The 63,075-nt window shown below is 31.9% G+C and overlaps 4 protein-coding genes, 3 non-coding genes and 1 pseudogene across 10 annotated transcripts; 2 read left to right on the top strand and 6 right to left on the bottom strand.

The window, feature by feature from the left end:
* Positions 1 to 5,228: 5,228 nt before the first annotated feature.
* Positions 5,229 to 9,877, top strand: LOC7469062 (uncharacterized). Its single transcript, XM_024606844.2, has 13 exons — positions 5,229 to 5,369; positions 5,459 to 5,602; positions 5,694 to 5,804; positions 5,878 to 6,052; positions 6,196 to 6,252; positions 7,018 to 7,154; positions 7,251 to 7,310; positions 7,395 to 7,472; positions 7,950 to 8,026; positions 8,409 to 8,485; positions 9,234 to 9,301; positions 9,393 to 9,476; positions 9,651 to 9,877. The coding sequence occupies exons 1-13, from the start codon at positions 5,298 to 5,300 to the stop codon at positions 9,729 to 9,731; spliced, it is 1,221 nt and encodes a 406-aa protein (XP_024462612.2). The 5' UTR covers positions 5,229 to 5,297; the 3' UTR covers positions 9,732 to 9,877.
* Positions 9,878 to 15,381: 5,504 nt separating this feature from the next.
* Positions 15,382 to 21,369, top strand: LOC7473228 (uncharacterized). Of its 3 annotated transcripts, none has more exons than XR_002983245.2 (9): positions 15,382 to 15,852; positions 16,988 to 17,071; positions 17,184 to 17,675; positions 19,009 to 19,144; positions 19,414 to 19,576; positions 19,727 to 19,855; positions 20,147 to 20,341; positions 20,823 to 20,907; positions 21,060 to 21,230. XR_002983245.2 is itself a non-coding variant. In XM_002312653.4 (9 exons), the coding sequence occupies exons 1-9, from the start codon at positions 15,648 to 15,650 to the stop codon at positions 21,177 to 21,179; spliced, it is 1,644 nt and encodes a 547-aa protein (XP_002312689.3). In that variant the 5' UTR covers positions 15,382 to 15,647; the 3' UTR covers positions 21,180 to 21,369. The 3 variants fall into 3 exon arrangements, 2 of the variants coding, with proteins under 2 accessions (XP_002312689.3, XP_024462424.1); XM_002312653.4 differs by having other exon boundaries at positions 16,991 to 17,071; positions 20,785 to 20,907; positions 21,060 to 21,369; XM_024606656.2 differs by having other exon boundaries at positions 15,383 to 15,852; positions 20,785 to 20,907; positions 21,060 to 21,369.
* A 317-nt stretch (positions 21,370 to 21,686) lies between these two features.
* On the bottom strand, positions 21,687 to 21,882 carry LOC18101697 (U2 spliceosomal RNA). Its single transcript, XR_002983540.2, has one exon. It is a non-coding gene; the product is annotated as a U2 spliceosomal RNA (small nuclear RNA).
* Positions 21,883 to 25,344: 3,462 nt separating this feature from the next.
* On the bottom strand, positions 25,345 to 25,541 carry LOC112328525 (U2 spliceosomal RNA). The gene has a single exon (XR_002983542.1). It is a non-coding gene; the product is annotated as a U2 spliceosomal RNA (small nuclear RNA).
* A 2,914-nt stretch (positions 25,542 to 28,455) lies between these two features.
* LOC112328524 (U2 spliceosomal RNA) lies at positions 28,456 to 28,651 on the bottom strand. Its single transcript, XR_002983541.1, has one exon. It is a non-coding gene; the product is annotated as a U2 spliceosomal RNA (small nuclear RNA).
* Positions 28,652 to 31,241: 2,590 nt separating this feature from the next.
* On the bottom strand, positions 31,242 to 37,228 carry LOC7473227 (uncharacterized). 2 transcript variants are annotated; one of them, XM_024606299.2, is made up of 19 exons: positions 36,840 to 37,221; positions 36,553 to 36,590; positions 36,417 to 36,439; positions 35,609 to 35,715; positions 35,474 to 35,525; positions 35,305 to 35,389; positions 34,365 to 34,455; positions 34,078 to 34,116; positions 33,900 to 33,967; positions 33,732 to 33,794; positions 33,487 to 33,542; positions 33,333 to 33,406; positions 33,139 to 33,231; positions 32,947 to 33,048; positions 32,717 to 32,797; positions 32,523 to 32,614; positions 32,378 to 32,393; positions 31,740 to 31,850; positions 31,242 to 31,648 (listed from the first exon to the last, which is right to left on the bottom strand). In XM_024606299.2, the coding sequence occupies exons 1-19, from the start codon at positions 36,933 to 36,935 to the stop codon at positions 31,529 to 31,531; spliced, it is 1,407 nt and encodes a 468-aa protein (XP_024462067.1). In that variant the 5' UTR covers positions 36,936 to 37,221; the 3' UTR covers positions 31,242 to 31,528. The 2 variants fall into 2 exon arrangements, with proteins under 2 accessions (XP_024462067.1, XP_024462068.1); XM_024606300.2 differs by lacking the exon at positions 32,378 to 32,393 and having other exon boundaries at positions 31,610 to 31,648; positions 36,840 to 37,228.
* Positions 37,229 to 43,327: 6,099 nt separating this feature from the next.
* On the bottom strand, positions 43,328 to 46,869 carry LOC127905647 (uncharacterized; annotated as a pseudogene).
* An 8,639-nt stretch (positions 46,870 to 55,508) lies between these two features.
* LOC7473225 (polygalacturonase 1 beta-like protein 3) lies at positions 55,509 to 58,222 on the bottom strand. Its single transcript, XM_002311741.4, has 2 exons — positions 57,678 to 58,222; positions 55,509 to 57,526 (listed from the first exon to the last, which is right to left on the bottom strand). The coding sequence occupies exons 1-2, from the start codon at positions 57,735 to 57,737 to the stop codon at positions 55,685 to 55,687; spliced, it is 1,902 nt and encodes a 633-aa protein (XP_002311777.2). The 5' UTR covers positions 57,738 to 58,222; the 3' UTR covers positions 55,509 to 55,684.
* Between the last annotated feature and the right edge of the window lie 4,853 nt (positions 58,223 to 63,075).

Here is a 63,075-nt window from a genome sequence, read left to right as displayed (position 1 = left end):
AGTTGATATACAGCTATAAAACAAGCACAAGGTGTTAAATTCTAACGCGCTTGAAAAGACACCTAAGCTATGTTTTTCTTTGGCCTTGAAAAAAAAAAAACAAATCAACATCGAAAAACCAACATTTATTTTTTAAAATCATAATCAGAAACCAGTTAAATTGTAAATCTTCTATCATAATATATATCAATCAGTTATTGTTTTTAAATTTAAAGTGCCAAATCATTTGTTTTTAAAATTAATTTTTGTTTAAAAAATATCAAATTGATATTTATTTATTTATTTATTAGATAATTTTATTATACTAATATAAAAAAAAATATATAAAAAAATCATTCTGATACATTTTTAATTAAAAAATACATTACACTACAATATTAGATACTCTGTATTTAAAATCTTTTTTCAGTTTTAGAAACTCTTATGTTAATCTTAGTTGCAGATATTAATACCGTGGTAATATTAGTTAGATAAATATCAAACATTGTTATAAGATCTCAATCGATTTAAGATTTGAATCACGACTTAGGAACGGACTTAAATTAACTTGAGTTTTTAATTTTTTTTTTGAAAAAAACTTTAAACTAGTATCATTATAATAATAAAAAAATACATTTTTTTCCCCGGTTAATCCATTAGGCAATTTCTTGTAAGTAGGATATCCTATAAAAAATGCTTTCGTAAAATATCCAGTGGCAACGTACGAAAAGATAATGCTTAAAACAAGCATTCCCATTTGCCATGTGAATATCGAATTTTGTTAGGCATGTATAGCGACAAGAAAGTGTCTATCGGTCCTTTCCCAAGTGAAGAGGTTTCGGATCAAGATCATAATTAATTCTAGACAACTTATTTTTTTGACATGTGCTGGAAGTATCTTATATGCTGGATGGGTCCAATTCTATGCAATGGCAGAAATGACAACCGGCTAAGCAAGGAGAGCCGTAGGATTGCCGTGTCCTTGGAGCTAATCTCGTCTTTTAATTTGGTGTGTCTGAAAGGTATTTTGATCACGTGGAAAAATACGAATGTCTTGGTCGATCCTTGTTATCACTTGCCTTTTTTGGAAACTAAACGAGCAAAATACACGACATTTGGGGCCATTTCACTGTTAGCATACCAAGAATGATTACAGCTAGCATGTGATGCGCCGAATTACTAGGAATGCTGTAAAGGATCCATTGATTTGAGTGTCTACGAGGGAAAGGAGTTTGTTTGCTTGCGGCTACCTCCTTGTTCGTTAAAAGGCTTTTTTTTTTTTTTAATAAAATTTTAAAACCTATCTCTTATTAAATTCTAGTTTTGTTCCTCAAAAAACCTCAAAACCATGAGAAACTTATATAATTATTAACTTTAGAATTTTAAGAAACTATTTAAGATACGCGTAAACTTATTCGAATATCTACATTTAAATAAAAAAACTTATTTTTATTTTATAATGAAATATATTTTTAGAATAAAAAGCCCTCTCATCACCATTATTGCTATTATTAAAATAGCTAAGAATGGCCTTAGCTTGTACGGTATCCTGCATGGTTTTCTTAAACTAATCATTCGCTTGCCAAATCAATATGATTATAAGTTGACAAGTTCATTGATCACTACTGCTAATATAGAATATACTAGGTTATTAATTTTTGGCTGGATGTTTTTTTAAAAAAGCTGATATATTACTAGTTGTCTTGACGTTGTCATCCTGTCTGGTTCAAGAAATAAAAAATAATAATAATCCAAGTAAATTCAGTTTAATATATTAAATCTACAATTTAGATTATAAATCCCACCAAGTTTAATTAATTTTTTATTTTGTTTTATGATAAGAGATATGAAAACCCATTTAAAATCAATATAATATTTAATGATAAAATTAAAAAAATTCATTAAAAACTCGACATTAAATTATATATAAAAAAATTAAAAGACAAAAAAAAAAACCAAATGAAAAAAATAAAGAGCTAGTGTGCGGGAGCCCAAGGCAAGACCTTGTATGCTTGAACCATATTTTTTTTTTTTAGGGGGCGAACCCTTTAAAACAAAAATTAACAGGCAACACACTGCTTACCAGGCACCAGCCCAAGTTCCAGCCACTAGATAAGGGTTTTTTTGGGTCTAGAATTTCATTTTCAAGCCATTTTAACTTAAAAACACATTAAAACTTTCCTTGAAATACCTAATAACCCTAAAGGAATCCAAAAACACTTAGAAAAAAAAAACAAATTAAATAAAAAAATATAAACCTTACTCAATCATTTTTTTTCATGGATATTTAGAGATTAAGACCACCATCAACAAATTTTTTTCACTAAATGAAACTTGTTAACACCAAGAACAACTAGTTTAATCTCTAAAAAGTGTCCCAACTAATGATTTTTTCTCTTCTTATTGTTTTAATGCTATTTTCTCTCTCCTCTATTGGAGTAAGATAGTGTAAAATAAACAAAATAAATTTTTAGATTAAAATAAAAATTATTGAGAATATGGGGTTAGATATACCTTTTCTTCATGTTTTGTATTCTAGTTCTTTATCTTTTAATTTGATATTGTTATCATAATTTCAAATCTAATTTTATCTAATTGAGCTTTAAAACGATTCAGTTGGAACAAAACAAAAAAAAAAAAAAACAAGCCAAGGAGTTTCATCGTCCAAGCTCTGTAAGAAAATTCAAATCTTTTAGTTGCAAGTGTAATATATATGTATATAGGAGAATATTAGTATAGTTGTAAAGAAAAGATTTTTTAACTACTGGATAAAATATCTTATTTCATGAGCTCGTGGGCCCAGCTAATTCTTTAATTACTGGATAAAATATCTTTAATTTATTGAGATAAAATATTTATGGCATGAAAAAAATATAAACTCAGCACTTGACTGATCATAGATATAATGAATTATCATCCTTCCTCTATAATCATTTTTTTAAGAGCAGACACGAACAAAAAGAACAATAAATTAAAATGCTGACACGTCACTAAAATTTATCATAACCACCTGGATAATGTTGTTGTTTTTGTTTACGTGTAAATATTTCGATTTTGCAGGGCTAAATTATCTATAAATATCTTAAACTTAGAGTAAAACTCAAATTAGTGCTTTAACTTTAATTTTTTTATTTGATTAGCTCGAATAACGATAAAAAAAGTCTTTTTGTTATCGAATCATGTATCATAACTTATATAGTGTCTACAATTAAAATTTTAAAAAATATTCTTAATAAAGAAATTGTTTAAAATACTTAAATTCAAAAAATAAATTCAGCTTCATCTGAAGTTCAAAAATAATTTAATTAATTTAATATTTTTTTAACTTAACAATAACCCAAGAGCGGTATAAAATTTTGTATGATATGAGTCACCGGGACTGAGAATAAACGCACTACTTGGATAAGATAACGTTTGGAACGCGGCTACGTTTTCAAAAAATTTTAATTTTTTTTTTTTATTAAAATTTAATATGGTTTGTACGTTTTGGATCGTTTTGATGTGTTGATGTTAAAAATAATTTTTTAAAAATAAAAAAACATCATTGACATGCATTTTAACATGAAAAATTATTTAAAAAATAGCCACAAACACATTGCCAAACACGCTCTCAAAGATATCAAAGCATATAGGTCTGTTACATGGAAACTGTAAACCAACCTCATCTTCCTATCTATAGGTAAGGAAAGGGAATTTCAGTGTGGCCACGACTACAAAAACACGTGTAATCTGCAATCGCTTTTGCCACTTAAAATAAAGTCATTGCAAATTAATTTTAAAATCTTAATTTATTATCAAAACGAGGCAACAATCTTGTGCAGTGGAAGAGGCCGCAAACCCTGTTTATTTTTATTTTTTCAAAAGTATTTTAAAAAAAATTTGAATTTTTTTTCAAATTAATATTTTTTGGGTGTTTTTTGATCATTTTGATGCGTTGATATTAAAAATAATTTTTAAAAAATAAAAAAAAATAATTTTAATATATTTATAAATGAAAAACACTTTGAAAAGTAAGCGTGACTACACTCCAAACAGACGGACATTAAATGACTTCAGAATTTTTATATGAAAAAAATTTTATGCATTAAAACTTTAAAATTCTATTTTTTCCATTGTCGAGTGAGTTCAAGTGCCCTCGTCGAGTAGCCCTGTTTGACATTGCGGTCGAATCACGCTTTTAAATTTTTTTGATTGTTTTTAGCTTTAAAATACTATTATTATTTTTTGTGTTTTTGGATCGTTTTGATATGTTGATGTCAAAAATAAAATTTTTAAAATAAAAAAATATTATTTTAATGTGTTTTCAAAATAAAAACACTTTGAAAACACAATATCTGCAATAACACTGTCAAATAGACACTAAACCTTGCCCCCATCAATGATCTAGTATTTCTATGTCATGAAAAATGAAAACTGCTTTTTTGATAGCTTTTAAAATCCAAAATAAGTGACAAATGATGTGTTATTTAACCTAGAATTACACGGAGAATCCATCTAAGATGACCTAATTTGAATAGAGTTTTAAAAAAATTAAATAAAAATTTACATGATCAAACCTGAATGAATCATTATGTTAACTCGTAATTCAATAAAATTTGATTTATTTATTTAAAATAAAAAAATATAATTTTAATTTATCAGATTAACCTTTTTTATTATTAGCCATATTTTCATATTCTTGTATTGGAAAATCTTTAAAAATGTAATTGTGGTTGCTTTTCAAAGTAGTTTTTACTAAAAAATACATCAAAATAATATATCTTTAAAAAATATTTTCAAACAGCAATTTAATCATGCTCATTGTATGAAAGGGTAATGTACCTTTTTTCATTGAAGTTACAAATTTAAAAAGATTGCAACTATGATACAAAACTATAATTCTACAGCATCAACTATCACCATTATTTTTTATTGCACTTTTACAAATAATTATATTTTTTAATTGCATATTTAAATTAAATATTTACAAATTATACATTTATAAGTTATACATTTTCATTTATTTTACGAACAATCACATGTTGTCATGTAAGAGGTTAATGTATATTTAAAAAAAAAATTATTACAATTTTTATTCTATTTTACGAGTCTTCCTATTATTCTGGAGTTCCAAAAAGTTACTCAATTAATATATTATACAGATTTTTCTGTTCACCCCAACTTTTGAAAAGCAAAAGGACTAGTTTACCCTTATAAAACTCGGTTATTTCGGCCATTTCCGGAATATGTTCGGTTCGAGCAGCGTGAACCGAACCGATATCTCCAGGATTTCCATTTAAAGGGTTGATTCTAATGGCTAAGCAATTTTTGGAGGGAAAATGGAGTTGCTTAAACTGTCGAAATTCAAGCTCCAGCTCCAAGCCCTAGCTATCGAGGTCGGAGGTCTCAGGGTCAGACTTTCTTTCACCTTTTCATCTCCCGGTCTCCCTTTCTCTCTCTAATCGTTTCTGATTCTTTTGAATGTAACAACATCACATAGGAGAGAGAACAGTCGGCCACTGAGCAATGCCGAATTCTAATTCAGAAACAGAAGCAAACAGATGAGGAATACCGCAGACAGTTGCAGGAATTACAATCGGAGTTGGCTTCCTCCAATGAATTGCACCAAAAGCTCCTAAGGAAGGTTCAAGAATCTAGATTTTTATTTTTATTTTTATTTTCTTGGCACACTACGTGCTTGTAGCAATCACCAACCTCCTTAGCCACTGATCTAGGTCAGTTACCTTCAAAATGATAACGCCTTGCTCGAAGACAAGCACAAAGATTTGAAAGGAACAATACAAAGCCTGCTTCAATCGAAAGAAAGTTTTGTAAATTCCTACCAGGTTCGTTTTTTTTTTTTTTTTTTAAGCTTGCATTCTGTGTTTCTTCTCTAACTGACGAGGCATTTATGATCAGGAATTAACCTGCGAAATGAAACGTTCGATTGAAGCCGGAAATAGAAAGCTCATTGTCCTATCAGAGAAGATAAACTCTCACCTGTCTTTATTTGATTCCATAGAAAGAGAGGCTTTGTCTATCAAGCAACTTGTGGATAAAGTGCAACTCCTTGTTAGTGAAAAAGAGGGAGTAGGCATGTAACTTTCGAAACAGTTACTTATTCAAGTTGAATAGATTGTATGCAATGTGTGGATTCCCGGAATGGATGGGACCGTTTGTGATGTATTGAAAGTTGTATTAGTGTTAGAGCCCTGTTAACTTGTTTGCAAATTTCAGTGGCTGGCTTACGGAGCAAGATGGACAAGGTTTCTGCTTTTGAAAATGTATTTTTTGGTAAGCCCAAGTTCTCTTTTACCTTCCCTCATTTATAGTTTTGTGTTAGATTGTATGAAAATGTAATTAGCATCTGCTCCGACCTTGTTATTGCTGATCATCATTCAAAAGAGTAACTGCTTGTAATTATTTCTTCTCTTGGCCAAACCAGAATTTGTCTATTTCCATCTAGTTGAAGGGTAAATTTAATCAAATTGCTATTGGATTGATTTTGCTTTTAGTGATTGATGGACAGTAAAACATGTTACTCATAAGATGTGTGTATTTGGGGTAAGATGTTAAGATAGATGGACTGGATAGGAAAAGAGTTCATTCGTGGTAGACTGAGATTGATACCTATTCAGGATAAGTAAAGGGAGGACTGTTTGAATTGGTTTGGCCATATGAAAGGTCAGCTTATGGATGCATGGTTAATCAAATTGGACCAGTCGAGGTCAATAATGATGTGGTTGATGTGATAAATAATGATTAGTGTCATAACAGCTTGCATAAAGATTAGCTCATTACAGAACTGGATGGGAGAGATAGATCCTTGACCAGTTCAGGATTGAGGATCATTAAAAGACATGAATTGAGTTGTTTCCTGTCAATGTTAAAACAATGCCAGTTGTGATCTGAGAATGAGAATGTACCAATTGTTTGCCAGTCGTGATCTGAGAATGAGAGCTTACCAACTGTTTGGGTATTGTTTAATTCTGGATAACATAGCTCTTCAAGATCCAGATATAACTTGATGGAGCTAAATTCGCCTTGCTTTTCTTGCAGAAAGGATCCGCAACTTGGAAAATAGATTAAAAGGTGATGAGGATGAGTTCCGAAGAAAGGACAGAATCATTTCAGAGCTAGAAGAGCAGCTGGAAGTGGCAAAACTTAATAACAGATGTCAAACTCAAATCGAAGAGATATCCATCTAGGCATTGAGTATCTCATTGTTCTGTTTTGCTGCTGTGGGCATTTTGCTGAATATATATTGTATGAGCTTCCTTAACCAGCCTCACCTTCAGAAAACTCTATTTGCAAAGGATGCAGTAATACAGAATCTAATTTCTGAGAAAGAGGTTGAAACTGTTGGCTGCTTATGTGAATTCTACTTATTAATGCACATTGGTTTCTGAATGCAGTTTTTAATGCTTTATAATCAGGCATTGCACTGTGAAGTGGGGGGTTTAGCAATAATATTACAGAAGATTCAGGAGACTGTTGTAAATATGAATGAAGAGGTTAGAAAAATATTTTATTTTCTTCTTCACTATATGATTCTCTGAACTTAAAGCTATCTCTGTTTCAATCCTATTTGTAAGAAGCTTTCCAATATTATAATGATTCCGTTTAACACTTTGTCGATGATATGAAATATCTCTTGGATCCATGTGATCTACTATTATTATGGCATATGGGTGAAGTGCTAATCTAAAATCTTACCATTCCATATAAATTTCTATTTGTAGATTCAAACTGGCAACTTTGATTGTTGTATTGTTAAAATTGTTCAGCTGTTGACCTAAACTTGTTCTAGCATGCTGATCTCTACGTCAATCTAAGTGAAAATGTGTTTTCTGCTATAATATCTTATCTCTTTTTTATTATGCACCTTGTGATGTCTCTGAAGACTTTTTTAGATAATATTGTATTTAAATTTTGGACTACCTTGATTTTGTTTGCTTCTTTGGTTGAAATAAACTTTACTTTTACATCAGGATAAAAGGTTATTCTCCTCGTTACTAGAGTGCCAAGGAGACTGTGATATGGTTGTGACAAAGGAAGATACTGACAGGTAATTGAACAAGATTCTTGACGACACAAGTGCCAAGCTATGGAATAATTTTCTTTGTTGAAGTAATTAGCATGCTGTATTATGGAAGCTAAGAGTGTCTTAAGTAAAAACCCAGCAAAACCATCTTTCCCTCTGCTTGACAGTGTAGATTATTTATTTGATCGCCGGAGTATACCATTCTACAGCAGAGAGTTAAAAATATGATTATAGCTTTGGACAAGTCCTGGAGGAGTCTTAGTCTTTCATGAAACTTTGATGTTGTATATTGAAGTGTAGAGTCCTCTTGTGTTGAATGCCTAAAGAATGGGATAGTGCATTAAACTTGTACCTCTATTTGGAAGCTATTTCTTACTTGTAACAACGTTTATGATTGCCTGACTAGGATTGAAGACTTCGTTCAAAACAGTGGAGAGCCATCTCCCAACAAAGCTTCCAGTATGGGAACAGGAGAAAATCGAGGTTTCCTCTTCCTTCTCTGTATTGTTTTCTGCTATAGGGATTGGTCATGTGGTAATTGACATGTAAAAGGAATTTCATATTGTTACCTTATTCCTAGATCTGTGAGGTATAAATCTGTGCATGGATTCTGAAAGAAGATTTAACATCTGGAGAAGATAAGCTAAACTTGTTAGTATAATGGCTGAAATTGATTTCTGTCAACCCAAGGTGGTTGGTACAGGATTTGTAATTTTGTTTGAATATTGTTCTTCCTCTCACATGTTTCCTTTTCAACTACAGATACTGGCTGAATTTGGTCGGTTACTTTTATACAAGAATTAAGGAACCAACTAATATAAGTTTTTTTATTTTTTATGAGAGACATGTATAATGATTGAGGAAGCACCCGTTTGCTTAGTTCATTAAAACACGCACAATGAATTATTAAAAAAAAAAGATCAGTCAATGTCATTTTGCTGTTCAATGATATTTTTGTTTCTGTTTTAGTAACTCGAAGAATTGGAGCCAGCATGGACATGGTATTTGAAATTTGAAATGTCACTCCTATAATTCCCAAACGTGGATGCTATCTGTTGTTTATATTCAAAATCCATGTGAAAGATGAACTTTGACGATTCTGTATATGTTTATGTTCTGTGAAGGGATATGCAGTGCCCGTCGAAAATAGAAATGCATTTAATTCTTTCTCACATTAATGCCTACAGCTAGCATGAATTTTACCAACATTTTCATACATTTTCACTGAAAGGTTGGGGGCATAATTCAGATGGAAACATCTTGCAAGAGGACAATCGCTCCAACTCCAGCGTGGCAGAGGCAAGTGTTTGTTAGACAATCAATAATTTTATGGACTAGTACCGAAGTGAAACAGCATCATAATTTTTTCTTCGTGATAACACTTTGGCAGCCCACATGTTCTCCCTTGCAGTCACCTTGCTCTGAACTTCACTCTGCAGCTAATGGTCCAAGCATTTCTGTAAACAACGCGAAGGTATGAAATACTTTTCTGTGCCACAGTAAGCTTTTAGATGCTCTTAGGCTGAGATCCATTCTAGCTGTTCCATATTGGATATTCTGTTCCTCCAACCAATTATTTGCATGGAAGAAACTTGGCTGGGATCTCTGTGATAAGACAACCTCTAAATCTGGTAATGCATGTTGATAGGTTAACTGCACCGCAATAGCACACCACTTAGATTCTGAGTGTTCAACGACCCAGGCGGAGACCTCACAAGATCCATGTTAAGCATCACAGTTTTTCATTTTAGGGTATTTGCTCTGTAAGTGCGGTTGGCTGCTTTGTGAAAGCGTGTGCTTGTGTGTTTTCGTTTGGCTATATCTGTATCTGATTGTTTATGCTTAAAGAAACTATAAAGTCCCAAAATCATCAAAGCACACATTGCATCCTTCCGCATGCTGAGTGCTGGTATCAAGTTGTTTTCCAGTTTTATGCTTGACACAGTTGCCTCTATTCTGAAGTTGGCCATTGAGACTGCTATTCTTTTCTGGATGCAGATAAAACCAAGGTTGTTATCAATATATTTTTTTTTGACCCGATATGAAAAATATAATGTAAACTTGGATTGTAAAATTAAATTATAAATAAAATTTTAATTAATTATATATTCAGTCAAATAATAAATAACAATATAACATAATTAAAATAAAAATAAAAATTTTAATATGGTTATAATAATATTATGTAAATCAATTATTATTAACCAGACTATAAAATAACATAACAATTTGTTTGTGGAATTTTAGTGGAATTCCATGGGAATGTAATTCAATATCCTTCTACATGTTCATTTTGACCGGCTATTTTTCTTATACTCTCTCGTTTTCTATGTATATATATATATATTTAGTAAGAATTAATGTATATTTTTTACATTATCATCACTTTATACATCCGAAAATAATTTTTATATGAATATTTTAATTTAAGTGTGGATGTTTTGTTTAAAATTTAATTAGGAAAAAAATAATTTTAATTAAGGCTAATGAAAAAATATATATAAAAAAAACAGATAGCATAAAGCGTATTTGAAGCGATTTGACGTAAAAAAAGTCAGGGAGACGCGGGAGCATTTTGAACTCTTCATAGACTTTATTTTTTAAACTTTTTTCTGTTCTTGAGAGACGTGGAAGCATGCCAACCATAATTTTTCCTTCCTTTCTCATACACCTCTCTCTTTTTTTAAACATAACAAAGATGAGACAGAGGAGTACCCAGCAAATAGAATAAAAAAGTGTAAAATCGTAAACTCGGGTGTAAAGTCGTGATTTTGGATGATTTTAATTGAATTTATTAATTTTGCAACAATCAAGTTTGATATTTTTGTTTTTAAATTTTTAATTTAAATTTATACGTTAAATATATATTAACTTATAAAATTATATAATTGTACGAGTAGTAAACCACTAATTTTAATATCAACGAATAAAATTCTTAGGTTATATTTGTTTATCGGAAAATATTTTTCGAGAAATCACTTTTTAAATTTTTCTGTGTTTCTTTGCCATTAGAAAAGTTGGTCAACGGAAAACATTTTCCAGTCAAAGAAAAATTTAGCTTGGTTTCCAGGAAAGTGTTTTCCTGGAAAATTTGAGCGGAAAACACTTTCTGGAAGTTGTGAGAAATTTAGAAATGTCATATTATTTGTTGATTATATCAAATTTGATCCTCAAACTTTTGATTGCTATATATATTTTGTCTTGAATATTTATATTTCAATTTCATCTCTTAAAATTTAATTTTTATATTAACTTTGATCCTCATTTTTATAATTGTTATTTGTTTTTTCCTTATCATTTTTTTATTGAAATTTTTTATCTATCAAATTTGATCCTTATTCTTTTGATTGTTACTTATTTTATTTGAAATAATTATGAAATGTTAATTATTATTATTTTAATTTCTTCATCTTTTATTTTTTTTATTTTTTAGATTTGATCTGTATTATTTTGATTATTATTTATTTTATTTGATATAATTTATGAAATTATATTTTTTTTCAATTTCATTCTCATTCAACTTTTTAATTTGTAAGATTCGTTACTCATTATTTTAATAAACTTGAGAAAAATAAAATATTAATAAGTTATTTTTCAACTCATTTTTCATGACATAACCAAATACTGAAAAGTATTTTCTAACTTATTTTTTATTACACTGCCAAACATCAAAAAATAATTCACTTTCCCGAAATTTATTTTCTATATAAAAAAAAAACTTTTCAAAAAAAAAAGGGACCTAAAACTTAAAAGGTAATTTGGTTAGACTGCAGTGGATGCAGCCCATCTTGCTTCTTTTGGGCCAGCTTTGTGGTTTCTCATTCATTACTTGTCAGGACAAGAACAAGCCGAAATTTTCAGTTCCTGAAACCATTTCACACCCTTGTCGCCGAAATAGTTAGCTCAGGTTGATCATAGCTCGGCTCTCTAGAAGCTATCTGATGCCTCGCTGCTGCCCACCATTGTTTTGGGTTGGTGGTTGCTGGCTCCCCATGTGTGATGCGATCCCTGGAACCGTGTATCTGACTGTAAAAGTCAACTACCTGAGGCAAAGTTGTTAATGATGTACAGTCAAATATTAGATCCAACTTTTATTTACTGTTTTTTCAAGGCAAAAACATTTTTATAAAGCACCAAAAACCCCTGCTAGTCAATAATAGAAGACTGCAGAGCATCCCCACCAACTTCAGTTGGTGTTGAGGTCCAGTGCTTCTTTGATTTGGTATCACAAGATGATTAGCCCCTTTGATTTTCTTTTCATCTCTTCAAGTAAAGGCTAAAGAAAATTAAATGCTAATCCAAGTTTTCATTTATTTCGGTACATGAGCACGTGCATATGACCCAATATTTAGGGCTGCACGTGATTTTAGGGCGATCGGTGTGCAAACTTGACGAGAAGAGCAAGCGGGTCTACCACTTGTCATGGCAGAGGTTTAGTTTGGTGTCTTGCTTAAAGCGGTGATGAACCATGATGAGAGATGCAACGGACTCATTGAATTCTCCACTTTATGAAACTATCTTATCCTTTTGGGCATGGGGAAACACGCTACTCCAGCAACATGTATGGCAAACTCCGATGATCGAGGGAGGCGAAAATAAGGGAAAGTATACGATTTTTTTCTTCCCTAGCTTCGGATATGTTATCAAACCCCACCTGGTTTTTATTAAATTTTATATCAAATCAAATTAGAAATGAATAAGTTTTGATTTAATAATATATATATATATATATATATATATATATATTCGACTCGCTTTGAGTCGAATAATTATTTTTTAATATAAAAAAATAAATATGTTAATGTTATTAACATGTTTTTTAATATTGAGTAAAAAATATAATTGTGAATAAAAAAACTGAAACTTATATATAATAAAATAAAATGAAGATCACGTGTGTTCATAAAAACATATAAGATCTCAAGTTAATTTTTAATGTAATTGAAAAATGAAATAATTTTGCAATTACTGTGGTAAAATATTATTTCTTTTTAGTCTTTTTATAATATTTTTTTAAAAAAAAGTACAAAGAAAAAATAACAAAAAAATGAAGACAGTAACAAAAAGAATGGTATAAATAATCTAAGTATATAGTGATAAATATTTCAAGTAAAAAGAATAAAAAATAATATTTTTTTTTCAAAAAATTGTAAAGAAAAAAAAGGAAAAACTAGAAAAAAATACAAATGAATGAAGATAATAACAAATAAAATAATGATAAATATATCAAATATAAAATGATAAATATGCATAAAAAGAAAAGGAATAAAAAAATCTAATCAATTTTTTTTCTAGAAATTTTTTTTATAAATTTGACATCATTAAAGTAAAAAAATTATAATTATATGATCTCTACCGTGATTTATCATTTCCTTCTAGTGTGTGTGTATTTATATAATAATTTGCTTGAAATAATATTATTTAAATGAAGATTATTTTACTTTTTATAAATCTATTCGTCCCAGAAAACTAGGATGAGATTGGGACCCTGGCAGTGGTAGGTTATCAAATTACAGCTATCCCACTGGACTCGTACAAGTAACATTTCACTATCAAGCAACTGTTCAAATCAAATATCATAATCGTAGATTAGTAGGGATGTTCGGTAACCTGATTGAAAATATTTTTTTTTAAAGTGTTTTTTTCGTACTCTTTCAGATGATCTGAGTCCCGGGGAATTTCTCCTTGATCTGAATTAGGCGGCCTAATCTCCTACTTCTCTTTCTCGTGGCTGGCTTAACCTCATTCAAAAATGCCCTTTTTCTTGGCTTAAAGAGCCCTTTCCTTTCCACTGACAAGACCTGGTGCAGCTCTTAGATCTTCAAAGCTTGTTTCAATTTTCGGCGTAACGGGTGTTTTCTATACTACCAAACATTATCAAAATAAAATTACTTCAAAAGCAAAAAATATTAGTATTTGTTACCCTCAAATAACAAAAATATCATAGTTACTCAATATAATTGATTTTTATTCATCATACTCTAACTTGTTTTATATAAAATAAAAAACTATAAATCACTATTAATACTAAATAAAAAATAGAAAAAGAGAAAACTACTCCTTTTAAATAAAAAACTAAAAAAATCCCAATATTGTAATATTGAATAAGAAAATAGATGCTCATGCATCGATTTTTTGGATTGAAAAAAAATCATTTTTTAATTTAGATACTAGTTAGAAATTGTCTTCCATCACGAATAATTTGTTATATGAGCCATCCTATTGTTGATTTTTAATATATTTACACAAGCTTTTTTATTATTATTTCTTGGCATAACATATTTGTTCAGGGCGTCTTATCTGAATCTCCAGCATAATATCTTTGCAAAAGTAATTCTATTATGGATCCCACTATTAAGAAGAGTTTGTTACAACTCAAAATCTTTTAAAAAAAAGAATATCATAACTATAAAGAGATTTTTAAAATACTTAATTTTTATTTATCCAAATCTCATTTGTTAAAAGGCTAACACAACTCTACATATAGAAAAAATTATAAAATCTTATTAATACTGCATAGAAAAATAAAAAAATAGAAAAGCTATTCCCTTTAAATAAAAAGAAAGCCTGATATTGCAATTTTGAATAGAAAATAAAATAAAATTTCTAAAGTGAGAAAAAAGAAATAAAAATACTTAAGGAAAATTTATTTTTCAAAAAATTTCCTACACCCCCCTCCCTACATTGAGTATTTATCAATCCTATAATCTCATTGGTTGTTGGTATTGATGTTTGGTTTGATTAACGGGTTCAATGTAATAAAATATATGTAAAACTTACTGATGATACCTCTAGGGTTCCTAGGTTAATGCGACATAGCAGACATTAAACCTTCGATTGTTAATAAACCCTTGTAATTAATTAATTCTTTCATTAATAACATTAACATTAGTTGCTACTTTTATGTTAATTAATTAATAATTTAGGGTAGGGAACAAGAGCAAGACGTATTGGTTTTGGTCTACCAACTCTTAACAAATAAGTTCTCACTTTTCATGTTGGTTCGATATCGTGATAGAGTTATTTTTTAAAATTATTTTTTAATTAAAAAGTATTTTTAATTTTTAAAATATTAAAAAATATTAAAAAAAATACAAATTCAATACTTTTTAAAATAAAATGTATTTTTCAAACGCGTAGAAAACATAAACTAGCTAACCCCCCGAGCACTCACTATCAACCCAAGACATAGGACGGGCACACGTTGGGCTAATGATGTTCACCCACGTGGCGAAATATTAAGAAGTGGATCCCAGTTCCCATAATAGGTGCCTCACGCAGGCCTACAAAACTGCCGTCACTGTTTGCCCCGTCAACACCGACCTTTTTCCTTAATAAAGCAATATACATTGACTTTAGTCCAAAACAGTACCATTACCTGTAATTTTATTTACTAATTCATTAAAAAGAAAAGAAATTTAATTTCTGTGGAAATAAAAGATTTTTTTTGTGAATAAATAATGGTTTGGTGGTTGCTTATAATGAATGCAGGGTAGTATATAATATTTTTGGAGTTATTTCTGCCCTGTCATGGAAGAAGAAGTGATCTCCTTCCCTTCATCTCTCTTTCCTTTTCCTCTGCTGATGATGATGCCGCTGTTGCTTTTTTGATTTTTTATAGTTGAAAGCCAGAGAAGAAAATAATATGGGGGCCTGTGTGTCAACTCCAGAGGGGTGTGCTCGTTGCAGATTGAGTTCTTCAGAAAAGATAAAGTTACGCAGGAAAGGCAAGGAAAATACTACTGTCAAGAGAAGATCAGTGCCGCCATGTAGAGATGACAGGTCTGATGGCCATGCTCCTGCTGCTCCTCCGCTTCGTCTACCTTCCTCCACCAACCCCACTTTTGAAGGTCCTCCTTCTTCTATGCCAACAACAACTTCCCTTCTTTTTCACATCTTTTTTTTTTTGGTCTCATTTACCAGCATTTCACTGTTCATTTTATTTTTGGCTAAATTGTTTTGGCGGGTTCTCTCTCTAGTGATATGATGATTTGTTCGTCGCTTGTTACATTTTGGGTTTGGAACTTGTATTTTCCTTTCGGAGTTTGGATTACTTTTGATAAATGATGTAGGGGGTGCATGGCTGATCTCTTTGCATGAAATGTAGGCAAGTGGTCCTTTTCCTTTTCCTTCCTCCCCCAACTTTATTGAAGCAAGGTTTCTGGCATATGCGGAAGTAATTCCCTGTTATTTTCTATCCTGATTTCATCTTTTAGGCACTACAGATGAATGCAAGCTCAATTACCTTAGGAGATGATATATGTTCTAGGCTCTTCAGCTGAATTCAACAAGGTTTATTACCTTGGGAAATAATAGACGTTTGAAATGTGATTTTTCGTTTTCCTAATTCTTTCGGTGATTAAGGGAATGTAGTTTATGAAGAGGATATCGACAATTTGAGTGGGTTTTAATGCTTAACCCAGGAGCTGCCTTTTTCTCTCTGATCTTCTTGACATTAAAAGAAGAAGGTTGACCAATGATTTAAGCTTGAAACTTTGGAGCTGATTGGTGTGTCATCCCTAGTTCAGATCTTGCCCGATGATTATTTGACTACATTGCAAATTGGCAGCTTCCCAATAGACCACTCCAGTGGTTTCTTTCTGATTATTACCATGTTCTATCTCTTTTCCTGTTTGAGCTTGAGCGATGACTTTTTTGAAAAATGATTTGTTCTAACACAGAATGGACATTTCCCGATTCTCATTTTTCAAAAGAAGTCATTTTTCTTACAATATGATAATACTAATATTCAAGCTTGCGCACTTTTTGATTAGTTGAACATTCATTTCTGGTATCTGGTCCAATTCATGACGCGATGTCGTTATCTTTGCTCTGAAATCATGTCTGATTGTGGACATTGTTTCCTCCTTTTACATGCTGTAGATGCTGTTATCTTTGTTCTGAAATCGTTTATGATTGTGGGCATTGTTTCCTCCTTTTACTTGCTTTAGACATGTGTCTGATTTATTAGACTGCAATTTGCAGCAGGAAATATCGAGGAGCCATGGTTTGACTCAGCTTCAAAATTTGAGTCTGATTGCGATGAAGATTTTGAAAGTTTTCCAGATGGTAAAATGAGGATGCTGATTTCTACTGTGCATATGAATTTTGGTTGTCTCATTCTTCTTTTGCCGATCAATCAGAGATTTGTTTTTGCTAATTATGGATACATCATCTACAGATGTCTTATCTCTAAATGGCTTTGAAGGTGCATCACTGTCAAGTATTGCATCTGGCAGAGTTGCCAATCATGGAGACTATAATAATGTCAATATGCAAGATTCCTCCTTCACTGATCAGATGCAGCAGGCGGGGGATTTATCTGGAAATTCCACACATGGCCCTGTTAGTAACTTCACTAAACAATCAAATATTCAGGTCCTCAATTCAGATTATGTCGATTCCCTATCCAAATCTGATGGACTTTCAAATGAAGTAAAGCAACCAGTGTTCCTTGATGAAATCACCTCTGTGGATGAAAATGCTGGTAAGGAGGAAGGATTATTAGACATCTGTGGAACTATTCCAGGCAACTGCTTGCCTTGCCTCGCCTCAGCTGTTCCATCGGTTGAAAAGAGAAGATCGCTAAGCTCTAGTTCACCAAGTGCAAGGAAAAAGGGTGCCTTAAAACCCCCATTCAAGTGGAAGGAAGGGAATTCTAGCAACACTTTATGTAAGTTCTGTATCTGTCCACTTTTACAGTTGCAACATTATTTTGGAGGCAAACGAAAGTAATCTTCATTCATTCTCATTGTTTTTATTGATCGTTCTTGTCATTAAACTTGGTGAAACTCTCTTGATCATATGAGAATGTGATTGTCATCGTTATAGATTGAATTATTTAGATTTAAGCTTTTGGGATCGAGGCTGGGTTGATGATTAGCATATTTGAACTGTTTTTTGCTACCATGTCAACTTAATTGCTCACATACGCTGCTTCAATTTTGAAAGCACCATGGTATCAAGCTGTGTTGGATATAATAAATGACAGATGCTGTGCCCGATAATTAACTTGCACGTGTTTGGAGTTTCCAACATACCGTTTGCTCTCTAATCTCTTTGGTCATTTGTTAGTTGAACAAGTGGTGTGAATCTTGCTCACTGAGGGAGTTCTTACCTTACATTCCATCTCACTGCTAATCTTGTTAGCAAATAGTAGTATTTTGGAGAAGTGGTCTCCTTTGACACAGCCTTAATGAAATTGCTTTCTACTGCTACTTGCCAAAAGTCAAAAGTATCGTTCTATCTTCGTAAAATTTTATTCGCGTCTGATATTTTTCTAGTTATCATATGATTTCTGATTTGGTTTTGGTTTAACATGAACAATACTTCCAACTGTATTTTATCATATAAGTTTGCAAACTTGTTTCTTTCCTTGCAATTGTTTTGGTTCTTTTAAAGGAACAAAGGCATAAGTGTTGATTCAACATGGCGTCTCATGATGAGCATTACGACTTATACATATGAGTTTATGTCAAAAAAATAGTTTCTTACTATATTCCCCGTCTACTTACCTGTGTTATATGTGTAACCTGATTTGCTGATATGTTGACAATTTTGTTCTACATGCTTTCGTTCATTGAAAATTCACCTGACAAGTTCATTTATTTCTAAAAAACGCACTTCCATCAAACTCCATCTTTGGGCTGTGATTTACGATTGCTTTCAATTGCTGGGATTAAGAATTTAGGATTTGATGTTAGAGGTACATTACTTGAGAAGATGTAAACTAGAACTGCAAAAAGCATGCATATGCTATAGGCGTTTGTTTTCATGGGGAAAAAGTAAAGCACTTGGTCTTGTTATGAAGCTCCCGATGCTTATTATGTGTGATTAAGGTTTATACCAAAGGAATTTTACAAATCGATGCATGCCCCTTCTAGTATGTTAGTAGAGGCAGTGTATTGTGTAGTGCATCAAAATTCAAAAAGCACGTTTGCCCTTTGTAAAAGTAGTGTATACATGTAAAATGACCTCTTTATTTGTTTTGTTCTGTATGGTTTCAGTTTCTTCAAAGACGATTCTGCACAGACCACAAGCAGGGTCCCAAGTACCCTTTTGTCCGGTGGAGAAAAAAATGCTCGATTGTTGGTCGCAAATCGAGCCATGTAGTTTTAAAATTCGAGGAAAGAATTATTTCAGGTGAAGCGAAGCTGATGGAATTGAGTTGGTTTTTTTCATACACAGCTCCAAATGCATGTGTGAAAATATAATTTTAATGCAAAGATAGTATTTACATCTTTTTTTATCAGTCAATCATTGTTTTTCATTTATTGTAGACTTGATAAAGTGTAATATCACAGTATTTACGATCCTTTGTCAATCAATATTCATTCATTTAAACTTGATAGAGTGTGATCTCACACAATTCCTACTGAAAATATCTTTTTTCTTTCTTCCCCTCGTGTCAGGGACAAGAAGAAGGAATTTGCTCCTAACTGTGCTGCATACTATCCATTTGGTGTTGATGTGTTCTTGTCTCCACGAAAAATTGATCATATAGCTCGGTTTGTGAACCTCCCTGCTATTAACTCTGCCGGGAAGGTCCCACCTATCCTTGTTGTAAATGTTCAGGTATTTTCATTTTTTCTGTAAGTACATGGATGCAGTTATTCAGGATTTCCTGACAGTGTAGTTAGATGAGAATGAAAATATCCTCTTCTTTTTTGGTTTCTTAGTTTGCTTGTGTAATGTATTTGTACTGACTCACTGTGGGTTCTACAGATTCCACTGTATCCTGCCGCAATTTTTCAGAGTGAAACAGATGGAGAAGGAGCAAATTTTGTTTTGTATTTTAAGCTTTCTGATAGTTACTCTAAGGAACTTCCAACCCACTTTCAAGAAAGCATCAGAGTAAGATGATCATTCTTTTTTAATATCTTATCATAAATTGCCACTTCAGAGCATTTATAAGCCTCCCTGCCGCATGTTATCTTTGGCAATGATGCTGAAAAAGGGAAAAAGAATGAGGCTTTTCTGCTTGTGTGCTGTTTTCTTATTTTAATTTGTCAACCTTTATAAAATGTTAATTCTAGGCATGTTGCATTCTTTTTTTGCACTGCCTTTTGTCTCATGTTTTCTTCATTATTAAATGATTTAAATTCCTGTTCTTATTGTTTCATATCCCCATCCTTCTTGAAACAGCGATTGATTGATGATGAAGTTGAAAGGGTCAAAGGTTTTCGTGTAGATACAACTATACCTTTCCGAGAAAGGTTAAAGATATTGGGCCGTGTTGCAAACGTAGAAGATCTTCATTTAAGTGCTGCAGAAAGGAAGCTCATGCAGGCTTACAATGAGAAACCTGTTCTTTCACGTCCGCAACATGAGTTCTACTTGGTACGTTGTTGTCAAACAACTTATTCTGGTCTTCTAACTCCATTCTACTCGTATCCAATTTTACATTACTTTTAATGTCTTGATTATAAAATACAATTTCCAGTTGTCTTTTGCTGCCTATCTTGATTTATGTCGAGGCAAAAAACATGCTGGTGTGAAATACAATCTACTTGATAGTCATTGACACCTTCGTTTTCGGAAAACAAAAATGATTTATTACTGTATTCTGGTGTGTGGGCCATCTCTGCACTTGCATGCCTTAGTTGCTATTCTGCTACTTTGTTTAGAAGTGGTCTTCTGTGTCAGGATGTAATACAGTCTAGGCTTCGTTTGGTAGCATGGCCAACCACATGGTTGGCCGCGCTTCCAAAAGGGCACTAAGTAGATGGTTTTATAATTCTTTCCATCTTAAATAGCAGGGTTTCTTTTGTACCCTTTTACAGGGACATAATTACTTCGAGATTGATATCGACATGCACAGGTTCAGTTACATCTCTAGGAAAGGTTTTGAAGCATTCCTAGACAGGCTTAAAATTTGCGTGTTGGATGTTGGACTCACAATTCAGGCAAGTGTATCTTCCTTTTTAACGAGTATCCATGTATTATTTCTCAAGAATAAAGAAAGTGAAACCATTTTAGATGTAGAATCTATCACCTATTTCTATGGCGGTTTGTGGAATTGATATTCATTAAGAGTTTGTATTCTCATTTTTACCAGGGGAACAAAGTCGAAGAGTTGCCGGAGCAGATTTTGTGTTGTATTAGATTAAACGGGATTGATTACATGAATTACCACCAGTTGTTTAGTGAAGAGCCCACTGATTCTTTAAGTGGCTGAACAATGTAAGGCTTCTGATCTGATAAATATATTTTTGTTTCATTGTCTATATGATCAGAGAGTTGTACACTAATTTGGTGGAGTCAAAACCAAATCAATTCAGACGATATACTTGTAGGCATGAGCTTAAACGTGCCCACAATTTTTGACATTTTGAAGGGAAAACAATTTAGAGGAAATCTTTCTTGAACCTTTGATGTCTTGAGGATTCTTGTAATGCCAACCAACTGGTATTCTGCCAGTGAAGTGGTTTTCCTACAACTTTAGCTTCCGTGACGAGATCAGATTTGCTAAAGCCTCGGCAAGTTGAATCCTAACTTGTTGAAGTTCAAGTCAAATGTCTTCAATGGATATCAATTCACCTGTAGTTGTTCCTCTACACGGCTACACCCTTTAACAAAATCATGGGACAAGTTGTCTCCTCCACCTCCGCTGCTATGCCTGTAGAGAATAACTAAAATGGTAATAATCAAGTCACGTTCATTTGCGAAAATTTAATCTTGAAATGGAGGGTGCGCCTGGCATCTGCAGTAGTGCAACACAGAGGCGACGCTCGGGAACCCCAGCAGCAAGCTGCTGTGATGGGTCCTCACCCTTGAAAAATTAATTTAATATCGTGTGGACCATTGGCCCACATATCAGATATTAAACTGATAAGAACAGATACTACACTTGATCTTAGCCAAAAGGCCGAGAAAGGTATGAATATTACAGTGCCCATGGGCTTGCTTTTATATGGTTCCTCGTCTTGTGTATTTGTCTTTTCTTTCGATGTGGTTCAAACAAAACCAGCCAATATTAAAGACGTGCGAGGACCAACCATCGACGAACGCACACGAGCTAGAGACAGACAGCAATGGCAAGCTTCCTCAACATCTCTTCTCCAATTCTCTAGTCTTGATCAAGAGCCTCGCTCTCTATCTGTCTTTCCATGTCCTCCTCTATTTACCTATCTCACCCAACTCAAGGTGCTGCTTTCTCTCTTCATACATTTTAGTTTCACTTCATTTACTTTCCAACTAAAACTCAAGGTCTGGTTCTTGATGTTTCCTTGGTACATGTTACTGTGATGAAGCATTATTAAACTAAGAATTCCTGTTTAAATACTGCAACTCAGAATCACCACCTGCACCATCATACTTCAAAAAAGAAAGAAAACTAACATAGCTCAGTTTTCTATTCAATCAATGTTTTTGCTATTTTATCCTTCACAATTTAATTTAAATCTTCTAACATTGCACTCAAGGATAATATAGTATTTTTCATATGACACATATTATATTACATGATTGAATGAGATAAAGAAGTTTTTCTCAACTTTTATTAGTACAATGTAATGTCAATAATACTCTCAGATGTTGACTTTCTTTGGCTGTACAAACAGGGGTGTTTTTAATATTTCATTGTTTTAGGAATAATGTAGTTACTTAAGTGTTATTTGACTCACATTATCTTTAGCTAAGATTGAGAGGTTTTTTGGTCTTTTTATTATGTTTTTTTCGTTAATATTGTATGAGATCAAGGACAATTTGATATTTGCATAGAATATTTTTTTTAAAAAAATAAATTATTGGTGCATGCATCACACGCTCCAACGTGTGGGAGGCGTCCGTGCTTGCGGCGCCTCCTATTGGAAGAACACCGCATATCATGGAAGCGTTGGATGCGTCTCGCCGCCCCCTTCATGGTGGTGGAGTGCGTTCCTCCATCCCATGCACGGTAGAGCTCCGATAATGTGTTTTCTTTTCCATCCATTTTCTCTTTCTTCAGCCTTGAAAAATGTGTTGCCCTTGAAAAAAAAAATTTATAAGGGTGTGTACTTTTATCTTTATCATATTTGATCCTCATTCTTTTAATTGTATAAAATTACATATTTTTTTTCAATTGCATCATTTCACATTTGATTTTTATATCAAATATGTCTTATTTTATAATGTTTCACATTGACTCTCAGTATTTTGATTTTAAATTTAGATTCTTGACTCTTTCATGAAATTTTAATTTCTTTTCAATTTGTCATTGGATCCATGATCTTATTTTTAATTTTTTTCATACTTGGTCCTCATTCTCTTGACTTTTATTTTTGTTTTGGATTCTTTTGTGAATTTGGTTTTTCTTTTCCATTTTGCACTTCAATTCAAAATTTTATGGCATTTAAGGTTTGACCCTTAATGTTTTGATTCTTAGCTTTTTTATCAAATTTTAATTTGTTTTCAATTTCATCCTTAGATCCATAATTTTGATTTTTTTTAGATTTGATCTCATTCTCTTGATTTTTAATTTTTATTTTGGATTCATTTGTTAATTTTCTTTCAATTTTGCCCTTCAATTCAAAATTTTAGTTTATTATCTCATTTTTTTTTCAAATGAGATTCTTATTCTCTTAATTGCTATTTTTTTATCCTTTTTTTTTTATTTCATCATTCAATATTTGATTTTTTGGGATTTGATCTCCTTGGCTTTTCCCATTCTTTCTAGACCCTACCCGAGAGTCAATCCGGAACAATTATTGAGTCACGAGTTAACTCGAGTTAACCCAAGTCAATTAAATCTTTTTGTTTTATAAAAGAGTCAAAATGATGCCATTTAAAAAGACAAGAACATCAGTTAACGGGTTTAGACCCTTTTTTACTGGATTTTTCTCGGTCTAATCAAAACATGGGTTAACCCAGGTTTTTAACCGTCTTACAATTGATCAATTCTCTTTCAATTTCTTTTGAAACTCGACCCAGTCTAAGCCAAGGGTCACCTGGGTCACGAGTCAAGTTTTCAAATAGTTATTTTCTAGATTTGGTGTTTCCAGTTTAGTCACTAGTTAGGGTCATGAGTTTAAAAAGTTAACACGAGTTGACGTCATTTTTTTCCGATTACATTTTCTGAGGTTGCTTGTTATTTTCTTCAATTTTCTTTTTAATCAGCTTCTCTGTGTCTCATTATCTAGGTGGAAGGTTTGTCCGGATAGCCCAAGTTTTTTTTTTGTCGCTTTAATTCTTTTTTATTTTGTTCTTCAAAATTCAATTCATTTTAAAATTAAACTACTTTTTTTTTTTTTGCCTTCTATTGGATTATCATATCCGCATAATCCTACTCGCGGGTTTTGACGTCACTTGATTTTTTTGGTGTATCCTGTCTGCATGATCTTGCTCATGGGTTTTGACAACGTCACTTGATTTTGTTAGTGTTTCGTTAACATTTTGATTTCTGGAATTGACGATCATTATTTTTTCAGTTCTCTTTCTATAATGTCGAGTAGATTTTTTTTCTGTTTTTTAAAATACAATGACAACTCTTGAACTTTGTTTTTTTACATTGTAGAAAATTCAGAACAACCTGTGATGAAGCGCGAGTTATTTATCTAGTCTACTACAATTACAATTACTGTTATATCACAATATTTTTGAATTACTTTGTTAAAGGAGTCTTAACACGATTATATTACCATTATAGCCTCTACAAATATTTTCATTTTAAAAAGTTACTTTTTAATGCATGTAATACAAATATTAATAATATAGGCACAAATATATAGGAAGTGTTTTTTCAAAAAAAATGTAAGTACTTTCATCTAAAAAAAGTAAAAACTAATGTAAGATGATAATCAAGAGTCTCCTACAAAGAAATAATTAAATTCAACTTTAATAATTTATTGAATTTTTGATGTAATGTTATTATTTTGGGTTTTAATTATAAGTAAGGTGATTAGAAATTAAAAAAAATACATACATGAATAAAAACTTTATAAATCATTTTATTTAAAGTCAATTGTTTTAACGATGGTAAAAATAAGTCCAGGATCATGGATCCAGTTATCAATTTAATTTAATATAATTTTATATACTATACATTTAATCATTACTTTTAGTTGACTTATTTTACATATTTTTAGTTTTAATAATCAAAATAAATATAAAGGTTAAAGTTGATTTAAAAATCTTATTTCTTATTTTATAATTATGTGATGTATACATAGCATTTTTAACTGTAGTAATACCTTTTAGATTTGTGAAAATATTTAATCGGAAGGTAATTTCTTGTTTTAAAGGACAGAGGGACCCACTTTTTGCCTTCTAATCAATTAAACCACTTAACAAATAAAGAGAAAGTTTAATCAACCAAGGCATAAAATTTGCGTTTTACTTTCCTTAAACAAATACTTAATTGAGATAGAGGGCGCGCCAGGCCAATGCAGTAGTGCAGCACAGAGGCGACGCTCGAGAACCCCAGGCAGCAAGCTGCTGTGATGGGCACTCACCCTTGATAAATTAATTTAATATCGTGTGGGCCATTGACCCACATATCAGATATTAAACTGATAAGAACAGATACTACACTTGATCTTAGCCAAAAGGCCGAGAAAGGTATGAATATTACAGTGCCCATGGGCTTGCTTTTATATGGTTCCTCGTCTTGTGTCTTTGTCGTTGCTTTCGATGTGGTACAGACAAAACCCGCCAATATTAAGACCTGCGAGGACCAACCATCGACGAACGCACACGAGCTAGAGACAGACAGCAATGGCAAGCTCTATCACTCATCTCATCAGATGCGCAACACTAGATGTTTCTCTCTCGGAAGCAGGTTTTATGAATTAAGTCTATAAATTAGATGTGGAGTTAAATATAGTTTTGATGCATAAACCCAATCAATATGCCAAAATTGTAAATTAGATAATGTACTTCATAATTAATAACTTTTTTAAAAAAAATTATTTTTTATTTAACTATATAATAATAAAAATGGACGATTGAAAAATCGAGCATCAAATCAATATTGATTTTTTTTTTTAGATTATGATAACCTTATAAAAGCAAAATAAAATAAATTATGAAACTCAATTTTCAATCAACTCAATATCGAAAGATGAAATCAAGAAAAAATATTTTTTTTTTAAAAAAAAAGTTAAACTTGTAAACTCATCAACAGCCCATATACTTTCTAAAATTTAATAACATGTTTTTTTTTTGAAACTATTTTTTTAACTACAAGATAAAAAAAAATAGACGATCACGTAATCAAATTCAATTATTAAAAAGAACCGTTAAACTTGCAAACTGGAAAAACCAGGGTTACCTCGCCAAAGTCGCAAATCGGGTCATTGACTCCATAAAATTTAATAACTTAATTTTTTTTTTAAATCATTTTTTATTTAATTAAAAGTTTTTAAAAATAGATCATACCGCGATTTTAGAATATTTTTCTGATACCAATTTGATACTAAGATTTTTTTTTGATACCGCGATAACCATATAAAATTCAAGTTAAAATAAATTATCAACTCTAAATTCCTATATTTCTATAAATACATTATAAAGACTAAATTAAAAAAATCAATAACAAAAAAAAAGTCAAAATTTAAAAAAAATAAAAATACAAACAATATTTGAGGAAACAATGTTTACTCCATACCTTTTAGCTTTATACTTAATATTTAATTTGGTCAATTCAATAGGTGACTCTTTATTCAATTCTTGGTTTAATCTTTAGATCTGCGACCAAACTCTTTTTTTTAATAATTTTATTTTGATTTTTTAAAAAAAACTTAATTTAACTTGAATTAACATTTCGTATTTACAACCCAGACCTTAAAGTTGAATCAACCCCAAACTAGATGTTGTAACTAAGCTTTAAAATCTTGAAAAATTAATTAACAGCCACCGAGTGAAGGAATAAAATACGGTGCTCACTGCGTAGGGAAAGAGAAGGCCTTGAGTACAAGCACATACGTGTGGGCCTCTCATAAAGTCCCTTTTTTTTTTTTCCTTCAAATTTTCCTTTTCTGCTTTTGTTTTTAATCCGCTGTTACTGAAAATTTAAAAGGCGTGGTTCTTTACTATACATATACCATATTGTTTACTTTCACATTTTATTATAGATTTACTTTTAAAAAAATTATTTTTGAATGGTATTTTTGACAAGTGTAACCTTACGAGATAATTTAGTTTTATTCAATCAATTTTAAATGTGTTAATTTTTGTTATTATTTAATTAAATAAAAAATTAATTTTAATAAATAAAATTATTTAACACAATTAGGTAAATGAATTATATTACAATAATAAATATCTTGATCTATATTTGCATCTCGACTTTTTCATATATGTATTTAGTTATCGTTAATGATTTTTTTTATTTATTAATATAGATAATTTTTAATTTATTTAATTAAATACGTATATAACTTTTTTGATTTACATGTTTAATTTGTCTTTATATAGATATTCTTATATAAAAAAAATATTGAAAAACTTACATGTTTAATTTGTTTGTAAAAAAAAAAAAATCAGCTTGTAATAGAATGCGAGTCAAATAATTAGCAAAATATATAAAACATGTTATTGCACACAACATGATTTTTTTTATATAAGATATGTGATAACAAAAATCTAATTAAATCAATATTTTTATTCCTAATAAATTTATTTAAAGGACATAAAATGAAATCAGTAATTATTTTATTCTAACCCTAGTTTCTTCTAAATCTTGAAAATTATTTCGGAATGACTGTTTTTTTTATTAATATATTTTTTCAAATTGTGTTAATTATTAAAAATTACAATAAAGTATTAAATATTAAAAGATTATAATCTAGGAAATAAATTGAATCAAGTTTATATTTCTTTTAAAATTCATATTAATTGTATAGAAAATCAGAAATAAAAATACTGTCAGATATTAAGTATGAATGTTAAAACCTCACATAAATTGAGTTGAATCTTTTATTTTATTTAATATATGTTTTAATCAAAACAAAATCAACAACACATAAAATCATTATAAACAGGTACAAATCTTTTAAAAATAAATAGATGATTCGTATCGCAGTACATCTCTGAGATGGCATTTATGTTCTCCAATGAAAGTGGAACGTTCCCTGTTAAGACCAGTCAGAAAGATCCATTTGTACCATATTCTTCAAGTTTGTAAGCGAATTTGCTATCGTACCAGTTAGCTCATTTGAATATAGAAGTAGCTGATTAAGCATTCAACACCAAGAATATCCGGAGGCCGGTTGAGAAGGTTTCTGAGGTTTGATGGGGAAGGAACCAGGCAAATCTTATTCTCATGCGGGTGAAGTTTACCTATACTATAGTTTTGTCAGCTTTACCTATACTATCTGGTACTTGTCCGCTGAGCTCGTTTCCATATAGACAAAACAGTCTGGGGTTAAAGATCCCCTTCAGAAAGATTGTTAGCTTTGGAAGGTAAAGTGAACAAAGCAAAAAGTACGAGGGACAAACAATTCCTTTGGAAGGAGACCAAAACACTTCTTTGAGATAGAGGGTGCGCCAGGCCAATGCAGTAGTGCAACGCTGAGGCGACGCTCGAGAACCCCAGCAGCTAGCTACCGTTATGGGCCCTCACCCTAGAAAAATTAATTTAATATCGTGTGGACCGTTGGCCCACGTATCAGATATTAAACTGATAAGAACAGATACTACACTTGATCTTAGCCAAAAGGCCGAGAAAGGTATGCTTAAAACAGTGCCCATGGGCTTGATTTTATATGGCTCCTCGTCTTGTGTCTTTGTCGTTTCTTTCGATGTGGTACAAACAAAACCAGCCAATATTAAAGACGTGCTAGGACCAACCATCGACGAACGCGCACGAGCTAGAGACAGACAGCAATGGCAAGCTTCCTCAACAAGTCTTCTCCAATTCTCTAGTCTTGATCAAGAACCTCGCTCTCTCTCTCTCTCTCTCTTTCCATGTCCTCCTCTCTCTACCTATCTCACCCAATTCAAGGTGCTGCTTGTTCTCTTCATACATTTTAGTTTCACTTCGTTAATTTTCCAACTAAAACTCAAGGGCTGGTTCTTAATGTTTCCTCAGTATATTAAACTAAGAATTCCTGTTTAAGTACTGCAACTCAAAATCACCCCCTGGCACCATCATTAATCTCATCAGATGTGCAACACAAGTTAGTAACCACACGGTGATATGGTATTTCGACAGTGGCATTAGAAGTTTCTCTCTCGGAAACAGGTTTTCCTGACTTCCAAGTTACTAGAACACGGTTATTCTCTTGTACTCGAAAAGTCTCCATGTTTTAGGCATAAAAAAATTGCTATACTTGTTTGTGGTCATCAAGTTCTAACCTCTGCTAGCGATTTGGAATTTCAAGAAGGATCTTACAATCATCAGCTTTCTTTAATAGTGTCCAGGGTTTGGGGCTGAATTTGGACACTGTTGACCAATATCATCGTGTACCTTATGCTCTTCTATCAACCGGCATTGCTAAAATCCTTGCAACTATTCATCAAAATGTTGACAGTTTCGTTCAGAGCGAACATGTCTTGGATTACCACTGATCAGTTCATGCGAGTTTGAAGCCCTTTTAATTGCTTCACCAAATGTACAGAAAGGGATCGGTTTATGTTCTTTGGTGGTATTTAAGACAATATCCGCCTGGTTTACCTTGTGAGTTGTGACTCCTTCTGTTTTCTTTACCTTACGGGCTTGTAAATTAGTTCCACAATTCACTGGTTGTCAATACACTGCCTCGTATGCAAGTAGAAAAGAATACAATTTAGTGTGTTTGGTATCGAGATAGTTATTGTGGTTCTGGTTTGAAAAAAGTTATTTTATAAAAAATATTTTTAGTTGAAATTGATTTGAAAAAATAGATGTTTGATTAAAACGGTAGTTGAAATTAAGGTTAAAGAAAAAATAGTTTAATATATTTGGTTAAGAATGCTTTTGAAATTAAGGTTATAAAATAATTTAAAAATATATATATTAATATTGATGGTTTTTAATTTAAATATTGTGGATTTAATTATTGTTATTACATCATGAAATAAATTATACTTCATATATAAAAAAATTTATTATTCCATTAAACTATCTACAATTTCATTATATACAAAATTCATCCGACAAGAACTACAAAATTAGATAAAATATTATCAGAAATAAAATTGAGATTACAGTACGAGTAAATTTAATTCATCTTAAATTATTTTTTAAAAAAAACAAAAAAAAAAATTTTGTTCACGTTCACGTGAACAGTGCGAGTGAAATCAATTAACTACACTGATTTTTTGAAGAAAAAAAAACTATTCACATGAATAGTAGAGTACGGTTCAGTATTTTACCGCGCAGGCAGCAACTCCTGGCTACTTTTCTTTTTCTTGCTTTTTAAATGTAGCAGACCGTAGGATGAATAATAACAAGAGTTTGTTTAATTAATCAAATAGCTTGTAAAATAAAACTGCAGGAAACGTGGACGCTACCACGTAAGCAAACGGGTTCTACATGAATTTATGTACCGCGATGCCAAATCAAAGTACATACTTATTCACACATCAAATGCTGGAGGTAACTGATCCAGGAGTAGTTAAAGCTTCAACAAAATGACGGGTTTTGCCTGGACGCCTGAATAAAAGGCTCCAACACATATCACTGTAGGGCATGTCTTTTACATGGTGACTTCAAAAATCTCACAGATTTGACTAAAATGAAATAAGTAATTTCGAATTCAGGACATCAAATATATATGTGTGTGTGTGTGTGTAATATGTGTGTATATACATTCAAGCTCTAAGATATCAGTACTGTAATTTTTGTGATGATGCGATGTATACAGAGATTGCCATGCCCGACTTACCCATAGTTTATCCATGTTCTCTTGCAACAGTGATGACAGCACGTGGGGACTCAAGCACTGACAACAAACCTTAGCTAAGCAGGAGTGATTGTACACGTTTAGTATCACAAAGCTAGCCGGACAGATGCATGCATGGTCATCTTTGATAATGTCTGCAAGGGCAAGGCAAACTGCAATCTATTAAATGAAACACAGATCTATTGCTTGGAAGGGGAGACCTGCATCAATCAGTGTGAACTTTCAGAACTTCCAAGCTACAAATTCAAATTAAAAAACTGAACCCAGAGTTTTCTCCCTGTTACCTACAAGCTAACTCCAAGTTCTCAATTACCTTTGCAATGTCTTTGTTGCTTGTTTTCTGACTGCACTATCACCAGCTCAAAAAAATTACAAGAAAAAAAAAAAAAAAAACCCTCCTAATAGAATAATGGCAGAAAAATAAAACCCATTCCAAATAATTGAAATCTACGAACAAATTTCATTGGGGTAGAAATCATCATCATCCACCTACTAGTCAGAGTATGAGAAAGAATATTCACATATTGTGCTGGGTATCAAAGTAAATGGAGATATAGGGAGGCAGTGTGAATTTATACACTTGCTAATCAAATTCTTCAATTATGTGTGTGTATGCGAGCTAGTTTTCTTTCTCCATTTAGAAAGAAGTGTACGAGTTCCAAAATAAAAGCACTGTGGAATACGATACAATAGTAGCAACCACAAGAGCCTTCGGTGATTCTTCTCAGTACGACTGTTCTAACCTCCGACGATTCCTCTTCCTATCAGGAGTTGCATGTACCTGTGCTTTCATTCCATATGTCTTTAGCTGAAAATTTTCAAAAGCCTCAGAAACTGTTTTCACCTGTATAATGATGCCCATGCATTGATTTATCAAAACAAAGCAATTCAAAGTTAATTAATTATTTAAAAACATTCTTATGTTTGTTACAAACCAGATCGGGGTTCTTAGAATACACCCTCACAATCCTATCTTCACAAAAAGCTGGCAGCAAATGACTGATGCGATAATCATGTATCGGGAATTTCTCATTGCTCTCAAAGTCCTGATAGCAAGGAAAGCTGTTAAAAAACCTTAAAACAGAAACATATTCTTTTAAGAAACTGTAACATTAAACAGTTAGAAACCCTAAGCTATAGCTTAAGAAGGAGACTCCAGCCTTAAGGTTGAATAGGTATTGGAACCCAATGATCCTCTACATAACAAATTTAGTCGAGGAAAAAAAACATAGCCAAATTCCATATTTTTTACAACAATTTTTTCATCAGCCCCTTGTGTGTCTGTTGTAACATAACATAAATTCAATAGTATAATTCAACAAGGATGTTACAATAAGCAACGTCAAAAGATTTTGAGATACGAATCCTTGATTAGATTCAAGCCTGTAATTTATGAAAACAAAAGAAAGTAAACTACAGCATATATTTACTAGAGTTCTACTGTCCTCTGCTACATATTTGACAATGCAGACCATGTATAATATTGAGATTCATACTAATCTTTAGTCTTGTAAGAAAGAAAAATGCTAGGAAAAATACTTTAAATTAAGCACATTGGAAGTGAACTTTGTACCTGGAAAAAATTTATGCTGAATGTTGAAACACATGCATAAACAAAAGACCAGAGTCATTTAAAGTTGCAGAAGCCGACCCATTAAAGAACAACAAAACAAGGAACGATTCCAACATAATCATAATTTGACTCTTTTCCTGCTTACTTTTCGAGAGGGTTACTTCTACCCCGTGTCAAATCGATCTTCACATTGCAGACAACAACATCTTCTTCTTTTAGTGTAATGTCACCATTTCCCTGAATGAAAAATCACTTTCAATTAAAAAAATTTAGTGCGCTGTAGAAAGAAAAGACTAACATAGAACATATATTTTTTTTTGTGTGTAATCTATTAAAAACCTGGGAACAAACAATGTCCTGTGGAGTGATGTCTTTGAAGTGCTCTAGCTTGTCCTTCGGAACAGAAAACTCATTGCAGAACTGAAAAATATAACAAATTGTAATAGTGTGTTAACAAATAGGAACATAGGTTTCCTTTGAGTCAAAATAACTCAAAACAAGAATAGATCATGCTCCTAGATCACAAAAAATTAGGCCATCAAACCTGTCCCGATAATAAATTAGGATACCTGGTATAGGTCTCTTCTCCTAATGCGCAGGATTAAATCTCTAGCTTCCTTCAGCTCCTGATCATGAGAAATTTCAATGGTTTTCAATATTGAATCATCTATCTGCAAAATTTAGATGGATAGCATTAGTCCCGTGAACATTAAAATCAAAGCATCAACAGCAAGTTCAATTAATGTTTTAAGCCCACAAACCTTCCAGAATTCAGCTGGGTCCTGAATTTTTGATGAAATTTGAAGGTAATCATCCGCTTTTATCAAGGATTCAACAAACATCATTTCTATAGCCTGAAAAAGAAAAGTCAAATACATTGCATTTCCCCATTTGGATAAAGATTCAACTAAACAAAGCATTTGTTTCCAGAAAATAATTCCAAATATATAGGCACCTTTACTTTTGCATGTGTATAGACCGTTCGATGCAGATCAGCACGAGAGGAAAATAACTTATAGATTGTAAGATCTGACAAGAACATCAAGAATTAATTAAAGAATACAATGATTACCAGCAAAACTGGAAACAGAATTACAACATATACTAACAATCCTTGTCACGATAACATATCTCATCACCCATAACTCGCATGCTATCCATTAACCTGTAAGTTAAAAAGAATGCTTATTGACTAAGGAATAGCACTAGTTTACACGGTAAGAATACACAAGTATAATAACTAACTAACCAAGTAAAGGCTAAAGCATGGATGGAAATGTCATGTGAGTTGACTTGAAAAGAAGGCTACCTAAACAACTTGTTTGATCATGCCTAAAAATAAAAGCATGCATACCGTTCAATCTGAAAACTGCAGCCCAGTCCACAAGCCCGGGAGTCACGCACAATGTAATCAAACCTAGCAGATAATTTTTTGTTGTCAAAACCATGTGCAGTGAAAGTAACCCCAAATAAGGAGATTGGAGACTCGTAAGGATAAGTATATAGAGAGAGATCAACTAACTTGTCAACATCTATACCATTCCGACCATTTGCAACAATATCATATAGGAAATGCTTTTCATTCACACTCTACATGTAAGAGAACGTAGAAAATTAGCCAATGATTAAATTAGATACGTAAGGAATTGAAATGAGGGTTGCTAACCACAGATAGAGTCTTGGACTGTCAGATGGCTTACTTTATGAGAAACATGTTCTGTGCTTGCAATGACCATTTCCTGTAAAAGAGGACACAGATGCATAAGGGATCCATGTATTAGCAATTGGTTTTTTTTTTTAAATCAGTGTACATGTATCTGTTTTTCTTTAAGTAGATAAAAGAACCTCAGTGAAACAACAAAAAGAGATGTTGTTGATGGTGAGATTAAAATTGACACAATCACGTGTTCAATGAAAAACTTGAACCAAGAAAGGAAAAAAGAAAATCCAGCAGAAGAAAGGAAAAGTAATTCTGTCAAGATATAACCTTTGCTTTCTTTAGGCATTCAGCATCAATATCAATATGGTGGAAATCGACAATGTGGTCTATCATTCTCACAGACATGTCCTCATGACACCTGGAAAATATTTAAAACAATAACTCAAATATTGGATCAAATCCTCTCATTAGAAGCAATTACCAGTAATGACTATAGGAAAGGTATAGCATTTTCCATAAGATTTATCACAAACCGAAAAATACTGTTTTCATCAATGTAACTCATAATGTTCGGCAATAATCAAATGAAGGTATTGCAAATGCCTAACTGGGAGAACAATGGCATATCATCCACCCATATTGTTAAATAAAACATGATTTCACTGTGCAAAATAAATTCTTCAGATGGTAGAAAGATGCATTTTCTGAAATCAACATTTACTAATTAACTAGGTTGTGTTGTGTTAGTACAGCATATAGAAAGGAAGGAACAAAGGAAACATTTACATCATTCCTACAGGAAAAAACTGAATGGAATCTGCATAGAAATACTGAAATCAGCTATATTCTTAGCCTCTGGAATCACATGGTTAATCTTTTTCAGTCCATTATTCTCAGCATTCACAACCAGAATAGGTAACAAACAAAATTATTAGAATACAACACTTAAAACAGTTAGAAAAAAAAATTATGGTTTTAACATCATGATATTGGTCAACGAACACATCAACCATCTGCATCTATGATCAATGAATACAAATAAGTTGTGATATGGTATCAAGAAGATATCAAGCTCCGCAAAAACAAGCAAATGTAAAAATTTAAGCACAAGAAATTCATGAGTATAATCAGCATATGGAAATTGTTATTCTAGCATCCTTCTAATCACATTTTAATGGAATGACTTTACCAATGAAAACAGAAAGGTCAAAGAAGTGAAGAATGGTCCTAATTTCTGAGGGAAATCCGAAAGCATTGCCAGAATTACCATTTAATGCCATGAGGAATCTGACGGAGAAACTCACGCTCAAACATGTGGCTGAATGGCCCATGGCCAACATCATGCAGTAGTCCTATATAAATCAGGAAGAGATTAAATACACAAACACGAAAAGCAACCATAAGTAAAGCCATTTTAATGATGCACAATTCATTACCAGCAAGTTTCACTGTTTGTATATCCAAGTTATCGATACCAAGCTCTGAACCCTACAAATATGGGATGTGTGTGAAGGACAATTGCCCATAATTGGAGATCTTGATGAGAATGATGTTCAGAGTGACATTCTTACTTGCTGAGCTTTGATTCTGTGAACTGCTTCACCAGCCAGTGAAAATACACCAAGTGAGTGCTCAAATCGAGAATGCACAGCCCCTGGGTAAACCATGTATGTTAGACCTGCATAAGAGTAAAACTTGTTTAGTAAAAAGAATGAAATCTCTCAGAAATGGAAGTTAGAGATGGTTGTTTCTATACAGAACACTGAAATGGCTTGTTGCAACACTCTTGCTGGTGAACAAGTTATAGCTTACTAGGTCCAGTTTAGTGACTAATTCTTCCAATGATGTAATTGATCAGCCAATTTCTTTGAACTATGGATTCTGACATCACATTTGACCGTTATGGAAATCAGAGTGCTAAAAACAACCAAGATTCCATTAAAAAGAATAATAGTGACCAAAGCAAACAATCAAGTTACTCCATGTTCTTCACTCAGGGATGAACTTGAAATTGTTCAGAACAAAAATTCTATCGTTTTTTCCTGATAAATTGAATTTAACATCGTTGAAGACTATATGTGATAGAAGAGTAGTCAAATAGTCTCACACAAACTAGTATTTCTAGATAAATAAAACATATCTGATTCCAACAAGGATATTCAGCATGAAACTTAAAAGCTACTTTGCAGGCAGGCAGCTAGTTTTTTTTTCCCCCTTCAAAACTATTGAATTAATTAATTGCATGAGAAAATAAAAATTTTCATATACAGGCTTAAATTCTTAGCCGCGGTGTAAAAAGTAGAAACATCAGAGTCACAGGAAAAGATATGCTAATAAAATCAGGTCAAGTAGGCACAGAGGAATATAAATAACACTCACCGAGTTGCTTTAGATCTCGAAGTCTGCATACACACATATAGTAAAACTTGTGAGCTCGGATGGTGAATGGTTTTGATTCGATTCAATTTAATTATATTTTGACATGAATAAATAAATAAATCAGACTTGCGCTTGCCTCTGGAACTGCTCGGTATCGACGAACTTCAAAGAGAGCTGAAATAAAATTAAATTCAATTCAATTCAGAGAAACATGCAAGCAAGCAAACATCAATAATTCAAATTGTAATTATAATTCCTCACTAAAAGGAACGAAACGAACGAAACGCCGTTTCCAAAAGAAAAGAAAAGTAGCGCGATTCGGTGACGAAAAGAAATCAAAATTGAATTGAACAATCAATCAATCTAGGAAAGTCGAATCAAAGAAATTCGGAGAAGAGAAGGAAAGATGTCTAATGATAATACCGGATCCAGATAAATGTTGCCATAGACATTATCGCGAACCTTCTTTGAGAATCGGCGATCCAGGTAACTAACATCATCTTTGCTACAACCTCCCATTCTATTTCTATGCAATGCAGAGAAAGTTACTGCTACAGTAGGTCAGTATCGGTGTCAGTATCAGGATCTCTTCTCTTCCCTAGCTAGCTGGCTATGGTTTTGGTTTTTTTCCTTTTCTTTTTCTTTCAAAACAAAGAGAGCACAGAGAGCAGTTACCAGTGTTTGAGAGCTGAGAAAGTGATGAGGAGTAAAGTCGAGAGAATTTGGGAAAGAAGTGGTGGGCATGAAGTGATGCCGCCAAAAAACTGAATATATTCGTTGTGCGGGAGCGTGGTTCTACGATCCACTTACGAATATCCATTTTCAACAAAAAAAAATAAATTAACTGAATATCTCTCTTTAGTGCACAGTAGACACTGAATATATTCTTTCTTTAGTGTACAGTAGACTTCAGAGTTTGGAAAAAGGAAACAATGTACACGCTATTATGCGGGTCATATTATTTTAAATACTTAGGCGTCACAAAAATATTTTTTTAATAAAAAAAAATCTAATAACTTGTGTTATAATCTCATCAACTAAATAAGTAGATTTTATATGAATTATATTGAAAAAAAAAAGAGGCAACCATATCAAATAAGAAAATATATGTACAAAAAAAATAGGTCATCTACCTGGTTATATTTAATAAATTAATTTATTAAAATTAATTTATAATAGAAATCAATACATATATAGAATTTATTGAATAAGATAAAATAAAAAAATATTATGCAAGACTGTATAATAAAAAAATAAATATTTAATTTATATAAAATATAAAAAAATACAAATGAAACATGCTAACCACTTAAAAAACTAAACACAACCAATATAATTAAAAAAATAATTGATATTTAAAAAGAGCTAAAAAAACAAAAAACAAATATAACAGAGAATATGCATTAATTAAAGCATAAATTTAAAAATTATTTTAAAAATACCTACAAAAAAGGCATTAATGAAAAAAATAAAAATGGGAAATAATGGGGGGGAAAACAATACACTATCAACTTGGATTGAAAGATAAATTTAAAAATAAAAAATAATAAGAATAAAGATCAAATTAAAAACAACAATACATAATAAAAAATTGAACATGTAGAATTTTTCAACATTATTTTTTACATGAGTATAATAAATGTAAATAGAAAAACTTATGCACCCATCTAATTAAATAAATTACAAACTATTGTAAATAAATGAAAAAAATCATTAACAATAAATAAAAATATAATTAGAAAAATTAAGAAACAAATGTAGATCAAGATATGTAATATCATAATATAGGTCATTTACTTGGTTGTGTTCAATGAGTTTATTTATTAAAATTAATTTATAATAGAAATCGACACACACATAAAACTTATTGAATAAAATAAAAGAAAAACAAATATTATGCAAGGTTGTACATACTATAAACACTATAAACAAATAAATGTTTAATCTATATAAAAGAATTATAGATGAATCATACTAACTTCGTAAAAAATTAAACACATCTTATATAATTAAAAAATAATCACTATATAAAAAAGACTAAAAAGACAAAAACAATTCGTATAGATATCAAGTGTTGATGGGTCATGTAAGCAAGGCTATGCGCCTAGCCTACCAAGAAAAGGGGTGCACGGGGGCCTTTATTCTTTTTTAGTTTAATTGGACAGATGACATATTGTCTGCTCTAATTTTTTTAAAAAAAATAGACGACATGTTATTTGGAACTCCTAAAATTCAACTAAATAAGTAGATTTTATATGAATTATATTGAGAAAAAAAAGGCAACTATATCAAATAAGAAAATATATATACAAAAAAAAAATAGGTTATCTACCTGGTTATATTTAATAAATTAATTTATAATAGAAATCGATACATATATAGAATTTATTGAATAAGATAAAATAAAAAAATATTATGCAAGACTGTATAATAAAAAAAAAATATTTAATTTATATAAAATATAAAAAAAATACAAATAAATCATGCTAACCACTTAAAAAACTAAACACACCCAATATAATTAAAAATAATAATTGGTATTTAAAAGGGGCTAAGAAACAAAAAAACAAATATAACAGAGAATATGCATTAATTAAAGCATAAATTTAAAAATTATTTTAAAAATACCTACAAAAAAAGGCATTAATGAAAAACATAAAAATGGAAAATAATGGAAAAAAAAACAATACACTATCAACTTGGATTGAAAGATAAAATTGAAAATAAAAAATAATAAGAATAAAGATCAAATTAAAAACAAAAATACATAATAAAAAAATTGAACATGTAGAATTTTTCAACATTATTTTTTACATAAGAATCATAAATGTAAATAGAAAAACTTATGCACCCATCTAATTAAATAAATTACAAACTATTGTAAATAAATGAAAAAAAACCATTAACGATAAATAAAAATATAATTAGAAAAATTAAGAAACAAATGTAGATCAAGATATTTAATATCATAATATAGGTCATTTACTTGGTTGTGTTCAATAAATTTATTTATTAAAATTAATTTATAATAGAAATCGACACACACATAAAACTTATTAAATAAAATAAAAGGAAAAAAATATTGTGCAAGGTTGTATATACTATAGACACTATAAATAAATAAATGTTTAATCTATATAAAATATATAAAAGAATTATAGATGAATCATATTAACTTCGTAAAAAATTAAACACATCTTATATAATTAAAAATAATCACTATATAAAAAAAATTAAAAAAACAAAAACAATTCACGTAGATATCAGGTGTTGATGGGCCATGTAAGCAAGGCTAGGCGCCTAGCCTACCAAGAAAAGGGTTGCACGGGAGCCTTTATTCTTTTTTAGTTTAATTGGACAAATGACATATTGTCCGCTCTAATTTTAAAAAAAATAGACGACATGTTATTTGAAATTTCTAAAATTCAGCCACTAGTGTGGCCGGAAAAATATAAAACCAAAAAACCTATTTTGAACCAATATTTTACCCAAGAAACTTAATAAACATCCTACGAGCATTGTTAAACCAATTTATAGCCTCTAAAAGTGCAAAACATCACCCCAAAAGCCCGAAATCAACATAAAACCAAAATCTTTTTGAGTTTATATATATATTTTTAATTGTTTTCAAGGTAAAAAAACACACATAATCTTAACCCACCTCATTAAATGACACTATTTGACATAAAAATAGACTACTTTGGTGGTCAAAATTATTTTCAACGATAATTTTCTCTCTCTAAGCTGGAACCTGGCAACCCTCTCTCTCTCCTCCACCAAAAAATAACTAAAAATAAGGGAAATAAAATTTATTATCAAAATTTATTTTTTAAAAATTATAAGAACCAATCACCTAATAGCTAAAAAAATTGAGGGATAAAAATAAACTTTTTAAAAAATCTCAAAACTACCATCTATATTTCTCCCGTGTTTTTCACTTCAATTATCTTTCTTTCAATTCAATCATTCATTTTAGAAAAACCATGCAATTGAGTTCAAATCTGAGCTCAAAATAGCACAATCATGCCAAAAAAAAAAAAAAGGTTTAATGATCATAATGAATTTTTTTAAAAAATTATGCTATGGTGAATTGTGAAAGGATAAACAGTAAAGATTGCTAGAATATCTTACCCACAAGTTTTAGTTTTTGTTGATTCTTTTATTTGTTTTTTTGGGTATGGGGTTGTGCCTTCTGTTTCTTCCACCTAATACACTGTTTGTTTAATATATATATATATTTGTTCTTTCTATTCTATGTTATTTACTTCGTTATTTGTATTAACTGATTGGCTCAACATAGAACTGAGAACAAAACAATATTTAAATAAACTGAAATAAATGACAAAACCTGAATCATAATAAACTAGATGTTGGATGATGAAATCAAAAAAAAAATATTAAATTTTTTTATATGAGCCTACTCGAATTATGAAACAACTCAATATTTAAAGGCAAAGCTAATAAAAACAAAAAAAAATCAATTAAATCGGGTCACGGGTTAAGTTGGTTAAACTGCGAAGTAAAATAGTTTAAAAAAGTTGTTAAACTCAATGGAATCCATAATTCGAGTCACGGGTTTAGGAGGTTAAATTGCGAAGTTTGATTCGATCTGATATATCATTGTTTCGATATTAAAAAAAAATATCATGTCATTTTTTTTTTAAAACCAAACCATGTTCTTACTGGTTATTTAAATTGTATTTGGACTCACCAAGTTGATTGGATCACATTCGGATAACTCTCACACGAGTTAATTTTAAACTCATACTAGATAAGAAATCGGGTTAAAAAATTTTAAACTTGACCAGTTAAATTGAATCTAATAACAATGTCAAATACTTTTTTACAACTTGAATTTTTTTTTTATGTTAAAATTTTTGTAATCCAAAATGACATTAACATCTTAAAATGGTCCACGGAGAATCGCCTCTTGAAATTTTAAGTTAGTATATAGATAATTAAATATTATGTAGGAAAAATAGTTTAAAGGTTTAAGTTAGTCGTAGTTTTAAGTAAAAAATTGATAATCAGATTATATCTCATCACCAAATGAGATTGAAATCAATACAGAGAATTTAATTATCCTTCTCTTTTGGTATGGTATTAAATGTAATTGCGCTTCATTGGAAAATACCTCCCCCTCCCCATCCCATGCATTAATGGCTAACACTAACGCATGCCATCGATTTGGCAATATTTTCATCCTTATTTTATAACTCCAGTTATGAAAATTTAATCTGAATTTAATGTATATTCACCTGATCTAAATAAATAAATATTTTTTAGACTTGATGAATAATAGGTAGAATATAGATATTATTAAACCCCACTTGAAACCCGTCTGAACCTAATCCGAAAATATATATTTATGTTATATAAATATATTTGTAGAATATTTAATTTTTTTTAATACAATATGATATATACATACTTTAATATTGACATAAAATACATATATATAAATAATATTTATCATTTAATATACACACACATACTTCAAATACACACACACTATTTTATCTTTTATTAATTAATAAATAATAATAATAGATAATAAATATTTATTAGATACTTGAAACTCGATAAATAATTTATAAGTATTTAAATTTTTTTAAATAAATAATAAATAAAATACCCATCAGCATCCCTACTTTTGACCATTTTGAATTAAAAGACAAGGTATAGCAAGTAATGATTTCTTGTGTGTTCGGGAATGTGATAGCGGTTGTTTTTTAAAGTGTTTTTTATTCTAAAATATATTAAAAAAATATTTTTTTATTTTAAAAAAATTATTTTTGACATAACACATCAAAATATCATGAAAACATTAAAAAAATTAATTAAAAAAAATTAATTTTTTTTAATGTTTTAAAAAAACTTTCAAAATATAATGCTTAACAAACCTTAGTGGGAGACAGTACGGAAAGCAAAGTTCGCACCTTTATACTTTGTCGTTTATAATCTCTCTTGCATCCAGCATTCAATTCCTCACGCAACATTTTTGTGGTGCAGCATATATCAATCAAGCATTATACTTTTGATATATCTCTTCTTTCTTCTATAAAGCAATTTGGTGGCCAAATTTGCGTACCTAATCTCTTTTTCACCTAATCTTTTTTTAAACACTTGTTAATACGTATCCTAATCCGTCGGATCTGACACTTGGTTCCTCTTGTTTTGTTCTCAGTTCTATGTTGAGCCAATCAGTTAATACAAATAACGAAGTAGATAACATAGAATAGAAAGAACAAATATATAAAAAATAAAAATATGTTTTGGTTAGAAAAATTAAGATGCAAACATAAAATATTTTTCATTAAAATATTTTTTAAATTAAATTTCTTTCATTTCAAAAAAAAAAAGTAAGAAATATATCCTTTCTATCTCACTTGTCTTAATCTTTTTTGTCCTAAAACAACAACCATACGCTACCTAAATTTCATTTTCCACTCGGCGCGAGCGATGTTGATGGCAATACAGGTTGCCAGGGTGGCTGCTGCGAAATGTTTTTTTCCCCGCCTCCTCCTGGATAATTATAAATTTTAGCTCTAAAATTAATAAATTTTAACTTTTGCCCCCTCTAATTTTTGTTTTCTAATCTGGCCCCAAACCTAATGTACTGTCCCCCCCTGCGTCGGTTCGATATCAGTATTCAGTACAATTATTATTGCAGGTAAACAATCTAGTTCACATCCACTTCAATAAGTGAACGATAGCCATTGTTTGCTCTTGTAAATAATCACCTTATTCACACATATACCAAAAAACAAATGTTAATTAACTCGAATTTTATTCGTGAATTAACAAATCGCACATCAAGATTCAAGACACGACATGTTCTGATAATGGCAGGCATCAGCAGTCATGAAGAATGCTGCTCTGGAGTTGACGCTTTCTTTTCCATCACACAATCAATCATAACATAACATCCCTGTTCGTATAGAAGCTTTGATTTTGTCATTTATGCAGTTCAGGTGAAAGTCAGCGGGTGCAAATGTGCCATTCGGCGGGAACGGTGATGGTCCGGTGCTCTTGAAAAGAGGCAGCAAATGAGTATCGGTGTGAGAGCTAGTTAGAAGACCAAGGTTCTGATCCAATAAACATGCATTCATGTTGAAGACCTAATCAATATAAGATGTAATAAAACAATCTGGTATCCCAATTTCCCTTGCTTTTAATCTACTTCACCTTTCCTTCCATGTCAAGAAGACCCCCGAAGCATGAGAATTCTACTTCATCTTCAATGCAAGACAAAGCGCACCTAAGCATTTACAGCCATTTGAAATTGCTCTGGGACACGAAGTGAGGGAGTCTGGATTGCTCCAGGTTTGCCAAGCTGACCACAAGCAGCCGTCTGATCATCACCTCTACTGTATCGCAAGAAAACAACACTTTGCTCCTGCCAAAATGTTTCGAAACTTAACCATGTTTTCTGCACTGGTTGGTCTAAACTGGGATCCACAGTGAGGATTAAATTGGACGAGATTGATCTTGCATGGAATGCCTTGAACAATATCAACAAGTCTCTTTGCATCATCAACACTGAAAACAAACAATTGCCGTTGTAGTCACTACAATACAACAATTTCAAACACATAAATAAGTTGGATTATTAACCCAATAAGCTGTTTTTGAATTAAAATAGCATGAAGGCTAAGCAAACAGGGAAGTACTACCAAGGCAACAACAAAGCTTAACTTTTTCAAGAAAAATAGAAAGACCCATTTTCAAGCCAATGAGGTCAGTAGTGAGCATTTTTGTTACACTAAACTGAGCTGGAGAGGTTTGACATGTTGGCGACTTTGCCCACAATGTTTAGCTGAGCAATTTTCCAAAAGCCAGTGATTTCTTCATGACATCCAAACCAACAAAACTAGCCTTCAGTGCTGAGTTCTTTTCCAATCTCTAGGGAGGATTTTCTCACACAGCAAACCAGGAAGGTATGTTTCCATCTAATTGTACTCTTAACTGGATTGCATACATATTGTTAACCGATGAAAGGTACAACAGACATCTACTTTTCAGAGATGTCAAATGCCCTACAAAATACCACTTAATTGGAAAAGGCATTACTCTAAATTAAAAATTCTTTACTTCATGCTTCAAATTCAGCTGTACTCCAGTTTCTTAGAATCTGATTATTCAGCTACTGCCCAACTTCCTGAAACTCACATGTTTTGGTTCAATGAGCTTCATTGAACACAGACGGTGTTTTGTGTTGCCTTTGGTCATAACAATTGATTTTGGACTATACTGTAAATAATGGAACATGCAACATAAATGATTTACAGTAATCATTTGTCTGATTCAATAAATGATTTTCTTAACCCTCGGTCATATTTCAACATTACTATTGTAAAGGATGTATGTTTATAGAAGCTGTATCAGGTTATCTGAGCTAACATGAAGTCAGAACATCTTAGCTAACAAACCTTTGTGTTAGCTTATGCGCACACAGTTTGAAGATGTTATGCCCTATCCAGTTTCTGATCTGCATAGTTTATTATGAAAGAGAAGGTCACTCACATCAGCGTGTTTCTCCAGTAAATTAAGACATAACGGAATGAAATGTACCTCATCAGTGGTAGCATTCAAACTAACAGCTAAAGCACAGTTGGATTCATGGAGGAAATGTTTCAACTGTGGGACAAGCCCACTAGTAGAAACAGTGACCTTGCGTGGAGTAAAGTGAAGGCCCTGGTCGTGCACCATAATGTTCGCAGCTTTAATAACACTGTCAATATTTTCAAGTGGCTCTCCCATTCCCTGGAAGTACAAGTTTTTATGCCAATAATTAGCAAAAAATTCTTGACAAGTTTGAAGATTCAAGAGTCTATTCTTGGAGGAATAGATTACTTTCAACTTCTGGTCAGCAGTTGCCTTATAATACAAAAGTAGACAACATTTGTTGCGTCGACAATCAGCATTTTAAGAACCAGAAGACATACCAAGAGCAGTGGACTGGTTTCCATGAAGTATTTTGATAGAACAGAGTCATATATCATTTGAGATTTACAATTGCTTGGAAAACTCAAATAAGTGACATATGATGTTTTGGTAATTGTTATAACTGACAGATAAAAATAATGGCTATTCTCAGTCATGACATACTTAGATTTGAGATATTGTGCTTCAGGTGCTTGCTCTGAGTGGAGCTTACCAATGAGCTTGGGAGAAATTCTGGAAACCCTAGAATGAGAAAATACCAATTTAAAGAACCCAAAGAATCCATGATTAACATGCTTGTACAGGACTACGATCTTCTTTTTCTTAAATCAAATGTATCCATTTAAAATGAAAATAAAATAGGTGGAAGACAGGTCTGCACAGTTGCTCAGTTATGCTACCAATTTTACTTGAAAAAATGAGGCGGTGATGGGAGGCATTCATGAAATAATTTCTTTATTAGAAAATAAATATTCTAAAAAAACAGCAATATGTTGGATCCATAACACTAGATTCAGCATAGTAACACTCAATTGAGATCTAATTTTGTCAAAACTATGAGGAAAAGCTTTCACAAACTTCATTTGTGAGGAGATGTTGTGCAAATACAGCCCGCTCTACTATCCCAGCTGTGGACAGATGTCTCTTCACCCATCCTGAAAAATCAGATTCATGTAACATGAAAATGCATACTCTTAGTGACGAACGTGAATTCTTTTAACACAAAGTCCCAATAAGGAAGATATTAACTTGCCTGCGTGTGTAGCAGAACTGACAATTCATGGCACAATCCACTTGACTTGGAACACAAATCGTTGCCCTACCCCTATTGCAAGGTATAACAACAGTTTCTATTACCAATCCATCATCCAACCTAAATAAAATCTGTAATTCCCCTTGAGTTTCAAAATCAAGAGAAGATTCTCATAGCAGGACAACTGCCTAAAGCATACATGCTGATTTAAGTTTTCAAACCATAAAATAAGCGACATAAAAGTAGGATAAAGAGGTAGAAAGACAAATTAAACAGATTCTAACTAAGAGAGAATGAATACAATCGCTTTAGATTATGGATACCTTCCTAGTTCCATCAGATGCTGTAAGAATATTTTCTAAAGATAATGCCTTGAATTTGGCATGGTGGCCTAACATTTTCACAAAATCTTTGTTCAAACTTCAAACCTCAAACCTACAAAAGGTTAACAAATATAGAATTTATAAGACTAGGCATTTTCCCAAATCAGGACAAGAAGCTCAGCAGTGAAACAAATAGAGAGTCAACAAACTGCTCTAAACATTCAAAATCATTGTCAACATTAATGTGCTTATTAAGGGTCTGTACTGTTGCCTTATGTTGTGCTTTAGCTACTGCGTTGTCTGTGCTGAACTGTGAGACGAAAGCACCTAAGGAAGAGTAGTGTTTGGTAATTGGCTGTTGTATTGTAAGCGCAGAGCAGTGTCGTGTGCTTTGGCCTGACCAGGTCTGAATCCATAAGATTGAACCCATTTCTGTTGGAGCATATCCCACCATAACAAATAAGAAATCCTTGACTTCCAGAAAATCTGAAAGCTTTAATATTCGCACCTTCCTCTCCTATAGGAAAGTGAAGCAACTAGTGCTGGCTGCTTACCCTCAAATTGTCATAGAGAATGAAAGGAAGAAACAAAATAAATTCAAACAGCTCCAGTCACATTATTTAGAACGATTAGCCATCACGGAGAGCAATTTATCGTTGGTTAATTAAGTTTTTATCAAGCAACTAAGCTCTAGAAAGCCCAAATTCACTAATAAAGGGAAAAAAGTGCCTTAACCAGCAGCTTCATGAGAAATAAAACTGCATAGAAATTTACAATCATTGAAATAAATTAAATTAAACGAGTTGGAATGCAGGCGTCTCGTCCACAAACACAAGACATCTCCATTTTCACGTCGATGGGATTATGGAAAGGTTTAAGGATTCAGCAAGGTTTTTGGGAATAACGAGTTAGGGTTTCTACTTGGAGATGTCAATGGCCCATTGACAATGGGCTCCATTAAGTCAAACCTCTATCCATCCCGCCAAAGGAAAAAGATATGTGCATGAGCAGCCATCACGCTTATCTCTGGAAAAAAATTAGCTAGAAAAAAAAGTTAAGAAATTTTTAGAAAGTCCAGTAACAGTGGAACAAGTTTGAAAAGGTCTAGATTATCATGTCAACTATTTTTATTAACCAATAAGGGCGGGCTCTAGCGGTAAGGAGCTGGTTCTTCTCGTGAGCCGAACACGATTTGAATCTTTATTGGTATTTGGTAGTGGAATCTCCTTTAAAGTGTCTGACAATGGCACAATAGGGATTAGTCTTCTAATCTGGAAAGGGCCGGAAAATATCACGGTACCAAAAAAAAAAAAAAAATTATTTTTATTAAAACTAAATAATTTTTTTGATTTATGCTGACCTGTTTGAATTTAGAATAGGTTTAGTTTTAGATTGTGTTTATTTTTTGAAAAGTGATTTTTGAAAAACTATTTTTTAAATTTTTTTGTTATTAGAAAAGTTGGTCAACAAAAAACACTTTCCAGTCAACAAAAAACATTTTCCAGTAAAAAAAATTTGATTTGGTTTTCAGGAAAGTGTTTTCCTTTTATTTTTGACGGAAAACACTTTCTGAAAGTTATGAAAAATTTAGAAATGTCATATTATTTGCCGATTATATCAAATTTGGTCCTCAAACTTTTGATTGTTATATATATTTTGTTTCGAATATTTGTTTTTCAATTTCATCCATTAGAAAATAATTTTTTATATTAATTTTGGTTCTTATTTTTATAATTGTTATTTGCTTTTCCCTTATTATTTTTTAATTGAAATTTTTTATCTATCAAATTTGATCCTTGTTCTTTTGATTGTTACTTATTTTATTTGAAATAATTTATGAAATGTTAATTATTATTATTTTAATTTCTTCATCTTTCAATTTTTTTATTTTTTAGATTTGATCTTTATTATTTTGATTATTATTTATTTTATTTGAGATAATTTATGAAATTATATTTTTTTTCAATTTCATTCTCATTCAACTTTTTAATTTGTAAGATTTGTTCCTTATTATAAACTTAAAAAAAATAAAACATTAATAAGTTATTTTCCAGTTTATTTTTCATGACATAACCAAATACTGGAAAGTATTTTCCAATTTATTTTTCATTACACTACCAAACATCGAAAAATAATTTACTTTTTAGAACTTGTTTTTTTAAATTTACTTTTTAAAAAAACTATTTTTCAGCAAATAAACATTACATTAATCTTTTAAAAAAAAACAAGAGCAAAGGGCTTAAACCAGGAGGCCGGAAAGGATCAACATCTAAATTCAGCGAGGAGGTCAATAGAAAAGATTAATACTGTTCGCATGTGATATTGCAATTTTTCATCTACTCGAACGTCGTTTTCCCTTGAGTTGGACAACGTTCTGTAAAAGTATTCAATTAAAATAAATTTATTGTTAATTCAAAACATTTTTTTGTGTGGTGGTTGATTTATTGTTTTGCTAATATTTTTTTAAAAAAATTAAATTAATTTTTATTGTGTATTTTTAAATTGTTTAATATGTAATAGGTTGATGTTAAAAATAAATTTTAATTTTAAAAAAAAATTAAATTATTTTAATATATTTTTTTAAAAAAATATACTGAATCATTATTCCGGAACCCAAAAGTCATTTTGGATGATTTCAGTTCTCTTACCTATACATTTGGCATTGAGCGTAGGGATGGAAGTCAGTTTTGCTGCATCGACCACGGGACGTTGAATATTACTTGTGTTTGTAACATGAATTTTATTTAAACATTCTCAATTGCGCTGCATATATTTCTGTGATGCGTAACGGTAATATTTGTGTTTTTATTTTAATTATGCATTTAAAAATATTTAATTAATTAATATATACAACAATTTTATATGAATTATACTAAAAACTTTTCTTAAAAATACTATAATTTATATAAAAAAATTATAATTATAATTGTAAAATCTATCACAATGCAAAACACTATTTGCATGGACCCTAAAATTAAATAAATAAATAAAAATAGAGATAGAAAAAAATAATATAGAAGTGTTGTTTATAATTAAATTTAAGTGTTAATTTGGTTATAGGTAGTAATAAAAAACAGACCGAAAAAAGGGTACCCGATAAAACAAAAAACAACCAAATTTTTTTTAAAAGGGTATTGTGATAATTGTGTGTATTTCCTACACCGTATAAAAGGTCACTTGGATAAAGTGAGGGAGAGAAAAACTCAATTATCTCATGCAAAAACAATTCTCATAAATCACACAAAAGTTCTTGAATAAAGGATTGATAGGGGGGAGTGTTGGAAGACCTACGAAGATTATTTACACTAATTTAGAGAGTTTAAAGCTTACGAGAAGAAGGAAAATCAGGGGAAAGTGAAGGGAAAAGGCAGGGAGAGAAGAAATCAAGCATTTATTCTCATTTTTATTCTTGAATCCTTCATATTATATGGTAATAACCCTTGTTTTTTAATCGATTGATTTAAATTGAGTGTGTTTAGTAGTTAAGCATGATTGTTTCATGGAGAGAATTAGTGATTTGAAAAATTATTGCTTCAATTATTTAATTTACATTGAAATCATGTTGATAAGCATAAATAAATGCTGGGACACGTGAGAATTGAAGCAATTAAGAAAAATAATTACCCCTTTTTCCTTAGTGTTGGTGCCGGCCTAGAGGTAACAAGGAAGGGGAGGAGTATTTTTTTCAAATTGATTATTTATAGGATATGTGAGATCTTGTTGATTCTTATAGTTATGAGTTCCTATAAAATTTAAAGGAAAAAAACAATAAAGAACTTATGTTTTATATATATATTAAGTCTCGGCCTAAAGGCCATTAAAATAAAATAGGTAATTTTTAATTGATTTGGTGTTATTGTGATAAAATATATATGTAATGAATAATTATAATGAGATGGATGTTTTGAAAATAAGATACATTCTTGAGATCTTATGTAAAAGTCAGTCGAACCGGTTCGTAACATGGAAAATAAAGTAATAATTGTTATATGTATGTTTAGCATCAAAATATGATAATTATATATAAATGATTGAGTAGGGTGTTATATGGGTTCAAGTTTCATGGAAGGTAATAATGTAATATTTGGCTTATGATAGGAGATATTGTTCTGGTCAGATCTCAAGGCACGAGAGATTTAGCATCAGCACGCCAAATATATAGGATTTCTTCTCGATTTATTTCTCATTATTAAAAGTGAGAAATGAAAATAAGTTGGGTATGTTCTATGAAAGTCGTGGTGTGTGTGTGTATATGTGAATTATAATTGTTTCCAGTTATTTTAGAAAAAGAAAGGAATATAAAGGAAATTTAAAATAGAACTTGATTAGCCTACTAGAACTTGGAGGCTAATGATATCAACATGAATTATGTTGATATCAGCATTATATGATGTTATGATTTCTTCCAGATTATGGAAGCTAAAAATATCAACAGGGTTATGTTGATATTAGTATTAATAAGGGCTTGATTGGAGGCTAATTTGGCTAAAATTTTTAACTAATGACAAAATTAAAAGACAGAGGACTAAAATAATACACGCGAGGAAGATAGGTGGTGTTTTAGAATTTTTTTTTTTGCAAAATGTTCACCTTAGTCCTTATTCTTTACTATTTATAAGAATTGGGTTCCTCTAATTTTTGAAGTTTTAAAAAAATCAATTTTGGTCAAGAACTTTATTTTCTTTTTTTTCCTAGTTTGAAAAGGGAGGGAGAAAGTCATTGGGTTTTAGTAGTAGAGAGAGAAAAATAACGTTGACATCGATTTTGGCTACTAAAACAGTTGATCTTCATGTCAAATGGTTTCATATGATGAGGAGAGTTCCATTTAGGTATTGTTTTACAATGAAAGTGCCTAGAAAAACATATCCGAACTGGGAAAGATTTTTGGTTTATGGTTGATTTCGGGTTTGGGGAGGGTTTGGGGTTTTTTGAGGCCATAAATTAATTTAACAACGTTTCTAGGGTGTTTTTAAGTGTATTCGGTTAAAATGCATTTTTAGATCAAACAAAATTTCAGCCATGATTTTTCAGCTATTATAATGGTTGGAATCTAAGCACAACCAGACGACACTTCGTTTGAATATTTTTTTTAAAAAAAATTGAGATAAATGACATGGCGTCCACCTCATCTGCCAACAAAAAAATATAGGGTCCAAGTGCATTGGCCTGGCTTTCCTAGCTTAACGGTGCACAACCTTTTTTTTTTTCTATTTTTTATGTCTTTTTTTCAAAATAAGTTCTTAATTTAGATTTAACTTAATAACTCTTATCTCTTTTATTTTGTTTATTTAGATATTTTTAAATATCGGTTATTTTTTAATTATTTTGTATGCATTTAATTATTCTAATTCATCTATAATTTTTTTATTTTTATGTTTTATATGAATAGAAAATGCTTATTTTTTATAATATTTTTAATATGTATAACCTTACAAAATATCATTTTTATTTGATTCAATCAATTTCACATGTGTCTATTAATATTATCGTTTGGTTAAATAGAAATCTGATTTTGATAAACAAAATCATTAAACACAGGTCAAAAGCATGTGTTGCAGAATCAAATATCTTTATCTATATATGTTTATTAATTTTCCCGTTTTCTTCTTCATCTGTCATTAATGATTTTTTTTTATTAATACATATAATTCTTGATTTATTTAATTATATGTATGTATAAACATGTCATGTAATTTTATATATAATTCTTAATTTATTTAATCACACATATAATCTCTTTCATAAAAATACATCTCAACCGCAACAAAACACGAGTCAACAAATAGCCAGTCATGCCACCAGAAGGTCAAAGTTTTTATCTTATTAGAAGATCTTGCGCGCGCCAGAGATGGAGCTGCTACCTCCGGACATGGACATGGAGCGCAGTGGTTGAATATACGCATGCGCAAATCAGCTTCGAGAGCGTACCTAGCAGTGCTCAATTGATGAGATAATAAAATATATGTTCAGCCTCCAGCCTCCAGGATTATACAATTGGATTATGTTATTTTATCTCAGCCCTCTCAGTCAGTAATTGAATATGAAACTGCAGCTCCTAAATATTAAATGATAGCAATAATGTTTCTGAATAATTTTGGTCAAAGTTTGCGAAGAGAAGGAGCAATAGGAAGCTTGGACTCCGAGCTAGCAAGCAAGAGGCATTAATGGCGAAGAAGAGCGGGAACAAGGATGGCACTATCTCGGGAAGGCATCATCCCATTTCTTCACCGCGTCTCTACTCCCCCACCAAACGATCTATGGCGGGAATTTTATCTTAGTTGTCACGCACTGAAGCTCAATTATTTAATGATTTTTTTTCTTTTCTTTTTTCAATTTGGTTAGAAGGTCATATCAATTTTGTCCAATTTGTTGGGCGATTAATTTAATAATGCTAATTTCTCATAAACACGTCTGTTTTTTAATGTTAAATTCTTTGGAAGACTTAGCAGTACTTAATTGTTGATAGGGTCATAAATTTGGTACTAAATTGAGATTTTTTAATTCAGACCCTGCATGTAAAATTAACTATTACTCTAGAAACATAGCTTTTACTGTGCAAGACTTCATTATTCATCATCTCCGTATTATTATGGATGGATTATATAAAATTTTATGTTTTTTTAATTTTATCTTTATTTTTTTTTTCAAACAATTTAGTATTAATTAAAAACTAATTGATTTTGATTTTTTTATTCTATTAAAATTTTGACAAAGTTTCTTCTATATTTATAACATCCCGAGTTATCGACTAATCCTACACATTTCAAGAAAATTATTTCTCAAACTCAATTCAATTACCCTAAATCATTATCATCACAACATTAACACAAGTCACACTACTTCTTTTTGCAAATTCTATTTCCCTTTCTTATATTTATATGTTAAAAGCAAACCACAACACAACCATGTGAATATTTATTCATGATATAAGAACAACTTTAAGGTAATTATAATATCCATTCAAGATTAAACACATTAAAGAATTTCCAATTCATAGGAAGCAAGATACATTATCTAATATTAACTAAAATGAATAATAAAGTAAAGTGTAAGAAACATGAATTAATACCCCTCACCACAAGATATAGAATAATTACCAAGTGGAGTTCACGAGATCAATTTCATTACATAGCAATCCAAAAGTTTAACATAGAGACTTGGTCATTGGTTGCATCAAGATTTACATTAACTAAACCATCTAGGTGGTGGTCCAATGGTAAGAGCTTGGGACCAGAAAGTTTGCTCCCTCTGTGGTCTCAGGTTCGAGCTTCGTGGTTGCTCATATGATGGCCACTGGAGGCTTACATGGTCGTTAACTTCAGGGCCCGTGGGATTAGTCGGGGTGCGCGCAAACTGGCCTGGACACCCACGTTAAACTAAAAAAGATTTACATTAACTAACATCTAGTTATCTATAGCAAAATAGGCATATTTCCAGCTAAAAAATTATATTCTTGTGCGAAAGAAATTTACTTGTAAATTAAACATAAAAATTTAAATTATACAAATATGAATCTTAATAATTAAAATACAATGCCCATTAGTCTCAGTCCACAATGTATGGAGGGAAAATATTCCGGTCTGAATTAAAAAAAAAACAAAAATTCATTTAAATTGATTAAAAAATATGAATTAACTTGTAACCTAGATTAAAAGCTGATCAATAAACCGTTGATTCTTGTTTTGAATGATTCTTTACAAAACTTCGTCGTTTAACCTATCTATTTAAGAAATTAATTTGAGGGGTTAACTTTTCCGAACAGTGACACTAGCCTTGACTCGAATAGACCGGGTAGTTTTATAGCTTTGATAAATACAGTGCCGACATTTATTATAATAATTAAACTTAAAATTATCTTATCTTGGCTGGATTTAGGTGCTATGGCCAACCACAAATACTGAGCTGTTCTGAATCCACATGCCTATCCTGTGAGTGATTGATTGTATTATTTTATTAAATAACACAGTTATGTCATGAAAGTTTGTGCACCCAACAATTACCAGTAAAATCTGTCAAAAATCTGCGCGTCCATTGCTCGCTGGAGACCATTTATAATGCGCCTTTGCATTTATAGCATACAGTTTCTTTTTACATTTCAAGATTGTTTTTGATTTTTTTTAAAATTAATTTTTAGATATTTTTAAATTGTTTTGATATGATGATATAAAAATAAAATTTAAAAAATAAAAAAAATATTTCAATATAATTTTAAATTAAAAAAAAATGCAATAGTGCCGAAAGATGTTTGTCCGGGCTGAATAATGTTACCACAAATTGGATGGTCCAAGGACCACCTCATCTTTTTTCCTGTAGCCACATTTTGCCGCATTATCCAATAAATATGTGGATACACATATTGCTTGCTAACTGCTATATAGTTAGGCTTTAGCTTTTGTCTTGTACTTCTAGGGATTAAATATGTGGATATATAGTTTGGTAACCACTTTTAAATAAAAAAATCATATAAATCTGTAATGAAGCACTTAATTTTGAAAGTGGTTTTTCTATTATCATCCGTGAAGATTATACAAAAATTAATAATCAAAACCTCTTAGAGTTCTGAGTTGTTAGGGTTGGAAAAAGAATTTAGTAGGCGTAGAGTATAAGCGTGTTTAGAAGTGTAGTGACGATTGCTTTTCACTTAAAAATATATTAAAATAATATTTTTTTAGTTTTTAAAAATCATTTCTGGTATCATCGCATCAAAATAATCTAAAAATACTAAAAAAATATTAATGTGAAGTAAATTTAATTTTTTTTAAAAATATTATTAAAACGCAAAAAACAAACATGACCATAACATTTAAGAACTTGGTTGTGGAGTAATCGATGTTTTTTATTTAAAAATATTGTTTTGATGCTTTTAATAAAAATATAGATTATACCGTAATTGTTATCAAACAAGCATGGTCTATGATATTTCATTTATTATTAGCCATATTTTTTTTTTAAAAAATAAAGGATATTTTTAGGAGTGGGATAAATTGCAAGGGTTATGAGTAAGAAATTAAACATTTGGTGCAAGATTTAATGTATAATTGACAATAATTATAATAAACATCTTCCAAAAAAACTGCAAAACATAGTAATAATTTCACTCATAAAGATAAAAAGAAGTAAGCCATAAGAAATAAATAGACCAATTCGACCAACTTTTAGGGTGGAGCCAGCAGCTAAGTTATCTTAGCAAACGGTTCCAACCCAAATTAGAGAGAGAAAAAAAAACATTTGCTTAATTAATTAAATTAGGCTTCGGCAATGGTCCATGTCATATCATTCTCAAAAATCCAGTGACAGACCTCAATCCGGCCCGGACCCGAACCCAGGGCCAAAAAGGCTCCATGGGTGGGGCTCCAGGAAGATGTATCCAAGTGGCAGATGGCAACACCATGATTTATCGTGGCCTTGCTATTTGGATCCAAAAGATCGGCTTCGTAGACCCGAACTTTGGGAACAGAGTGGCAGTAATAGAGCAGGTAAGGATAGAGGGTCTGGTGACAAGAGACTGACCTGGTCACTCTCCCACCGTTGATCCCTTTGATCGATCCAATCATGATGTTTTTCTTCGACCCATTCACGTTATCCGTCGTACGGACAGCCACGTTGCGGCCTAACACAGAGGTTGCAAAATCGATCATGTCCTCGGCCGAGCCCGCACAGCGCTTGGTCTCGCCAGGGCTGGGTGATCTCTCACACTCTTCAAGAGCATCCAAAATGATCCTCTCCATGCTTGAATTATCACTAGCATGAAAAATCTCCTTTAGCTGATCAATTTTGGAGGTGGAAAAGGGTAGTTTGGAGATGATGGAGCGAGGCAGAAAGGATCTTTTGGGCATTTTGTCTCGAATGTCCGGCATTGGCATCACACTTCCCTTTTTCAACATCGACTCCCGGAAGAATTTTCCGGGCTCTATCCACTTATTGTTTTTTACCACACTGTCACTGTTTACCTTCATTGAAGCATCGGCAGTGCTTGCGCTAGTGTACCCAGCAAAAGTGACACCCTTCTTATTGGCATAGTCTTTGAAAGTGGTGTTTACTCCGTAGATCTTGAACCCAATCTGCTGCCCCATTGCTCCATTCCCATAGCCAGAGAACTTATCAGTCCCTTCATTGAAGGATTTTCCATAATTGGCGAAATTGGCTTTCTCTGCATTCGAATTCTTGGCATAAGTTTGAAAGGAATCATCCCCAACATTTGATTTTTCCCTGTAAGTGGCGAAGCTATCAACACCAGCATTCCCACCATCGCCATAGTTCACGAAATTATTCTGTGGAACATTCCCATCAACTCCGTAAGACTTGAAAGTATCATTAGCCCCATTGGCAGTCTCACCATAGTTGGTGAAATCTGAACCAACCACATTCGAGCTCGTCCCATAACCAGAGAACTCATTGGGAGCTCCATTCCCGTTCTTCCCATAACTGGTGAAAGCTTGACCCGGTCCAGCATTCGCATTCTCTGTGTAAGTCGAGAACTTCTGGCCCTTCCCATTAGCACTATCAGAATAGGAAACAAAGCGAAGATTTGGGTTGTTTACCTCCACATTGTACCCCTTGAACTCTCCAGCGCCGCCAGTCGCACCAGCGCCATAGGTGTTAAAGCTCTGGTCAACAACGTTGGAGTCAGGGGCATAACTGGAAAACAACTCGCCGTGACCGGCGGCGTCGCGGCCGTACCGGCGGAACGAGTCGACCGGGATATTGTCACCATCGGAATAGTTCTTGAAAGAGTCCGCTCCACCGGCTCGATCAGTGCCGTAATTGCTGAAATTCTTGTTGTTATAGATAGCGAAATGGGAGTCATGGTCATGCTTTTCAAGACTGGGAGACAAATCAGGGAAGCAGAAGAGTTCGGCAGAGGAACAAAAGGCTGGGAGTTGAGCGGAGAGAGCATTTTGGGAGGCGAGTTTAGCAAATGTTGCCAAATCGACAGGACTCAACGGGGAGGCTTTGGAGATGAAAAAACCAGATTTTGGTAAAACCGTGTGGATCTCCTTGTTCCAGTACCGAACTAGAGATGCCTTGGGCGTAAATGGGCTCTCACCGTTTGGCGAATCTCCACTGCCAACTGCTGCATGATTCACCTGCAATGCATTGTGATTTGAGAAATAAACAGCAAGTTTTAACCAATAATTTGTATGAGAATCACGCAGCAAAAACATAAAACAGACAAGAGAGAACAAGACTGAAAGCAGCAGTCAGGAGGACGCGGGCGTAGAGGATAGGCTTACTTACATTGAGCAATGAGACGAAGGAAAGGGAGAGAAGAAGGGTAATGGGGTGAAGAATATGCATTTTTTTAAGAGAGAAGAGTGAGAATGTTGGTGGGTTTGTAGGGTTGTGAATTGATGAAATATATATAAAAGGACCCTAAACTTTACAGAGGGAGGGAGGGAGAGAGAGAGAGAGTGTACTATTTAATGGGGGTAACAATTAAACAATATATATATTTTTTAATTTTAAAAGTTTGTCTCTGGGTTTGTGGTTCCTGGTTCCTGAGCATTGACACTCAAGGAGTCAAGACTCCGGTCGGCTGAGTTACAAGTCTTATTAACTCTCAAGTGCATAGTCGAAAAGACAATTAATCATACTGCCAGCAACTCGGGTTTCAAAGCCTACCCATTAGGCCATAACCCACCAAAAAATCACACACACACGAGAGGGAAAATTACATCGACAGTATACTAGACTACTTGTGCATTATCTCAGCTGTAAAGGCAGGGGATATTCGAGAAAACAAAGTCAAAGGACGAAGAGGAAGAGAAGGGAGATGGGCCGTGGGAAGTGGAGTGAATAATGGGGGAATTTATAGGCCCTAATGCAGCTGTATAGAACCCACAGAAGCTCTAAAAATACCACTGCGCGTATAAGGTTGTATGGCATTATTTTTCCGAGAAATGGATTTCTAGTGGGCACAATGGATCAACCAATTTATATTCTCTTCTCAAAGAGATAATACCAAAAACCCTTGATGTCATTGATAGGCCCCACATTTCAAATAATTTTTTTTAAAAAATTAATTTGTCCAACACGAGCAGAGAAGTGTTTAAGTGTTAGATTAATGGGTAAGAGTCAAGGGAGCTTTGACTCTTTTAGTGAAAGGCAGCTTGAAAATTGGGATAGAGGCACGTACGCGATTTCTGATGGATACGTGTCTCCTCGTGATTGGCGAGATGTCACTCTCTCTTTCACGCGTTAGCCGCTCATGATTTTGTTTTACCATGTTACTAGTTTTGGAGTTTATAGAATCTTTCCGTGACTCGATTTTCCATTCAGCATTATGAGAAAATAGCAACCATCTCTAGCTCTGTCCTGAAGGGCCTTGACAAAGCTCGTGATAATGGCATAGTATGTAATTCTATTGAGAGTTTTGAGAAGACTAGTTTCATGATTGATCACCTACCATGTTTATCATTTAGTGCCTTTCGTAACTCTAGTTAAGATTGTTCTTAAAAATATCTTTTATTTATAAATATATTAAAATAATATTTTTTAAAATTTATTTTTAATATCAGCACATCAATAATGATTTTAGCAAAGACAACAAACGTATTTGTTCTTTGGCTGTTTTGTGAATCTCTGTCGGGTTTCTAAACAAAACTATTTTAAGTTTGGTCCTCGATGTATCAAATATGATCAAATTAACCCTATTATCAAAATTTATGACAAAAATATCATGGTTCCTCTTAGCGTGAGCTGCAGAATCAAAACATTAGGGATGAATTTCATTATCTCGTGATTGTATACATCCTGATAGTTATGGGATTAATTAGATTTATTTTATTGTCATAGTTATCTTAGGAAGGGTTGCTTGTATATATAAAACACTATTTTGTAACAGAAAAAAGGAGTGATATAATCACATTTTGTACAAGAATTTCTCTCTGATTTAACATGGTATCGGAGTAGAGATCCATTCTTTGCATCTTGAATGACTACTAACAACCTTAGAGAAACTAAGGCAATGGATGCACCAACATCAACTAACTTGATTGAACAAAAGCAACCGAATACAGCTATAAATTTTGACAATCTCACGTTAAGAATGGATCATGCAGAACCAGGCCTAAACCCCAACAATAATCTATGATAGTGCACCTGTACAGATTGGTATCAAACTTAATGCCACTCATTATGCTTTATGGTTCCAAATTGTGGAGATGAATATCTTAGAAAAAGACATTTGGGATACATAAATGATGACATTCTGCAACCAGAACCAAAAGATCCCAACTTTAAAAGATGAAAAACATAAAACTCTATTGTGAAGGGATGGCTAATCGACTTAACGAATCCCTCTCTCATAAAAAACTTTATTTGATTCCCAACTACTAAACAAGTATGGGATTTAATCACTACTACTTACTTTGATGGATTCGATACATCTTAGGTGTATGATTTGAATAGACAAGTAACATGAATAAAACAATCAAGAGAATCCTTAGAATCACACTACAATTGTCTTTAAGGCTTATGGAAGGAAATTGATTTTTGTAAACCAAATCTTATAGAATGTGCTAGTGACATACAAAAGTATAATGCTTTCCTTCAAGATGATCAAGTTTATACTTTTTTGGATGGACTAGATGACATGCTCGGTAAGATAAGGAGTGATGTACTTCAATTGAACTCATTTCCAATAGTTGAATAGGCTTATACCCATGTTTGAAGAGAAGACATCAAACATACAATTATGCTCATAAATAATAGGAATCTTACTACTGCACCCATGGTTTTTAGAGGAGGGAAATGACAACAAGCACTTTAGAAGGCTAAATACGAGACATCTTTATCAAGAGGATGTAACATATATAATTTAGCTAAAACTAAAGGACAAGTGGAGAGTGAAGACAACGATTGTTCTCATTATGAAAATATAAAGCATATACGAGACACATGCTTCAAATTGCATGGTTACCTAGAATGGTGGAATGAGTTGAAGGCACGAAAGTAATAGGTAGTTACTGGTAGCACATGGCAATCAACATTGGCAGACACAAGGCCCCAACTGTCATTAGCTTTGCTTGTAGATTTAAAAAATGATGTCATAATTCATTCTAAAGATCAAGGTAATAACTGCTATTATACTAGCCGTGCATTACTTGCTTTTAAGAAATATAATAATGACCGGATAATGAACTCTGATACAACAAATCACATGATTTTATGTCCAAAAAACTTTGTCAATACTACGAAACCAAGGTGGACCAGTATAACCAATGCTAACATTTTGAATATCCTGTTATAGGGGTTGGAATAATGCATATGTCACATTTCATATAATTGACTAACACTTTATTAGTGCATTCTCTTTCAAATAAGTTGTTGTTTATAGGTCAAGTTACCGAAGAACTAAACTGTGTTGTACTAATGTATCCAAATTTTTTTCCAGGATATTCTCACGAAGAAGATCATTGGGCATGGTACTAAGAGAGAGGGGTTATACTACATAGATAACTTTAGTCCAGGTAAAGTCAACACTATTAGTTGTTCAATAATTGCAAAAGAAAAACAAATTTGGCTTTGACATTATTGATTTGGGCATCCATCTTTTAACTTTATGAAGCATTTGCTTACAAAATTACTTTTGAATTCAAATTATTCAAGCTTTAGATGTGAAACTTGCATTTTAGCCAAGAGTCATTGTGTATTTTTTCCAATCAATTTTAATAAAAGTGATATCTCTTTTGCCTTAGTTTATTATGATGTTTGGGGACCATCTCCTATTATAACTGTGTTTGAAGACGTTGGTTTGTAACCTTTATGGATGATTGTACTAGGATGACACAACTATATTTGCTAAAACACAAAGACAAAGTATTTGATGTGTTTCATACATTCCATGCTATGATTCATAACCAATTTTCAATAAAACAAATTTCTAGATTTTTCGATGTGATAATTGGGGAGAGTATGTGAATAATGATTTCTCATCATTTTTTCTTAAAGAAATGGTATTCTCCATGAATTGTCATGTAGTCAAACTCCATAACAAAATAGAGTGGTTAAACAAAAAAACCAACATATTCTAGAAACTGCATGTGTATTGTTATTTAGAGCACAAGTACCAGGTCAAAAGTGGGATGATAGTGTTGCCACTACTGTTTATTTGTTGAATCGCATGCCTTCTAAAGCTTTGGAATTCAAGACTCCACTACAAGTTTTGTCACAACATGTTACTCTATTGTCCATACTTCTTATTCCACTGCGTGTGTTCGATTGTGTTGCATTTGTTCATCTACATAAAAATAAATGAATAAAACCTGAACTCTGTGTTGTTTGCTGTGTGTTTCTAGGGTATGGTACAAATAAAAAAGGATTTTGTTGCTATGATCCTATAAAAAACAGCTCCATACTATAATGGATGTCATTTTTCTAGAGTCAAAGAATTTTTACTCTTAAAAAATATCAACTTCTTCTTTTCAGGGGGAGACATGAGATGGAGAGCAAAAGTGGTGGAACACGACAGATGGTGCTCAAGACGTTCAAAAGATTACAAAAACAAAGACAATAAGTGGTGTTCAAGACGTGGCAGAAACATAGATAGCTCAAAACACTAGAGAAAATATTGTTGTAATAAAAACACAAACAACTCTAAATATGGCAAAAGCAACTCCACACGTGGTAGAGACAACTTTAAACATGGCTACTAGGAATGGTGCAAAAAGCCTGACAGATGGTGCCATCAGAATATCACCAAAAATAGCTCCAACTGTAACACTTGAAGACATTGCAGAAGGCATTAATCTAAAGGAAGTTGCTGCAGCAACAATGCTAGACATCAATAAGGTAATAGCTGAGGAAGATAAGAAAATCGCACCTCAAACATGTAGTAAAACCCCTTCTCTTGAAGCGTCTGACAATGAAAATCCTTTTCATGAGGATATTCCTAAGGTAATTTCTTATATACCATCTTCCAATAATATTTTGGATACTTTTGCTAGTTATCACTTATCTTTCAGGCACAATAGTGGCATGCCCCCGACCTATTACTCACCAGATTATAAGGGGAAAATGTCAAAATACCCAATTTCTAATTATGTATCCACAAAAGGACTATCTATCTCTTAAAGCCTTTGCATATAAGTTTTCCTCCTATTAGATTTAAGTAATAGTAACTGGCATAGTAATTTCTCTAAACAAGAGATGTATTAGATTCAAGATCTTAGGTCCAACGTGAAATGTTATCAGGCATAATTTCTTTGGGCAAGAGACATATTTTTTCAAGTCAAGATCTTAGGTTCAAGGTAAGACAAATAAGATTGATTCTGTTAGCATTTATAAATGAAAATATTTGATTAATAAAAAGTTGATTTTGTGAACATAGGTTATTTGACCAGGGAACTGTTCAATAAATTTATTCCAGGAAAGACAAAAAGGTTCAAGAGATGACGATCTTAAAAAGTTGGATGATAAATTTATCTTATCAATGCATTATCATCCAATTTTAACTAATGTTATTAAATATAACCTCGATCAGTATATCAACTCAGTACTTAATCTAAATCGAGTTTTAAAAAAACCCAATTGGGAGTTGACTTGGTTAAACCTGAATGATTTAGTCACACTAGTCAAAACCCAGTTTAATATTCTTTTTTTATATATATATATGAAAAAATTAAAATGATATTAT

This window comes from Populus trichocarpa, chromosome 8 (genome assembly GCF_000002775.5).
Source record: "Populus trichocarpa isolate Nisqually-1 chromosome 8, P.trichocarpa_v4.1, whole genome shotgun sequence".
Taxonomy (NCBI): Eukaryota; Viridiplantae; Streptophyta; class Magnoliopsida; order Malpighiales; family Salicaceae; genus Populus; species Populus trichocarpa.
Note: the sequence above shows the minus strand (reverse complement) of the source record. Positions and strands in the feature narration are given on the sequence as shown.

Coding starts and splice junctions, on each gene's coding strand:
- LOC7469062 (XM_024606844.2), top strand. CDS start 5,298: ATGGAGTTGCTTAAACTGTCGAAATTCAAGCTCCAGCTCCAAGCCCTA. Junction 5,370..5,458: donor TCGAGGTCGGAGGTCTCAGG/GTCAGACTTTCT, acceptor AACATCACATAG/GAGAGAGAACAGTCGGCCAC. Junction 5,805..5,877: donor GTTTTGTAAATTCCTACCAG/GTTCGTTTTTTT, acceptor ATTTATGATCAG/GAATTAACCTGCGAAATGAA.
- LOC7473228 (XM_024606656.2), top strand. CDS start 15,648: ATGGGGGCCTGTGTGTCAACTCCAGAGGGGTGTGCTCGTTGCAGATTG. Junction 17,676..19,008: donor GAATTCTAGCAACACTTTAT/GTAAGTTCTGTA, acceptor GTATGGTTTCAG/TTTCTTCAAAGACGATTCTG. Junction 19,577..19,726: donor TCCTTGTTGTAAATGTTCAG/GTATTTTCATTT, acceptor TGGGTTCTACAG/ATTCCACTGTATCCTGCCGC.
- LOC7473227 (XM_024606299.2), bottom strand. CDS start 36,935: ATGGGAGGTTGTAGCAAAGATGATGTTAGTTACCTGGATCGCCGATTC. Junction 35,390..35,473: donor ACAAACAGTGAAACTTGCTG/GTAATGAATTGT, acceptor TGATTTATATAG/GACTACTGCATGATGTTGGC. Junction 33,795..33,899: donor AATGGTATAGATGTTGACAA/GTTAGTTGATCT, acceptor ATTATCTGCTAG/GTTTGATTACATTGTGCGTG.
- LOC7473225 (XM_002311741.4), bottom strand. CDS start 57,737: ATGCATATTCTTCACCCCATTACCCTTCTTCTCTCCCTTTCCTTCGTC. Junction 57,527..57,677: donor CCTTCGTCTCATTGCTCAAT/GTAAGTAAGCCT, acceptor AATGCATTGCAG/GTGAATCATGCAGCAGTTGG.